This window comes from Leiobunum rupestre, chromosome 4 (assembly GCF_980474605.1).
Source record: "Leiobunum rupestre chromosome 4, qqLeiRupe1.1.hap1, whole genome shotgun sequence".
In the NCBI taxonomy this organism is placed as follows: domain Eukaryota; kingdom Metazoa; phylum Arthropoda; class Arachnida; order Opiliones; family Sclerosomatidae; genus Leiobunum; species Leiobunum rupestre.
The window spans coordinates 65,356,618-65,428,706 of NC_143387.1; the positions used below are offsets into that span (position 1 = coordinate 65,356,618).

Consider the following 72,089-nt stretch of genomic DNA (forward strand, 5'->3'; position numbering starts at 1 on the left):
GCCAGAGGAATTTAGGAGTTAAAATCGCGCGTGTGAAGACTACTAATTGAGCGATTTCAAAAAATTTGCGCGTGACAGTACTTTTACATTTTGAGGTTTAGCAGGCTTATTTACCCGCTTTTATACCCTAACATGGCGGCCTATTTTCATGCGCCAAATTATTTTAAGACCAATTAAAAGCTGTGTCTTGTGACGTACATAATTTTACTTTTTTCGTTGTATTTTGTAGAGGCCTAAACCGAGGAAGCTACGATATCCAGCGTATTCTCAAGCCCCTTATGAACCCTTTTATATTGTTCGAAAAACGTTGTTCAAAGAATTTAATTCAACCAAAATATCTGCGAGCTTGAATGAAAAAGCTACTCCTTCGAATTTTAATGCAGAAAGCGTCTTAAAAGTCGGCCAATAATACAATCTTTAACAAGTCAACCCTTTACGGCGCGATGGTAAATTACAATCCTTTTATCCCTTCGAGCATTCTTTGCAGGAAGGAGGTGTGTATCAACAACACCCCAAATTCGTTGCACGTTCAATAAAATAATAAAAAATGATTGATTTCGGTCCACTTCAAAAGAATTTTTTTAGGAATTTATAAAATAGTACGTAGACGGCTCACGAGTCTTTGTTGAAATAATTTTTAACCAAGAATGTGTATATTTATACCAGGAAACTATACATGTACATGTTATACGTGTACCGTAGGAATATCAAGGATTCCTTTGGCACCGTTCTGCGTTGCTGCTGAAGAAACGGGCGGGGATTAGACTACGTCGTATGTAAGACGCTGCTCGTATTTTGAAAATCATTGGCTAACTGCCGAAGCGAGTGATAGTCTCGGCTGTAAGCCACGCCCAAATTTTGAATAAAAATCATCAGGACCACCGTAGTAGTTGTCTCAACATAGACTAGTGTTGCTTATTATCCGGAAAAATAAAATGCCGAAAAATTTCCAGAACATTTTCCACAAATTGGAAAAATAAAAAATTGAAACAAATTCCTTTTTCAGGGTTTTTATTTTTTTAACTTTTTATCGATATAAAATGTTTAATATCAGTAAACATACTACAAAACATTAATAGTGTTACATTGTTAATCAGTTTAAAGCTAGTCTAGAATTTTAGTTTCACCAGGCACGTGGGAACGTTTTGGATTACGGGGGGCCCAGTTTGTGTGTTTAAATTGACGCCCCCTTTTTTGGCGCCCCTTTTAATACAATTTTGCGCCCTTTTCGAACCAGTTTCAAGGGCGTACATTGTTCCTACGCCACTGAGTTTCACTTTTAGAATCGAAAAAATGAGGCGGAAATGACGCTTTATTTAAATTTGCAAACAATATTAGACTTATAATGGAATGAAAACCTTTTGTTATTTTTTTCGGAAAAATACGGAAAATATTTCGGAAAAATGGCCTTGGTCATTTTCCGGAAAATTTTCCGACTTACATCACTAACATAGACATTTAAATAAATAAATAAATGGTGTAATGGAAAAATGACCCGGAAAACGATAGGTTTTCTTTAAATGGCGAACATAAAAATGAGCCCTCCCTCTTTTCGATGTAATTACTATGCTAATCGTAAATGATGGGACGTGGGAAGCGGAGCTAACAAAATGATGGCCGTTTAAATTTATATTCGTTGAAAGAATATTTATGCGCGATGAATAAGCAACGATGCCTAGTGTGACGTTTCCACCTGCGGGGATGAATTGGCCCCGGTTTGCCGAAAGAGAGCGAGGCAGGTGCGCAGGGGGGGTTAGCCAAATAAAATTTATCTCCGTCTGGATAAGCAAATATTTAAGAGTTATAAGAAAAGCCAGAACGATTTTCAAATTAGCGAATAAATTTAAGGTATCATCGCTATGCTCTTTAATTCGATTATAAGCCGCTGAAACAAGGTGCTCATGCGCAAAATAAATGATGCACTTGGCCCTTAAAGGCAGATAGATACGCCTATCAATACGAAAAAGAAGTTTCACCTGGGAGCAAAACTTAAGCGAGTCAAGATACGTGAGTTTTGATATTAAAAAGAGAATCTTCGACTAGCTCACTCTTTTTTTATCTACTTGTTTCATTTTCTTTAGAGTATTTCTATTATTAAATTCCATTTTTATATTATTATAGATTTTAAATAAAAGAACGTAGTTTTCTCAAAATACGAATATAAAACTTCTTTAAGTTTTGCTTTCAGCTAGCGAATTGAACAACACCACTATGGGTTTAATTATTAAATACTAGATTAAGTCTTACTAGATGGCGGAAGCAGACTAAAACCTACGGTTTTTAATTTATCTCAAAACCTTTATTCATTTTCCCGAACGGAATTTTTATTTGTAGTTTTTACATTTAAGACCATGTTAGAAAGTCTTTTTTTAATAAATGAGAAAGTGGTTATACCCGCAAAAAGTGTTCAATTGTTACCATTTAGTAGAAATAAAAACAATATAATTGAATAGTCGATAAAAATGTAATTTGGGTAATAAATTATTGAAGTAGTAGAATATGTTATTACGCAGTGCATGCCTTTGAAAAATAGAAAAAAAATTATAACTTTGGAAATAAATGGGGGCTATTTTGCATATTTTTTATTACAAATGAAGGTTGAAATTATATTTCGAAAAACACTAAGAAAACTAATTTTTTAAATTGAAACCCTATGACTTTTTAGTAGCTTTTTTAGTTCACCAGCTGGTGTAAGGACTACCTTAGCAAAGCGCTGTATTGACTAGTGAAAGGCTCAAATAAACAGTCACTTATCAGAGGATGATAAAATTAGCGAATAAGTAGATAAGTCCATTAGAAAAGGGATAATAAAGCTAAACCCTAAACAAATTTGAAGAAATTTAAAAAAAATACTGATAGCTCGTACCGATAGGTCTTCGAGCAAACAAAAAGACGCGAAACTCGGACCAAATAGATCTTAGAGTGAAAAACTAAATTAAATTAAATTAAATAAAATAGCCAGAAATTCCAACGGTAGACCGGCTTCGTCCTATTTGGGACTCGTCAGTACCGTGCGGGAAATCTGGCTCGCGACTATAACACCGAATAGAGAAACTAAGCCTAAACATTAAAAATTTAAAAACAAGTTGCATAGCAACGGAAAGCCGAATAGGGGGAAGAGTGGTGGAGATTAGTACATACGCAATGTTTAGTTAAAAGGAACCACCTATGGACTGCATTGCAAAGGATGATAAAATTAGTGAATAGGGTTTAGAAAAGGGATAATAAAGCTAAACCCTAAACAAATTACAATAAATTTAAAAAACTTACTGATAGCTCGTACCGATAGGTCTTCGAGCAAACAAAATGACGCGAAACTCGGACCAAATAGATCTTCGAGTAAAAAACTAAAGAGGCTAGTATAAGACTCCACGTTTCCAAACATTGTCTTTTAGTTAATTAATAAAAGCACATTAATAAGTTAGCAAATTGCACATGTGTAGAAGTGTTGAAACTGTAATACATAATGTAAAAACAGAATTTATTAATCACTATATGGAGAACGATGGCTAAAAGTGTGAATAAAAACTCCATTTTAAATACTTTTTATAAAATAATTAAAGGTCTAAATTGAAACTTATTTTAGGTTATTACTTATTAAACCAAAATAAAATGAACCCCGTCAATCTATCTTACGCCAAACTCATAAACAATTTTTTCAAAATGAACGGTTTTGAGTTTGTTGGTCAAATTGAAGATTTATAAAAACAATAACTAAAGGGTAAATAAATAAATGAATCTAAAGAAATTCGAGAATAATAGATAATAATTAGTTTTATCTGAAAAAAAGAACCATTCTTCCAGAAGAAAATGACAAAAATCATTTAACTCGAGTTAGTTGGTTTTGGAAATATGGAAGTGAAGCGTGTTTGACAGCTTGCGGGTGAGCTCCATTTAACACTCGCTACTTATTGGGATTTGTTTAATATTTCCTCAATCCGCTCAAAGATTTCTTGGTCAATATCGCTTGACCGTAAACGACCCGCGAGAGTTCGTTGGATCTGCCACATTCGCCGCTGACACCAATAGCTGGCCATCAACGAGGGGGAGGGGAATCATTCCACTTATAAACAAGAGAACATAAATAATAGCTCCGATGCCAAAAAAAAAAGTTTATTTTGGTTAGGCCTTAATTCGTCTTTTGGCAAACTTCACCCAAATTCTTCGGCTCCAGAGGCACGAAAAACAAGGGCAGAGTTTTACTTCCGTTGATAAATATTTATAAATAATGTAGGTTTATGACACCAACACGGAGAGTTTGTAAAATTAAAGCTACACGAATCAATTGCTGAAAAAACAATATAGGAAATTTAAAAAAAATTAAAATTCGATAGCCCGAATTTGAAAAACTAAAACATCGATAGACGGAATTTGAAAAGATGAAAATTTTAAAGAAGGTACTTAACGAGCCAAAAAAAACAAATAAAGGGATTTTTCAAAGCAAAAAATTTGATATTGAGAATTTGAAAAGCAGAAAATACTAAATACGAAATTTAAAACTTAATAGAAAATACAAATAACGTAATTTGAAAAGCTGAATTATATAATTTACGTAATCTAAAACTGAAAACTGGGTAGCCGGAATTCGAAAAGGCGAAAATTTTAAAGAAGGTACTTAAAAAGCGGAAAATTGGATAAATGGAATTTGAAAAGTTGAAATATTTAATAAACTGAATTTGAAACTTAGCTGAAAATACCAATAACGGAATTTGAAAAGCTGAAAAGCAATTGACAGAATTTAAATAGCTGAAAATCCAACAGATGAAATTTGGAAAGATGAAAATGCAATAGACGGAATTGCGAAAGCCTAAAGTACAATTGACGGAATATATATAGCTGAAATTCGAAAGACGGAATTTGGAAAGATGAAAGTACAATTGACAGAATTTAAATAGCTGAAAATCCCATAGACGGAATTTGAAAAGATGAAATGCAATAGACGGAATTGCGAAAGCCTAAAGTACAATTGACGGAATTTATATAGTTGAAATTCGAAAGACGGAATTTGGAAAGCTGAAAGTACAATTGACAGAATTTAAATAGCTGAAAATCCCATAGACGGAATTTGAAAAGATGAAATGCAATAGACGGAATTGCGAAAGCCTAAAGTACAATTGACGGAATTTATATAGCTGAAATTCGAAAGACGGAATTTGGAAAGATGAAAGTACAATTGACGAAATTTAAACCGTTGAAAATCTGATAAAGAAAATTTGAAAAAATGGAAATACAATTGACGGAATTATTCAGCGGATTATCTTATAGCCGGTTTAGTCACTAAAGCTTTCAAAACATGATTTTCGTATCTAACATTTTACGTAATATTGGTATATGCTAGGCTTAAGATTCGACTTGAAATTAGCCACTTCTCAGCTAAATAGTCGGGTTTGAAACAATATGTTATTGGTGACTGTAAATCTAACGGAGCATTTCCAGGACGAGTTTCCGAATCAAATTGATGTACCAAAATATATTATATTTGTGTTTATTTTTCCACCAGAAGTTCCGATTTTTCTTACGAAGAAAATGGGGTGTTTATTGAAAAGATTTGAGGAGTGAAAGAGTCCAACAGGGTTCAGTGAACGGGTTCTCCTTAAAGTAAAATGGGTAATTTTAAAACTACAGCCTTTCTAGCATATTTCACCAAGATGCACTCCCTTATACGCGTATAAGCGGCTTATAGCCCCGATATATTTATTGGACCGAAAGTTGAATTTTCAATAAAAACAAAAGCTAAGCCCAACAGTAGAGTCAAAGGCGAGTAAAACATTGCGCGAGTATCCTCAACTCTATATCGTAACACGTGCGCAACGCGAAATAAGCCGTAAAAATGTATAGAAACCAGCTGCTAGAGAGTCATTTGAAAACCCCGATATATATGTATATATATGAGCCCCTTATTTCCAAAATCTCAAATCGAATACCAAGAAATGTGACACATTATTCCTTAAGAAGATTTGTCATAAATTTAAAAAAACATTGTTATCATTTGGCACTGTTGTGTGTTGGAAAATGGGGCAAAGTCCACTAACGAGGAGACTACCCGAGGTGATAATCGCCGATTTTGTTGAAACTAGGTGGGTATGTAGACCTTGTGGTAACATGAAATTTCACCAAGGGAAAAGTTGCAATGGGCATTAGTTTTGCCATGGCAACCGAAAATGTTTTTGACAACACAGTCTGTATATTGTCCCATTGAAAATAACAATTGATCAATTTTTACATATTTTGATCAAATTGACCAAAATTCATCCAAATATCATAAAATTCATTTCATTTGTTAATTTTGATCTATTTTTTTTTGGTTTTGAAATTTTAAATTTTTTTAAAATTTTTCTCGCGTTTCGAGGTGGCCCGGGCCATCCAAACGGACCCTTAGAAGTGCTCAAATTCCCATGTTATTTTCAATGATAAAATATACATACTGTGTTGTCAAAAACATTTTCGGTTGCCATGGCAAAACTAATGCCCATTGCAATTTTTCCCTTGGTGAAATTTCATGTTACGATAAGGTCTACATACCCACCTAGTTTCAACAAAATCGGTGATTATCACCTCGGGTAGTCTCCTCGTAAGTACAAAAAATATTATATTTTCAAAATTGGAACTTCGATTACCAAACAATACGAAACATTCACAAAGAATTGATAATCTCCGTTTAAATTTATTTATCCAACAGTCAACGCGGGTGTGAACATTTCGTAAATCAAATACGTTTGAAATCGCCGCTAAAAAAAAATTCGTAGCCACAAACATTAGTAAATAGAGAAAAACTCGTAAATATATACGAATAAAAGAGGCATAATTTACAGGAGCTGTTTTAATTAAGTTTAGAACAAACTAAACTATGCGAATAAAAAACCGATATTGTCGCTAGATGACTCTCAAAACCTTTCACTCTTACCGGGTAATCAATACAACGCGCGATTTTCAAGCTCTGGGCCTTTTCATTGTGATCTCGAACTAAATTTCACTATCTTGGGATTTGTTTCGGTATTTTGAAGCTTACGAAAGTGAAATGTACGCAAGGTCACATGGACATAGGACACACACACTTTGTAAGAGCTTACGAAAATATTAGGGCCTACAATATTTATTTTTAAAATTTTTATGAAATGTAACTATTTCTGTGATAACTAGCTGTTCCTCCTTGAATATACGTAGTTTTTGATTTAATTGGAAATTAAATATAATATAATAATAATATATTGATTTTAGCTATAGCAGAATCCATGATAACCGAGACTACTAAAGAGGTCGTCATTTATCATTTATAAACATTAACTGATCAATTGTAGATGATTTAGTGATGCAATTGGTTTTAAAAAAAGCATCCAACTTTGAGCTCAAGCTAGCTGGTTTCTTAATAGTTACCGAGTTTCTTGTTGAAGGAGTTCATTTTGCGGCAGCCCGGCGTTACGGTGTGCGGGACCCTAGGCAGCAAGATATGAAATAGGGACCTAAAAGTAGTTTTACACTGAAAGCGGGGCCTCAGAAAGAACTGAATCGTGGGCCCTAGGCAGTCGTCGGCCCTGTTTTGGAACCAAAAACTTGCCTTGCATCGTCATCACTGGAAAACAGGGACTAGAGACCTATATGAAGCCTGGAACTCGTCGGCTTATGTTTAAACCATGTACGAGAGTCAAACAGTAAAATACTCCTTATTTATAATGATATATATATATATTATATTTACTAATTGTTACAAGGCATGGCTACTAAGTAAATTGCTCTAGAAGAGAGAATATAAAAAGATTCGACCCGCTACGTCGCATTCCGGAACCAAAGAGGGTGAGTCCAGTGTCCCGACGTCCCTTGTATAGCGGGCCCCTCGGATGACGCTACCGGTCTCCAACCTAATTGGCTGGAGAAGAAAGCCGCCAAGAAATCTTACGGACTCACTGTGGTGCAATAGTAAGCGTCACCGGTAACTTTACCCCGCTCTTAACCCTTCGGGTCAGAGGTCGCCACTTTCGGAGAATTCCAAAGGTGGACGACGCTAGCGAGGATGAGTCATCCCTACCTTCTCCACCAGCGTTGGCCCAAAACAACGAGATCACTCTCTGAAGTAAAGGTAAGGGGTAAAGCCTACATTTGTGAGTGCACATGTGGACTTTACACCTATTATTAGCCTAAAAATGACCCTAAGCGTAGGAAACGTATAAAAATGGGTCTGACATTTGCTTTAAATTGTAGATGCGGATGATATTATGAATGACAGTTACGTCACTGTGTAGGAGGGTGGTGGCAAGCCCTTCATTCCACGCGAGCCAGCAGCTCCCTACACTAATTCACCTCAACAAGTTTTTACGGGAGGGAAAACCCCTTAACTCGAAGTCCAAATTGTTTAACTCGAAGTCCAAATAGTTTAACTTGAAGTTCAAATTATTTTACTTGAAATGAATAGTTCATCCCGTGAGATATGTATCATATACTTCTGATTTTAACTAAATCAAATCCAATATGACTTCACTTTTGCTAGCGGACTACATTTCCGGTGGAGGGTAGCCTTTGGTTTTCATAGAATACGATTCCCTGAGCAACGAAAATAAGAGTTCTCAGCGAGCGTGTAAATACAATACGAGTACATCGACTGAAGTCTATTGGATTTTGGGGAAAGGGTAAGGACCTCGGGACCAAACTCTCGGCGCGTTTCAAACAAAAGTTCGTCGTGCATCGTCATCAGGCGGCCAAAAACCCCGGACCACTCGGCGGAAAACAGAGGGCAGGGAGCCCTTATTAGCCTAAAAATGAGCCCGAGCGGAGGAAACGGATAAGAGAGTCAGTCCATCCGGACGCTTTCGGGCCCCCTTTCGCGATCAATCGTTTTAGAAAAAGACTCCGGTAATAGCGAAAAAAGTTCTTCAAAACGAAATTACTGTCTAGGACGAGCAGCCATCGGATCCGAAGACCGCGACTTATTGTCTAGCGCCAAACTTTCTCTCTTAAATGCCGTCCCGATTGTTTCTCGGAACCTACTTTTGAATCGCCATTGTTCTTAAGCCCGAAACTGGAAAAGGAAAGCGAATTAATCTCCGCGCGGTGAAAAGAGCCGATACAAACGTCGCCGGGAGCTCCCTCTACAGGGTGTTCCGAGAACAAACTTCGCGAATAGGCTTATACGCTCCCATTACATTTCGGAGTAGTCATTTGCCTTTTATTCGGTGGCTTTATAAAGGCGAGTTAGGGAAACTCGAGATATAAAATTTCCAAAGTATTAGCGTCGATTAGAAGTTTCGTTGTCAATGTGGGCGGAACTTCGATTTTCCAAAGTTGACTCTCCAACTCGTACGGGTTTATTTGAGCAGTAACGCAATCAGGACTGGTGTATTACGGCTAGAACGTGAATAATAGATAGGTTGAGTGGATCCCCCTAGCGGAGAACAAGGGAAACAAGCGTTGACTGCGTAATAATGCTTTTTCTGACGTTGCGTGTTCATTCAAAGGCTCAACGAATGGCAAAGAAAATAACCAGTAATTTAAAAACTATTATTCTACAAAATATGTCCATTTACATTAATAAAGGTATTTATATGAATATTATCAATTAGTTCTTTTCTAATCAATAGGATGCTTACTGAAATGTTTAGGTTTAAAATATTTGGGCGAAGTCTTCGGTCAAAAACCATCGGTCTTTAAAACATGTTCATCAAAAGCGTTTGTGTAACCCAACACGTTTGGCAAAAACGTTGGCCCTTGTGACTAGGATTTAGGTTGAAAGTAAGGATGTGCAAAATATTTCGTTACACCAAAAAATTCGATCGAACACTAAATCGAATATTTGAGAAAATATTCGAAAAAAGCGGTTGAAAATATTTTTTATTCGAATGACAGCGGATGTTTTCTTGATTGCTGAGATTCGAATAAAATAAAATAGAACGCAATGGACGGTGACGCATGATCTATTTGGCTAGTTAATTGATCTAGAAATATCCAAGAACAGCAAATGAATATAAAACTAACATTATATATTTAAAAAACGTTAAAATATTTCGTATTCGAAATAGTTAATAGTATTAAAAATACTTGACCAAACTATTCGAATTTTTTTCATATTCGACTTGGTATTTGACATGGTTATGAAACATAAATTTAATATTCGATTTGCCCCAATAAATGGTATTTGCACACCTCTAGTTAAAATGGAATAAGTTGGTGACGCTCGAGATTTCATAGAGCTTGGTATTAAATTGATCCATTGAATATTCGCTCTTTGGTAAAATGACTTGGGAAAATCTACGTGAAGTCTATTCGCAAATTGAGCACCCTGTACATCTTAAGAAAGACCCAAACAAAGTTTCCTTTCAAAACTTCCCTTTCTCCACATTCGAAGTAACTCGTACCTAAAGCCCGCGCCTTATCTATATAAAAAAAGAGCTAAAAATCTCTTATTGGGAGAAACTCCGGAACTGATCTCGGGAATATCAAATAGAAGAGCGGAAGAGAAGGGGGGCCTTTTGACGTACAACCCTTTCGGCACCTCAAGGTCAAAGTTCGTTGACACTTGGCAAAGAGGCGCGCGAAATAGGCGAAACGTCGCGAGAACTTGGCGAAGAATGAGCGAGATGGGCCAAAATCGGAACTGACTGGCCTGATAGACGACGTATAAACGTTACACCCCGAAATATCGACTATCGGTCCACTCCCCTCATCCGTAGCGAGAGGACCTCCGCGCGGACGATTAGACGCGGTGAACGCCTCACAATGGTGGTCTGGACATTTTTGACGACCAAAAACGGAAATGGGTTGGGTTCCGATGGTCCATCGATGGTTTGCCTATTCCTACCGGAAACCCTACGAAAAAAAACACGGGCTCTTTCATTCAGACAAACTATTATCAGCGTCCGTTCGACGGACGACGACATGTTTTACGGAGTGCGTCGCGGCGACGGTACTACGAGAAGCACGAAATTGGACGTGTACTAGCGTCAATTCGCGAATGGCGCAACCGGTACCTCTTGGCAGGCTAAACGCAGATTTATAGCTTCTACGGGAATCGAAGCGAATCGTATATGTGTCACAACGGGGAATCTCAATGAATGGATTTCCCGCGGTAAGACCGTCTCGGATTGCGTTCTCGGGGCGGGGACCAGAATGCAATCTTCAAACGTAGCCGTCACGTGAATATCAAATCCGTCTTGTCCGGGGGAAAAGCTGACCAGACAAGAACGGTCTCAAACAAAACACCAGACAGGGTTGTCCGCTTACCGAAACTCCGTCACGTATCCAATCCATCCATTCATTAATAATTCTTCCCGTTACGGAACTACAACAAGCCTATTTCTAAAAATGTTTTTTTTATTCCCAGTAGACAATTTTCGCGAATCGACCCCAATGGGTAAAAGATGGCTAGATGATATTTTTTTTCGGTGTAATTTAATCTTTACGTTGGCTTTCTAATTTCGCGGAAAGGATGAAATTGCCAACAGAGAGAAAAACTCCGATTTTGTTTCTAGCCCAAAATTGAAGAAGACAGGATGACGACGGTGCTCTCCGGGGCTGGGCTACTAACGAACGGGTGGAACCACGAACACAAATTTGAATTTCAAATTAGTCCCCGACCGTCACCGGATTTTCCGAAAAACGACGGTTGCGGCGGAGAGAAAAGAGGCTATCCAGACATTTTACCCTCGCCTAAGCCTTCAGAAAAATAGATGAATTTATTAGCAAATCGAATAAATAAAACTGTTTTTTATTGGTCACCTCTGCTTCCTCCCAGATGGCGTGGGCGAATTAGATGGGCTCCTATCGTACCGGGCTCATAAATAGCATACTTCTGGGGATTTTGGCCAGCCACTTTGTGGTAATAGGTTTCAATTTGAGGCTTAAGCACAATTTGGGACACGCTTACTTTATTAAAATCAACCTACAACGTTTTGGCAAAATTTGAATTTTATTGGAAAAATGGTTATAAGAAACCTGCAAAGATTACTGAATTAATTAATTTACTAAGAAAAGTTGAAGTACGAAAAATAGGCATGTACTACAAGTGTCATACTTGTTGTTATTACGCTACTTATAATGCGACGCGATCAACTCTATAGTAGCTAGAAAGCGGTCGTTTAGTTTGGGAAAACACCGCTAGGGGCACCAAACTAACTATTTTAATTTAATAGTGAGTTCAGGAAAACACCATTAGCTGAGTCCTACAGAGGTCCTTCAATCCCCATTCATTTTCTCACCTGTCGTGTACGCGGAAAATCTAAGACGTCAATATTTAAAGTTTATCTCTAAAAATCCCGACAACACAAACAAACTTCAAAACTTTAAACTACCAAATTGACCAATCACGTCCACGGAGATGTCAATGGAAAGTAAAGAAAAAGGCGGAAGGGGGAGGGGGAGCAAGGGGGCGTAGGTTGCCGCTAATTACCTAATGTTGACTCTCTCATATCTTTCGTCGACGTTTTAATAGAAGGAAGTCCGCGAAATAAAGCTGTCGACATATTTCAACGGAACCGTGAGTGGGAGAGAAAGAAAGTCGTACAGCGGCAAACTGCGACGGCTTCCGCTCGACCCGCCCCTCGCGACCGATGAACTAACTAAAGCGGGTGGGGCAAGCGGGGGCAGAAAACAGGGGTTGGAACAATGCAATTAGAATAGCGGAAATTGTCAACTTGTAAAATGAAAGAGTTATATAGTTGCGAGGTACGAAGAAGGGACCTCAAAATTTACAACTAGAGACAGCTATTTTAAGCGCTTCTCCCCTCTCAGCCTTCGCACTTTTAGTTCTCCTATCGTCACCTAGATGGCGGTGCGGAGCTCGCGGATAACGTAAGCGAGGCAGGAATTTCCCATGTATAAGGAGGGGAACTCGGAACAATAGCGAAAGCGATTATATCAATTACGAACCAAAATGAGAAAAGGGTTTGAATTGATGATGGAAATGAGAATGTTTGAATACGCTCACTGAAATTTTAGGCGGCATTTTAAATTCGTACACCACCAAAAAGAAACCTACAAATGAACCATTTCACCTAAAGCTTAAAGATAAACCAACATTTAGAGGGAAGCCCTTGGAGATATAATTTTAATCCTTTTCTTTATACTAGATGGCGCAGATTTAAACTTAAATAAATTCTTACTTATCTATAAAAAAAACTATAAGCAAAAGTTCAACTGCGGAGAGATTCGACATAAAATTGAAAACTCGAAAAATATTATATTTACGGCTGATTTTAAATAAATTAAAATTTAAGCTGGCACCATCTCGTAAGGTTTGGAGTACTTAAAAATAGACCTATAATAGCGTCAACTTTGTGAAAGGATCTTCCCTTTTTGATAATGTTTATTCCCATTACTTTATAATAAAGTATTTTAAAAAGGTGTCTTCGTATGGTTTCTTCAGTACATAGCAGGCCAAAATTCTTTTGTATTAACACTAGTGGTATAGCCAGGGGGGGGGGGAACATGGGGCACATGCCTCCCACCGAAACGTATGGTCGTACGTACAAATATTTTATTTCTTTACTTTTTTTTCAATGGTGTGCCCCCCCCCCCCGAAACAAAATCATGGCTACGCCACTGATTAACGCGCCATCTAACGATCACTAGTGTAATTGAATTTTGATATAATAGATAATTTCTGTATCAGGATATTTTATTAGAAATAATTAAGAAGGAAAAATAAATAAATATCAGGAATGTATTTATTTATAATTAGGGAGAATGACAGTGTGATTAACAATCATGGTCGAGCAGTAAGCTTATTTCCCTTAAGAAATCAAAACAGTCGGGTACCTCAAGGATATTTTATTAGAAATAATTAAGAAGGAAAAAGGAAAAATAAATAAATATCAGGAATGGATTTCTTTATAATTAGGGAGAATGACAGTGTGGTTACCACTCATTTTCGAGCAGTAAGCTCCTTCCCCTTAAGAAGTCAAAACAGTCGGGTACCTCAAGGTTCCCTAAATCTGACGTCTTCCGACGCGATTGATGCGCACCCGTGCCGTGGGAAAACTAGACCATGACGCCCGCGGAGCGTCTGGACATACTGATTGTTCCTGGGTATTACTCATCTTAGTACAAGTCAATACATATTCATTCGTCGATCTTTTGTGTACAACAGTATGGAGTGATTCCACACCATAAAACATTTGACCTATTTTTTGATCTACAAAACGTAGATCTTTTCGAGTAGCGATGTTACCCATTTTAAACATTTCGCGGAGAAGGTCTATATTTATTGCCTTTAAAAATATATCACGCTACAAAGTCGATAAATGGCCTACCATTTTCACACCTCGCGTAGTTTCGACTATAAATAGCGCGGCGTGTATATTTTCAAATACCGTAAGAAGGGAACAAACGTATTGGAATGGACAGCCCATCCACTGTTTAGGTATGGGCGGAAAGCGGCCAGACCCCGAGCTAGCCTATGACTTATGATCTACAGAAATAGGATGCGGAGATATCGTATGGCATAAATACGCCGAATAAGAGAGAAAAAAGGGGGAAAGAGTGAGGGGGAGAAAATCTGGCCGAAATCAGTGATACATTATCACCTATAAAACTATCCCGAGCTGGGGTTATTACCCTCTTTCTATTCGGAACGAAGCGGGAAAAATAAGACAACAGAATGGGCTCTCGCGCCTCCGAAGGAATGCTCGAAACAGATTAAAAGTTGGCCAAAGACGAATCGACAATCGTAAATCTACATAAAACCGAGGCGCTTTTATCAAGCAGAGGGATTGGTTTACCCCATCTCGGAGGGAGTAGCCCCGTCCGACCAATTTACGGCGCGGATTAATACTCGAAAGATTCATTACCTCGAGAGGATACCAACGGAAGAAAATTCGCCGCCTAGACCTATTTATTTCACTCGTTGAAAAAGTCTAAGCCTCGCTCATTTTTATTTTCGCTCTTAATTCCCCAAAAGGTCGGTCGGCCTTCGTCACCAGTCTAACTGCTGATTGTTCTATGTAATTTAAAAGGGCGAGTTCTGTGCACAAGCTTGAGTTTTACCTTAGGCCAATTAACTAATGGACACCAATCATATAAAAAAAAAACCCCCATCGCATCGCCCGCCAGCTCTCCTATTGACATAATCTCGAAATATTACAACCATAACTTTAAAAAACGAGTTCAAGATAATAGACCTAATTAATATTTAATAATTGGGTGGAAATCTTTCCAATATCGGACGCCGTGGCGCTGCAATTGGAGTTTATCTAAAAGAAGCAAGCACGCAATCTAGAGTCGGGTCTATCCAAGGTGATATGTCCGTGAAATGTGAGACCTTAAACAAAAATGTATCTGTGAAATATGCCAAAAAAGCTAGTTTTTCGACTACGGCGGTTCATGTAAATATTTGTTTAATTTCTATAAAAATAATCTTATCCCTCCCAATCTTCATAGCTTAAGGCAAGACGACGAACCAGACGAAGTTATGAGTATACACCAAATAAGGGGAAGGTTATTTTTACCTATTTAACTAATGAAATTGCGCATTATTATATTATGTATTTAAACGATATTAAACTGAAAACCTTTTAAATTATATCATATAAATTAATAAGGTGAGTCATAATTTACGTCTAGGCAAACAAATATAAAGTGCGACGCTCTTAAAGCTTCCTTTTTAATGATTGTATTAATTTAAGATGGCGACAATTTTATTGGGAAGAGAAAACGAGTCCTAATACTGCTTTAGACAATTTATTATGTAAAATCTATAAAAAAAAATCGGGAAAGTTTCTGCATCGAAATTATTAAAATATTTCACGGTTCTCAAATGATGTAAAATATCTACGTTTTAGACTATTGACGTCATGTACTATGGCTTCGGGTATTTAAAAAATGTGCGCTATCCTGTGAATGTATTTTACATTTGGTCAAATGCGTTTTGATGTATTTAAGGTAGTACCGTAGGTGGTAAAATTTGGGACGGGGAGTAAGAGTCTTAAATTTACCAAGTCTATTCTAATTTTTCCGAGTCTCGAAATATTTCTAAAAAAAACCGGTTCCTATAAAATGTTTATCAAAACTGGACCTCATTTTGATAACTGACCAAAATTATTGAGTTGAGCTCCTCCACCCTGTCAAAAAAGGAGGTTTTCAATTGAATTATAACATTAAGCCTAAGTAAATCCATGAAAAAAATTGGTTGTAATACGTCAAAGCTTCGTCATCCAATCGATGATCCAGGGTAAGCTTTTCTTTAATCATATCAAAGGCTAATTTTGGGCGAGTAATTAAAACGCCTTCTGTTTGTTAAATTCAAATAAATGAATAAAAAGGAATCTATTTTTAACACGGGCTGTAAAAGAATAACCGTTATTGTTAGAAAAACATCCACGTTACTCTCGGCACAGCCATCTTTTGTCAGTAGCGCGTGTAAGCATCGAGCATCTTCCAATCCATTAAGCGCACCATCAAAAGGAAAAAATTAGCATAGGCACAATCGGATCGGGAGAGAGGGGCTGAGAAGACATTCTGTTTCGAATAAGCCTTCGCAACTTCACGACACCAAAAAGAAGGCTATCTGAGAACAGAACGACAATGGTTCCCTCAAATGGAAATATCGGCTAACTTAAAAGAGAATATGCAAATTACCGCGAAGAGAGCGAGAAAAGTCATCTAAATAATAATTACGTCCACCCCTTCTTACAAGTCTTCAGTCGCCTTCAAAGACGCTACATCGATTACTAGAAAAGTGCAGTTTAAATAATGCAGTTGACTAAAAATAGACTAGAAGAGTACCAACCACTTTACTAGCGTAGTCGTGGCAGAAAGCCTCGCGACATTAGATAAATAATTCAAGCCAAAAGCGAGCTAAAAGTTTGTACTTTGTTTTACAAAGAGACTTAAATACACTTTAAGATTCTATACTGAGGAAATCTCGCGATATACCTAACAGGAATTAGACGCATTAGCTGTTCCATGTCAAAACCTTAAAAACGCCAAAAATTAAAATTTGAGATGCGCGAGGTTTCGTAATTCATAACTGATCAAAAACAGAGGGCACTAATAAAAACGTTGTTTGTTAATAAAAACACATTTTCCCGGTAAAACCTATTATGAGGAAATTAGATTGATCGACCAATTAATTTAGTTTGGTCATTACAAACGAGGGGCAGGTCACTTAGTTGATTAACGACGCACCCCTCGAAAGATTAAATCAGATTTAATCTTTAATATTTTGATTAAATTCAATTTAATCACGATTATCACGTTTAATCAGTAATTAGAATGTTTAAATCTGATTAAATCTGATTAAAATGATTAAATCCTGATTGAAACAATTAAATCGTGATTATAATTGTGCGTGATTAGAACGAGCTGATTAGAATAGTTTAATATACGATTAGAATTGTTATTTCGTATTTACCGCGCTCGATAAAATCTCGATTGGACCGATTAAATTGATTAAATCGTGATTAAAATTATTAAATATAATTAAAATGATTAAATCTGATTCAAATGATTAAATCTGATTCAAATGATTAAATCTGATTCAAATGATTAAATCTGATTAAAATGATTAAATCTGATTCAAATGATTAAATCTGATTAATTTGATTAAATACTGATTAAAAAGGTTAGATCATAATTAAATATCAATCGTGATTAGATTTTCTAATCTTGATTAGCTTTTCTAATATGGATTAGATTTTTAATCTTGATTAGCTTTTCTAATATGGATTAGATTTTTAATCTTGATTACTCTGATTTCATCATTTTACTATGATTAAGACGCACCAAAAATGGAATATTGAACATTGAATATTTCTATCTTGAAAACAATTAAATTGGATACGCATTGTTTGGCCATATGAAAATATTTAATTCTTCCATGGTGGACTATTCGTGACGATTCTAGTATATTCTAGGGTTGGAATTTAATAACCTCATATATATATTTTGAACATACTGATGATGTGTTAATTCCAGAAATAAGTGAAAATCCCAAATCTTATTAGACTTAAATTTCGATAATATATATATTTTTTTTAAATTGAGAGACTTTCCTAAACCTTACTACATATTTTTCAAAATGTCTTTTAATGGATTTTGGCAGAGGACAGTCTGCGTTTATATCAATTCTTTTGGTTTGCTTCACTACGTTCTTCCAACTAACTCGCTTATTATACTTTCCCGTTATAGAAATAGCGCAATTTAGAAAACAAATTTCTATTGTATATCTTAGAATTTCTAAGATAAACGTGGGAGAATGGAAACAATCGCGGTGGATGTCGAAACGCTGTTCGAGGAAAAATGACGCGAAAGGGAAGTGAGGGTTTTTTCTCCGACTTTTAGCTCCGCCGCGAAGGGGGGATGCGATAGGGGCGCTGCCTCCGCGCGAGTATCTATCAGAGCTCGAGCGAGAGAACTCTGGGAAAACTATTGGGAAAAGCCCTCTTGGCGGGCTGCGAGGCCACGCGAGTCGCCGAGATCCAACAAGCCATCAACCGAGAAGGATACCAAACCTCAGTGTCTTCTCAGAGACAGACACGACCCGAAACAGAACCCCGAAATAGCGACAGCGGACGAAATAACCCCACTCTTTCGTAAGGCGTAATTAAAATCCTACAAAAGATATAAAGATACCGAAAAAGAAGGAAGTTATCCGAAACTTTCTACGCGGGTTGCTACGCTTTAAGAACCTCAGTGGATTAAATAACCGCTAACAATTACGATTTAGATATGTCAGTGTCTACGGATAAGTTTAAAACTTAATAAATCACTAGGTTGCGTATCGTTTCTGACTGCTTTTGTCGAGTTTAACGCTACAATCCACGCTGTTAGCTACGTTTATAACATTAGATAAATTAGCGCGGTACCATGTCATGGAATCTGATTGTAACGAAACATGGTCGCTGAAACTGGTCGACGATTACCGCAATTATTCCTCGAGATCTCTGTGCAAGAGAATTCCGGAAGCGTACGGATACGGGCACCCGTTCGCGCTGGACTACTTGGGACCCGCTCTGAAAGGGGAGTCGCAGCAGGACGACGCGGAGGATTTAGATGACGGTGAACTCAAGTTCCCCACCTACATCCAGGCGACGGCCACCGTGTTTTGCGCGTGCATTTTGGCCTTCGGCTGTCTGGGGAACATCTTGGTGCCCGTGGTCGTGTGCCGGACCAAAGAGTTGAGAAACTCGACTAACTTGTTCCTGATCAACTTGAGCGTGGCCGATCTCCTGGTGCTGGTCGTTTGCATGCCCACCGTCCTCATTGAGTTGCATTCCCGTCCCGAAGTTTGGATACTCGGAGAAGTTATGTGTAAGTAACGTAATTCTATTTTTGTCGAAAAAATCAAAGAATAAATGTTTGGTGTTGTTCAAACTAGGAAACTATGAAACTTATCAAACGGTTTTGTTACGAGTATGAGGTTTTTAATGTGTGTGTAATGTAATGTGTGTTTAGGAAAAATAGATAATTTGAGAAGCTAGTGAAAGTAATTTTGGAAAAATAGATAAAAGCTAGTGAAAGTAATTTAAAAATTGTCAATAAAAACGTTTTACACTCTTTAAAACTTCAATTCTTATTAATATTTGAATCTAAAATATGACAACTAGAGGTTACGTATTCATTTTGTCATATTTTAGTTTAACTAATTCCTAAACGCGTCGAACATTTGGGCGAAAGCCCGTACGTATAGTTTTAAAATTAATTCTTGACGAAAGATTAAAGAGCTGATAAAAATTCAAAGCCGACAAAGTAACGAAAACAGAACTATCTCTGGAATTTATAACTTTCCGGTAGACCGTAAATCTCGAACCATTCGCGATTTTACCAAAGCTGCCGACGACCAATAAATCACAAAACATAAGGCCGTCTAATAGGTCTGGAAAAAAAGAAATTTGAAAATGCCTAAAACGTGGGTCCCTTTAAATTCTAACCGAAGAGATTAGCCTCAATAATGACCGATTTTATAGATACCTAAAATGGATGGTCTTTCCCTCGAAAGCGCAACGACGCGGGATCCCCCTCCGACCCGTTCCACAAATGACCGTAAACAATACCAAAGAGATCATCAAATACAACTTCCCGTTGGACGTTCATAAATTATAAGCCGCGTCACTTCTCAATAAATTCGCATTTGTGGCATGAAGAAGAGTCTATATCTTTCAACTCCTTTCGACTTTATCATTCGCTTCATCACCATCAATCGCGGCCGAAACCTTTCTGAGGAGGAATTCGATTCATTACGAATGCACCAGCCTTAAATCAAAACCTCGCGGAATGCGGGCTCTCGTAGCCACGGCTCGAGGAGAATTATGACTTCAAAACCCGAGCTAGAGAGCTCGTACAATCTTTGTTGCCTCGAGGCCTCAAATGGCTTCTTAAATTATTAGAATAAACCTAAACGGCGGCGCTAAGGTTTCCGTTCATCCGAAACCATTTGGGCCTTAAATACAATTAAGCGTTACGCCTTGGCGATAAACATCGCGTTAAGTATAGGCGACCGCTTAAAGACGCCGGCTAATAAGTAAATGTTCCTGAGATTAAATTGCTTTCGAAAATCCCACTCTATGGAGAACTTGGGTAGATAAAACACCGTTCACCGTGTTTGTATACGGAGTCCCGAGGAAAAGCTAAGGATTATTTGATGACGCGGCTGATTTGGATGCTTGACTAGTGCCTCGTATCACCGGGAAGGCTAACACCCATATCAGTCATATATGCAAAACAAATCCAACTTGATAAGGGCGACCAGATTCCTAGTTTTTTTTGTCAATTAAGCGCTTCCTCCAAACATTTCGACGATAACCTGACAGTACGTTTTAAACTGAGGAGGGACTCAAAATACTATATTCATATATCAGATGATATTTGTCATTGCGTAATACGAACCGTTTTCCAGCGTAAAATTTTATCCCGCTATGGAAGCTGACATCTTGGCTTCAACGATAAAGTCAGAGCTACGCTTTTAAGCAAAATGCCGCTTCCCGGAGAAAAAGGAGATATCCGAACAGATTTTCCTCCTAATTGCCCGCATATTGCGTTACATTTTTCTGTCCCGATCCCTAATATAATAAAAAATCCGTTGAGAGAGAAAGATTGGCCCGTGTGCACTCTAGTCGTCAAATTGATTTGTGGAAGGTGTTCTAATGCCCTTTTTCTAGGTTGCGTTATAATCTGGAGAGCCCTTCTGCAGTTTAATTAAAGGATAATATATGGGTTGAGGCAAAAGAGAATCACTCCCCCCTACAAACCTTCTCCTTTCCCCAATTTTTTCCCGCGGCGTTGGGTGGTGGTACGTCGAAGCTTCGTACGCCAAAAAGCCGGCTTCCGACATAATTAGGGGCAAATTTGAAGAATCCGTTCGCCGGCTTTCCGCGACATACACAAATCGGTCGTGATTAGTTAAAACAAGCTCCCCCTTCCCGGCCCCAAACCCCAGCCGAGAATTCGCGTGGACGCAATGATGATGCTCTTTCCGTGTCCTCGCGACGTCCTTTTCCCCGTGCTCGACCATTATTTTTACCTCGTGACCCCGTAACCTCGGACGGATATCGGCGCCTCTTATCCGGCTTCTATCATTTCAACATCGTGCTGCTAATTTAGGGTCGCTCATTTTATTGAATTAGAAGTGAAAGGGACGGACTTGACAGGGTTCAGCGGAGTCACTCATCTCTGCTAGCTCTCCTCATTAGCAATTATTCACTTTCTAATTATGAAAAATTTGTGATGGACATCAAAATGTCGATAGAAGTGCGTCTGCGAAGTGAAATTCGTATTTCATTCATGTTTTTAAAACACAGCTCGGAAGAACTTGTACCTAATATTAAGATTGTATTGAGATAACATAGGTAGCATTAACATTTGGAACCACGTCCTACTGAAAGTTCATTTGCTTTTTACACATCAAATGTAAACATAGATGGCGATCGTCTCCGTGAAAGAGTGTGCTAAAAGCAGACGAACTTTCGTTACAAAAGGCTATGACTTAAAATCTCTTTAGTCCCATATTCTTAGCTACCTGAATTCATACTTGATCATACAGTGTAGTAGTACAGAAGATAAATATAAGCGGGTGAGGGGGGTGGCATAAACTTAACTCTCCAAGTTCTTGTTTTAAAATACTGAAACGGTATTCTATTGCAGTAATGGGCATTTTTTAATTTTCATTCTCAGCTCACAAGCCGCTCATGCTAGCCTGACATATTGGTATCTTACGCTCTTCTCAAGAGTGGCTTAGATAATCTCTCTCTCTCTCTCTCTCTCTCTCTCTCTCTCTCTCTCTCTCTCTCTCTCTCTCTCTCTCTCTCTCTCTCTCTCTCTCTCTCTCTCTCTCTCTCTCTCTCTCTCTCTCTCTCTCTCTCTCTCTCTCTCTCTCTCTCTCTCTCTCTCTCTCTCTCTCTCTCTCTCTCTCTCTCTCTCTCTCTCTCATAACCGCTCATAACAAACGTGTTTTTAGATAGCTCCTCTCTTTCCTTATTTCGATTTTGTAAGGAAAGCGACTGCTCTCTCATTCGCTAAGTTTGGAATTGAATACACCTGAACCTCTCTCACACTCAGCTCAAAGAAAATATACCAAACAGCCCAACGAAAGTAGAAAACTGAATCAGTTCTTTAAAAACCACTGAAAACCTAAACTAGTTCCATCATATATTACCTATACACTCAAAAAATGTTTTAATAAATTCTACGACTACAAAAATTACATAAAATTCTGAAATTATTAACGGTAATACTAAAGTGAAAATTTATTAGCCCAGAATACATGCTTTTTACTCCAAACCTCTCTAAAATGAGCAGAGCGCGCCCATCACTGTTCGATTGTGGGAATTAGCTGCAAAGCTACTGCGCTGTGGGTATAAAAATCGGTTACTTCAATCGCCGTCACTCGTTAAAAATTCGAAAAGTGCAGATATGGGGGAGTTAAAATTCGACCAAATCGCCACTCCACTCTTGGTTTTTAAGCTGCGGTTACACATTCTTCAGCATCGTACAGCCATAATCTGAACGCTGCGCAGCGCTGCTTAACAAAAAAAGACCTTAGGAGTTTAAAAATTCCACTTGCATATACCGGGGGTAATAACTCAAAGAGTAAAAGTTTCAATAGAAAATTACCGGCGTGTAAGCGATTGAATCAATCGAGCGTCCATTGGAATGAAGCGATGGTCTCCTGAGATCTCCCTTTTTTCCCAACGACTTTTACTTTCTGAATCTCCACCTAAAGGTGAAAGGTTGAAGCAGGGTCTTTTTATGGAGAGGTTGGCACACTGGCCTATCTCTACCGTATAACGAATTGCAGTCCGTTCGTCACAAGCATTGTCTGTTCCTGGTGGGAAGAAAGGAAGTACATAAAAGGGGAAAATACTTCTGTATGGACGCGCCATCTAACTATCGGTAGTGCAACTAAGGATCTTTAGCGTGTAAATTGTAGTAGACTGAATAAAGGCTGTACAGTAGCAAACGATATCGATTCTTTTTTAGGATATTATTAGAAATAATTAAAAATTAAGAATGCATTTATTGATATTTAGGGAGAATAACAATGTTGAAACGATTTTTAGCATTCCTCAAAATCCACCTCACGCTGTAACCGTAAGCCCCTACCCCCTGAAATAATCGAATCAGCTAGGTATCTTCCGACACACACCTGTGACGATTTTACTCCCCCCTCTCGGGCCAGGGGTAAAACTAGTATCCTTGGTACCATACAATAATTTGCTGTACATAAATTGTTATACGTAGTTTCGGGCACCAGTATAGATGGCGCAAAACAGCGCAGTGAGAGTTACCATCCACCTGAAATTGGCGTTGTTAAAAAAACCACGAGTACGTTGACCTCTCCATAAAAGATCTTGGATAGATTTCCTCTTTCTTTAGAGACATTTAAGAAAATATTCTATTAACGGTGGGCGTCGCCATTGTCCATCGGTTGGGGCTCTCCGCGCATTACTAATTCACAATGGCGGCGCCCGTAAGAAAGGGCCAGCTGGTAAATGATCCAAAAGCGCCAGGTATGTATTATATTAACAGGCGCGATATTTTCCGCATGGAGACTCTGGACTTTTTTGTCTCTTTTTCTTTTAGTTCGCGCATCGATCACGGGCTGGCACTGCTATCGAAATTGCGTCCACGCTTCGAAATGAAGTGGAAACAATTTGAACAATGAAAGCTATATAGCATTTTATTGGCTACGGTATATACATTGCTGAGTTATTGAATGGCAATTGCACGTCGCCCGAGACACCGAGGAATTTTAGTTAATAGTGTTTCTCGGAGAGCGCACACGAGTTTATAGAAAACTGCGGGTTCTCGCTATGGCGCGCAACGGATATACAATCTAAAAGTCGAGTATTTCTTCATCCCCCCCTCCAAAATTTTTGTTTCTAGGAAAAAGACACTGCAGCAAACGTGACGTAATTAACAATATTCTGTCCGTTTGAGAACTTTAGAAATGAATGTTACACGCGAAGTCAGAATTGGCATTTAGGGAGATCTTCGGTTTCCCCTTCCATAAAAACTTGCTGAGGTTAACGGTAATAGTTAGTGTAGGGAGCTGTTGGCTCGAACGCGTGGCATGCAGGGCTTGCCACCACCCTCCTACGCATTGTAACCCGGCCACCTGAATTAATGGCTTCAAAAGTCGCATGATGACTTAGGCCTAAGGTGGTGCCTTGGGTATTAGCCTAGCCTAGCTGATTTTTTTTAAGTGCCACCTGGTGCGAATTACAAGAACTTACGAGAATTTTGGAGAAAGTTAAAGAAAACTGTACCTCCATATATTTATATTATGTTAAGTAGGATTGGAAAGTATAGAAACTGACCCTTATGCCACTTTTGACTGCATTTAGAAATCTATTAATTTAAACCGACTGGAAAGTTTAGTTTTTAAAAGGCTTTAATTATCAACGATATAAATCAATTATATAAAACAAATGTTTCAAAATAATGATAAATGGTTAACATACAGTTTAATGATAAAAATTTCTTTGGGTAATTTATTTTTGATGCCAAGGTCTTTTAGACAGGCTTCTTGACTAGGTTCACGTTTACTGACAATTGTGAGTATTAAAACACGGCTTATCACAATGCGCTTAATTTTTATAAAAGTATTTGCAGTTTTGTCGTTAATCGAAAAGTTTTCACAAATAATTATATTTTCTTTGGAAAAGGAGTAGTAGTACTCTAAAAGCACCCGTTTGATGATTATAAAAACGAAATTAAGACACCTGGTGATAAACAAATTAACAAATGGTTACTATCCCCACGTCTTTTCTGATATGGCTCGCAACAACAATTGAACATTCCATGAAAAACATCTCCATAATCCAAGAAAAACCGTTAAATGAAATACTCAAATCACGTAGGAATAACTTTAGTACTTTTATAATCAAGATATTTCGTACTAATAGGTAAAGTTACCATTTTTTTCTTTAAAAATCAGTTTCCAATAATTTCAAACGATAACCAAAATCATGCCATTTGAGAAAGTTCGGAAAATTTAGGCCTACTTTCCCAGTTATGAATTTTAATTAGTAATTGGTGTTTTGAAAACCAATAACAGGGGCATTGAACTTGCTCTTAATTAGTAGATTACTTGCTTAAAAACCAAATAATTCCATCCAAGAAACTTTTCTTTAAAAGGAAATTGAATTTACTTCGACACATATACGATAAATCCAATCTTCTACTCGCCTCTTATCGGAAATACGTCAAAAAATAAGGATTAAAAAACAAATTAGCAAATCTTTGAAATGCGCAAAAGCCAATTTAACAACAAATAAATTCGAAGTATAATCCGATGTAAGCCCTCATTTAAAAAGATATCGGGACCGAAAATTTCGTTAAATTTCTGAAGCCAAATATTTCTACTTCTAGATATTTTAAGATTAAACATTCTTAAGCATAGATAAAAACTAAGAGCTTGTTGATGGGAATTTGGCGGGTAAGGTCAAAAAGTAGACGCTATGGGAGGAGGAGGGGGTCCTTTAGTTGACAGATAGTAGCCGGGATTCGGGCCGGGTGACTATTAATTTGAGCTGGAAGAGATTTTGGAAAAAGTAAGAAAAAAGAAAGTGGGGAGAAAATCTGCCTTATTGATTAAAAGCAGAGCAGCGAAAGAATATTTTTTCCGAGAATAGCGTATCGCTAATTACAAGCTTGGCTGCCGAAGCAGTTTTTTTGGGTACGCATTAGTTATTTCCCCGGTTCCAATTGCTGGCATTTACGGCCACGTTCCGTCAGCTCCCAACCCCCGACTAAAGGCCAAATACTATCATCATCAACGTATGGAAAACACGACAGTTTGCTAGTCCCGAAGTCGAAGCTCTAGGACAGGTCTATACGCGTAACGCGGGAGCACTCGATAGTTAAAATGGGCTTATTTTGGATTAGTCATTAACCCGGACGGGTAAAAGAGGAAAGTTTCACCCATCCACTTCGAGTAATTATCAAAGAATGGTATCTGTCTCGATACGCAATTCCGAATTTGTTCCAAATCAAATTCCATCTCGCATTCTGTACTCGGAAAATTCATAAACCGGAGATTGGGTTTATTTGCTTAATGTTTATACCTTAAAGGGCCACAGAATTGTTGAAATTTCACTATTTTTCCGCTGAAATAAAACCCAATTATTATTGGTTGAATCGGCTATTACTTGGTACGTAAGTGGGAGGAGCTCCTTGAAATTCGGTTAGAATATTTCAATTGATTCGCTGGCCTTTCAAACAGTGTAGTGGGGTGGCGGAGTGGTTAGCACTTTCGCCTCGCAGCAAGAAGGGCCGGGTGAAAACTCTGAACATTTTCCCCCCGAGCTCTTCGGTTTCCCCTTACATAAAAACATATTGAGGTTAACGGTAATAGTTAGTGTAGGGAGCTGATGGCTCGCGTGGAGTGAAGGGCTTGCCACCACCCTCCTACGCATTGTAGCCCGGCCACCTGAATTAATGGCTTTAAAAGACGCTTGATGACTTAGGCCTAGGATGGTGCCTTGGGTATTAGCCTAGCTGATTATTATTCGTTTTTTTTAAATAAAATCCTTAAAGGGCCACCCCAGCGTATGAAATATTTAGGAGAAAAAACCAGTAGCTCCTCCTCTTCTATACCTCGTGATACCAGATCCGGCCAATCATACTGAGGCATTTTTCCTCTTCTTTTTCCGGATGCTAGCCAGAAAACAGGCACAATTCAAACGACAGAGTAGCCCTTTAAGATAATTAAGCCCACAAAAACATAGCTAGCTATTTATATAAAAAAGGACAGGTTAATTTCACTTCTTAATTTTTAATTAAGCTAACGCAGTAAGTAACTAAAGGACTTTGTTGTAAAGAAATAAGGGACTTTTCGATGCATAAAGGAGCCATTGGAGGAACCATATAAGTAGCCCTCCTTTCCTATTAACGCTACGAGAAAGAGAGAAGCGCCCCCTTTCCGAAAGAAAGAGAATTTCTGAATAAGGGGGAAGCCCACGAAGCGAACCATTTTCCCGAGACGAAGAAAACAGTGCGAGAGATCTTCAACGTCCCGAAAGGCCTCTCTCGTTTTAGACTCTTTTTTCCTTCAATTAAAGACTCGTTCGCGTGACTAAACTTAGTTGATTAGCCGGTGCCGTCGGAACGGGCGTCAATTTAATTCTTAGAAAATGGACGGACTAATGCGAACACGCTCTATTTCGCTTTTCTCGACTTTCCTTTTGTTTGGAATTAAATCTTGAACGGCGTCCAAATTACGCTACGAGTTCGGTAATATCACCGGTATTTAGAAACGAAAAGGCCAACGTATTCGTCAAGAGGCTTACGTCACTTCGGGTCTCCATTCGCATCAATTGACCTTGTTTCGTTGTACTTCTCATCCAGTCTCATTAATCACTAAATCTAAAAGCTTACCAAGACCGTCAGTTTGTGTGTTTGTGTTCATACTTTACAATCTAGACGCTGAATTTTGTTCAATCCATACCTGTGTTAGAGCTTTATAGACCAAAGCTCGGTCGATTTGTAGTTCTTGCCAGTTGGACGACTTTCAAGCACCATTGGGCTTATTTTAAAAGAGTACGAGGCGGGTGGCGGTTTTTGGCACAATTTTTCTGATTAATAACCGCACTAATATCGATATCTAATTGTGTTTTTAATAACCACAATAATTTCGTCATCGTATTACGTTTTTGGTTTTTAATAACCACACTACTATCGTCATCTTATTATCTTTTTGGTTTTTAATAACCACACTAATGTCGTCATCTCATTATCTTTTGGCTTTTAATAACCACACTATATCGTCATTTTATAACCTTTTGGCTTTTAATAACCACAATAATATCGCCATTTTGTATTTAATAACCATACTAATATCGTCATATTATCATCTTTTGGTTTTTAATAACCACACTACTATCGTCATCTTATTATCTTTTTGTTTTTTAATAACCACACTAATATCGTCATCTTAATATCTTTGGCTTTTAATAACCACACTACTATCGTCTTCTTATTATCTTTTTGGTTTTTAATAACCACACAAATATCGTTATCTTATTATCTTTTGGCATTTAATAACCACATTAATATCTTTATCTTATTATCTTTTGACTTTTAATAATCACACTAATATCGTCATCTAATTGTATTTAATAACCATACTAATATCGTCATCTTATTATCTTTTGTCTTTTAATATTAATAACCACACTAATATCGTCATCTTATTATCTTTTGTCTTTTAATATTTATAACCACACTAATATCGTCATCTTATTATCTTTTGTCTTTTAATATTAATAACCATACTAATATCGTCATCTTATTATCTTTTGTCTTTTAATATTAATAACCATACTAATATCGTCATCTTATTATCTTTTGTCTTTTAATATTAATAACCACACTAATATCGTCATCTTATTATCTTTTGTCTTTTAATAACCACACTAATATCGTCATCTTATTATCTTTTTGCTTTTAATAACCACACTTATTATCAATTTCTTAATGTTTAAAAATGGCTATTCAACTTAAAAAAATACGTTCTAAAATATTAGTTATTGTTAATAATAACGATAAAATTATTCGTGTTATAATTATCGATTCTTTAAAAGTTTCAACTTCGTATTCTTTAATATTAGGTTGAAATCTGGGTTATTTTCTGTAATGGCCGATAATTAGAGCTAGTTTTAAAAATACAATTCTAAACTGCGGGCTACACGGTTTTGGCTAGTTTCATTTCATTCTGGCTACCGGGGAAAGTCACTTTTACCTGGCAACTGCTAACGAAGTCGGGACTCCTTTATATCGGACGTTTCGGTAGTTGCGGCAAACGTCAACGAGGGTTTCATCCGTTTAATTCCGTCAGGGCCGAGTGGTCGGGCACCGCGGATAAAGCACGCGCTAAGGAACAAGAAGTAAATTTGAAGTCTTGTCTATTAGGCGTTAGTCGGGCTAGAATGCCATCCATCAATTTTGAGCAGACCGAGTTACGGAACGCTTTACCAAGAAGAAGAAGACCAAATTACGCTGCGAAGTCTAATGTTTTACGCTACAACGTTGACCTATAATATATTAGACGGCGTAAAGTGGCGACGTCTGTGGCCGAAGAGATAAAACTAAAGCGCGAGGCTTAGCGAAGTAGAAGCGTTTTAACGCGGACTATTAAATATTCATCGGAAGAGTCTGGAGTATTTTTAACTGAGCTCGAATATTAAATAGAACAAGCCTTGGGAGTTTCCGCTTCCTATCTCGATGTGACCTGCTAAATTTAAAACGGCAAAAGACGTGTTGCGGGTTGTAATTCATTGTCGTTTGCCGTTTCAGTAGATATGTAGATCTATATACCTTTGTATCATTGTTATAGACCTAACTCTTATTTCTCTAATAAATGTAGTACTTCTAACTGACAAGTGTGAGTTAGGTTAATTGTTATTTTCTCTGATATCACCTAGATTTTTCAATTGTATCTAAATCCGATCATCCCAATCTTTTTTTAAATCTGCAAATAATAGTTAATTTTAAGAAAAACATAACAATAAAAATGCATAATTTTTTTACAATTTATAATCTCTTTTTATCCCCGATATCAGATCAGAAAGTTACGTTTACTTTACGTGAGGTAATGCTTTTATAAAAATTCGGTCCAACTTACATAAGTCCAACTTACATAAGTCCAACTTACATAAGTCCAACTTACATAAGTCCAACTTGCGTAAGTCCAACTTACATAAGTCCAACTTACATAAGTCCAACTTACATAAGTCCAACTTACATAAGTCCAACTTACATAAGTCCAACTTACATAAGTCCAACTTACATAAGTCCAACTTACATAAGTCCAACTTACATAAGTCCAACTTACATAAGTCCAACTTACATAAGTCCAACTTACATAAGTCCAACTTACATAAGTCCAACTTACATAAGTCCAACTTACATAAGTCCAACTTACATAAGTCCAACTTACATAAGTCCAACTTACATAAGTCCAACTTACATAAGTCCAACTTACATAAGTCCAACTTACATAAGTCCAACTTACATAAGTCCAACTTACATAAGTCCAACTTACATAAGTCCAACTTACATAAGTCCAACTTACATAAGTCCAACTTACATAAGTCCAACTTACATAAGTCCAACTTACATAAGTCCAACTTACATAAGTCCAACTTACATAAGTCCAACTTACATAAGTCCAACTTACATAAGTCCAACTTACATAAGTCTAATTTACATAAGTCTAATTTACATAAGTCTAATTTACATAAGTCTAATTTACATAAGTCTAATTTACATAAGTCTAATTTACATAAGTCTAATTTACATAAGTCTAATTTACATAAGTCTAATTTACATAAGTCTAATTTACATAAGTCTAATTTACATAAGTCTAATTTACATAAGTCTAATTTACATAAGTCTAATTTACATAAGTCTAATTTACATAAGTCTAATTTACATAAGTCTAACTCATCTGATCAGATACGATTAATTTGGGTGAACGTGTTTTCTCTGTTATGTTATCTGTGTAAAACCAGAGAAACAAATTTACAAATATTTCTTTACAGTTTGAAATTTGAACCACGATCTATAACGTTATCCATTTCTAAAAAAAATCTGTCCTGAAAATCAAATTAAACGTTTTAGCAAATAACCCCGCAATGACAAAACTGGGAATAAAAAAAACACGCGTGGAAAAAATGCAAAAAGGAGGACGACCGAATACAGCCGTTGGAGTCGTTCCAAAAACAGCGAAAAACAAACCATTTAAATTCGAATTTGTCCAAAGAGGAACGGCGGCCTTTATTCATAGGCAGCCCTTAAAAACGCCGAGTCTCGGCGATTCCCGACGCGAAATAAATCCAGCGAAGAGAAACTTATTCATGGAAATACGCGTTCCGTTTACAAAGCGGGTGGAAATCCCATCGACAGAGGTGGATAACGAGCGCACCTCGCTCCCAATTTGAGCCGAAACAACGGACCAAAAAACCCGAAACAGATAGAAACTGTTTCGCGGGAAAGGTTTATCGGAAAGGTGCCGGGATTAAAGGGATATCGGCAGATCGGCCGTGTAAATAAAGTTTACGATTTCACGAGTTGAATCGGAAAGGGAGAGACCTAGTTTAGAACCAAAAAAACAAGCATTTGGCCCGTCCTTAGGGAGAAATTTAGAGGGAATTTAATACCGGCGGAGATTTCAATAGGGCTGGTTGCTAGGAGCTCCGATAACGAATTGGGTTGCCATGACGATTCTTCGGGTGTAAATTGAGATATTTTAAAGCGGCGTTGTTTCTCATTTACAACTTTGTAACGAATGGGCTTTTTCGCTTTACTCGGACGGGGTTGACGTTTTCGTTTGGGATTCGTAATGGGCGTCGAGGCTCTAGAATTTCCTTTCTTTACTCGAGGGGGAGCCCCGACCCATTGGATACACGTATACTCGGATAATGACCGAATAGGATACTGTTCCGGGTCCTTTTCATCGGTTCATCTCCGTCCTACAAAAATCACAAAAGACCAGTTTGCGAGCTGCCAGAGAGAGAGAGCGAGAGAGAGCGCTTTATCTCGGGACCAAAGAGGGCTCTTTTCTTCGGGGTGGTTCCCTCCGTTAATAGGCGCCTAGACGCACAGGGTGATGCTAAATTATCGATAAAAATGGGGTTTCAAAAGAAATTACCAATAGAAATTGTGTCTTCCAAATTCCAATGACAAAGAAGTTCATTGAAGCTGAAACCTTTGTGGGAAAATACGCCATTTTGAAGCGACTAACTACGTAACCTCAGGACCGTTGCCACGATTTTTCAATTGAGGAGGCCCAGCTTATTCCTAAGGGGCAAAGACCTATGAGGCTAAGACTACTTTAAAATGAGCTTAAGGGTCCACACGAGCCACATGGCGTTTAGCATTGGAACACGTGATTTAAATAAATATAAATTACATTTATATAAAACGTAAATCGAAGTTGAATTTCCAATCACCTTAGTTGGTCTTTATTTCTTTGGATGATAAAATTAGCGAATTAGTAGATTAGTACATTATAACAAGAGATAAAAAAAAGCTAAACCCTAAACGAATTTGAAGAAAATTTAAAAACTTACATAGCTCGTACCGATAGGTCTTCGAGCAAACAAAAGACGCGAAACTCGGACCAATAGATATTCGAGTGAAAAACTAAATTAAAAATAAATAAAATAGCCAGAATTTCCAACAGTAGACCGGTTTCGTCTATAGTTGGAACTCATCAGTACCGTGCGGGAAATCTGGCTCGCAACTATTAAACCGAAAAGAGAAACTAAGCCTAAACATTAAAAATTTCAAAACGAGTTGCGTAGCAACGGAAAGCCGAATAAGGGGAGAGTGGTAGAGAATTTATGTGTGTTTTTACCACAAATTTATCCATACCTCGACTTACAAATGACTTGATTAATCTCACGCGAGTCGATAGCGAAACTAAAATGATTTCCCTCTAACGGCGGTTTTCGGAAGCTTTCGTTTGGAACACGATGAAACAGACGCTATTTTAACCGGGTTGCCATGCATTTTTCGTTTTAAATTATTTATTTCGCATCGAAAATCGACATCAATCGTACCATCCCGATATTATCCACCACTTGCTTTAAATTTATTTAATTTATTTATTAACCAACACGAAAAGAAGGGGGTAGAAAATTAATTCCGGTTCGAAAGAAAGAACGAAAATCGTGAAAAAGTAAAACGAAACTTTGGAGAGAGAGATAAATTTGGGCTGATTACGGGCCAAAGTGAAAGTTCTAATGAGTCATTATAACACCCGAGGTTAATACTAGTTTTATTTTTAATAATAATCAGCTAAGCTAATACCTATGGCACCACCATCGGCCCAAGTCAGTTTGCGACTTTTAATGCTTTTAAATCAGGTGGTTACAATGAGGAGAAGACAAGCTCTTCATGTCACGCGAGCCAACAGCTGCCTACACTCACTATTACCGTTAACCTCAACAAGTTTTTATGGAAGGGGAAACCAAAGAGCTCAGGGAAAAACTACTTTAACCAGAGGGGAGAGAACTTGCAAACTCAACGTGGAAGGAGTAGTTTCGAGTTTCCACCCAGTGCCACAAGTTGGGATCGAACCGGGCTCCTCTCGCTGCGAGGCGAAAGAGCTAACCAATCCGCCACCCCCCTTTTTACCAACGGTGGTACTCGTTTTTCTTGCATTTATTTATGTCGTACGTTAATTGAAAATGTTTCCTTCATAAAATTGGACGAGTGTTAAAACTTCCTGCATTTATAGAGACACCCGCTTCACACACGACTTATTTAGCGTATCGAGCTTGTCTTCTGGCAAATGGTTCCAGACCATTTCCTGTTAGTTATCACCCTGTCTAGGCATTGTATTTCTTTCGGTCTCACTCGCATTTAGAGACTGCGAGGGAAAGAGAGAGAGAAAGCAAAAAGTAGCTGATTCTTTCTAAATTGAAACGAATGCTCGGCGATAAGTGCTCGCTATACACGGGATGAGTGGACGAGCGAGGGCCACGTTTCCTAGGCAGGGGACACGATCGTGGTCGGAGCAATCCGATCCAAACTAGGACTCGCCCTACACCGCCTTTCCTTTTTTCCCTCTGTCTCTCTCACGCGCTCTCCATTTTGCTTTTCTTATGGCGGATGTTTCCAATAAAACCCGAGACAATATGCTAACAGCGGAGCTGGACGAGGAACCTATCTTACGGGTCTCTTTCGCGGAGAAATGAAATGAAATACAAATCTCTCAATGGGGTCGTTCCGCTTTTCGTCTTCCTTTTGGGTTGGAGCCCGCGCTGTTTGTTGTTCTTACACGTTTGATTTATAGCCACTCGCTTTATTGGTGATTTAGAGATGTAAGCTATTATTTGCCGGCAATTACACCTCAGAAAACTACGCTGGTATACTGAAGAACTGTCGTGGTTATACCTTCGGTGATTTGTTACAGTTAGGGCATTGCTTATTAAAAAACGATTTTCCGGTTGAGTTGAATATACCAGAAAAGTCTGTAAAAACTCGACCATTTGTCTATATCCTCCAGAACTAGCAATGTACGTTATATTGCCGTTTGGAATATGTTCATGTTTTCAGTTTCAAATAAACATAAAAATGTTTTCCTTTTCGAAGCTATATGACCATGTTTTCATTTTAGAATATATATGATCATGTGTTCCGTTTTAAATATATATGATCATATTTTCCGCTTATAATATACGTGATCCTGTTTTCCGTTTAGAGTATATATGATCAGGTTTCTTCTTTTTAATATATATGACCATGTTTTTCCGTTTCAAATATAGGACCACGTTTTTCCGTTTCAAATATATATGATCAGTTTTTTCCATTCGAATATAGATGACCATGTTTTTCCAATTCAAATATATGACTATGTTTTTCCGTTTCCAATACATATGATTAGTTTTTCCCTTCGAATATATATGACCATGTTTTTCCGTTTCAAATATATGACCATGTTTTCCGTTTCAAATATAGGACCACGTTTTTCCGTTTCAAATATATATGATCAGTTATTTCCATTCGAATATATATGACCATATTTTTCCGATTAAAATATATTTGACCATGTTTTTCCGTTTCAAATATATTTGACCATGTTTTTCCGTTTCAATTATGTGACCATGTTTTTCCGTTTCAAATATATTTGACCATGTTTTTCCGTTTCAATTATGTGACCATGTTTTTCCGTTTCAAATATATTTGACCATGTTTTTCCGTTTCAATTATGTGACCATGTTTTTCCGTTTCAAAGATATATGATTAGGTTCTTCGTTTAAAATACGGGAAAACCAAAAATTTCCTGAATGTATTTTATAGTAATTTCGGGAACAGTTGAGCAGTTCTAATACAGTTCCAAAATTAAATCTCATTTAGTGTAAAAAGAAAAGATTTAGATACATAAGATAATGGATTCATTGCTTTGAAAAATAAATAAACCCTTTCGCCGTGCGTTACAAATTGATTTGGAAGAAAAACGGCATATTTTCTTGACGACTTTAATCTTATTTGTGTTGAAGGAAAGCGAGTCTTTTTCTTAAGAGGTTTCCTCCGCCGGAAAAGAGAAAGCAAATGAAGCTTTTGCTGTGTATACACTATAAAGCGGAAGGAGAGAATCTATTTAAAGTTTATCGCGGCTATCTCTTTACATCGTGGCGAAGTCTGGGATATTTCAACGGCTTCTTTTGTTTATCACTTTCGCCGTCTCTTTATTTTAAGGTATTTCAGGAGAAAGTCGACGGAAAACAGCAAAACACATTAAACTATCGTCTTCCTTTTTTCTAGGAGCTCTCTCACTCTCTTTACCCCATTTACTGTACTTTAAGACGCGGCTTTCATTTACCCCGAAACAAGTTAGCCACGTATCAAATGGCTTTCACTGGGAAATTATATACGTCTACACTCGGAATGTTTTAGAGAGAACAGTGTGGCCCTGATGAATCTCATAGAAACGAGCGGGGTTTCTTTATTCAATTCAGTGCCCAAATATGCCTATACAAAGTGCCCGCCTTCTACGACGTAAAATACGTCACATATGACTTACGTCTTATATTCTAAGACTCACCCGTTTTTTTCCAGCCGCAATAGAAGCGCGGTAGCAATGGCTGCATTCCAAGTTTATGCGTACGTAACTTCCTGTGTTCACCAATTACTATACTTAAGAAGGCAAAATATCTAGTACATTGTTGGAAAGATACTAGCACGAATTTCCGGCAATTTAGAATTTCGTCTATTTTCCTGCGCTTGTTATATTAATCCATGCTAGAAATGTCTATTGCGTAAATTTCAAAGTTATCAATAAATATTTAAAGTAGATTTTATTTTTAAGCTTCATTATAGCGTATTTTTAGTACTATGCTCCTAAATAATCATCATATCGCGTGTTTATGTACGTCAATGTGGTAATCTCGGCATTACTCGTTCTATACTTACCCTGGACTCGGCAGTCAGAATTTTTTAAGGTATAACTCACTTGTATTACTAAAAATAAATTATTACAACGGATATAAAATCAAATTTATGTTAATTAATTATTTAATTAATTATAACTTTGAAATATAACGCTAAATGCTTTATTTTCCCAACTTTTTATAACGCGCGCAGGTATACTTAGAAATGCAAACAGGCCAAATTCGAGATTCCTGCCGACGATTTACCGGAAATTCCTGCTAGTATTTTTCTGCCAAATGTACTAGATATTTTGCTTTTCTTAACCTGTAAAGGATTAAATTCAAACTAAGACACAGCTATTGGGTGGAACAGGCATGTTGAGGTTAACGGTAATAGTTATTGTAGGGAGCTGTTGGCTCGCGTGGCATGAAGGGCTTGCCACCACCCTCCTACGCATTGTAACCCGGCCACCTGAATTAATGGCTTCAAAAGCCGCTTGATTACTTAGGCCTAAGGGTGTGCCTTGGGTATTAGTCTAGATTATTATTATTATTATTATTAAATTTTAACTGTGCACGTGCCTACTGCCTAGGTATGTTTCACTACTAATGATTAAATAAACTACACTTTAGCCAAACAACGAACTAATTAATGGCTTTAAACGCGATCACTCGATGACTTATTAGCCTATCTATCTGATCATTTAAGGAAATTTCTAAATATTTTTTAACAAGTCTTCTATTTTGTTGATGCGAAAAGATACTACAATTTGATCCAAGCCAATCGACGAAGAAGGTTAGTAATATTTTAGAGATACCAATCTAGAGATATTTTTTTATAAAAGTGTTTCAAAATTACGTTATGGAATTACATCAAAACCTATACAATAAAGAAAGGTGTATATGCTACTAAATTATAATTGATTTAAAACTATAATAGATTAAATTAAAACTAACTATGTTAAATTGAAAATCAATATTTTTCATCTATATTCGCCGAAATTTGATTAAGAATAAACTCAAATTTCATTAATTTTGAAACTGCCACGACATCAGCTGGGTGTAACTGAAACCCCCTTAAAGATTAAACTAAAAATACCAAAAAGGAAGACATTCCAGCACTTAATGAAATTATTATCCCTTACAAGAAAGAGGTCCTATACCGTCGACCTATTTCATTTTTAAAGTCTAAAATTTAAAGAAATTAGTCATCTAGAATTTTGTTTAAGCTCCTTAAGTTTTTATTAATGTATATTGCTCTTAAAAGGAATAAAAAATTCAGTCCGAGCGAAAGATAAAAAATCTAAATCATCCAAGTTTTTACATCTTAAAGAACTAAAGCCGTAATGAGCGAAATTTTACCGAGAAAAAGAGCAATTTAAATGAGATTAACATCCGACGCGATATTATATTTTTCTAGGTTAGAACCATTTTCCTTAAAAACTCCATTGGAAAAAAAAAATCCCTCAGAGTGGACCAATATGTAACGTTAATGAAGGAAAACTCACGCTCTTAGTAAGTGTCTATAAAAAAACCCGCTATTTTTATATTATTATCGATAAAAAATGGGAAAAACGTACTATAAAAAAACTATCACGACCATATGGCAGCTGGGTCAAAGTGTCCATTTTCTGGACGCGGAAGCGCGAGGGTCAGAGAGCTAAATCCGTTCTTAATCACCTAATGGTCAACTCTAGAATCTAATCCGAAACACGCGAAAATCAATAGATCACTAATAAAGAGGTTTTTCTGGATTCCCGAGGCCCCTCTGGAGACGTGGTCAGCTTCTTCTTAAGGGTCAAGAGGGCGGAAACACCCCTCAACTGCCCGTTTCTGTTTGGCCCCACACGCCGTCGCGACCCCTTCCTCCTCTGGGGTTATCGAGCAAAAGCGAACAACCCCAAAAGTAAACGTGCCGTATCACGCGCAATCTTGACCCTTAAGACTTAGAAGCGCCGAGAGACTCCGGAACTCGTACTGGCGGCCCTGTATGATTCGATTATACCGAGTTAGGGAATCGCTATAAGCGTAAGGCTTTATACATAGTTTCCGCTCGGTTTCCCGTAGCTCATCAGGGTCGCGATGCGAAAGCGGGCTTGAAAAAATCTTCGTCGATGACCCGATTGATGGCCCTCGGGTCAAACATAAAATAACCATTTATTTGTTTAATTTTGACGAGAGATCGTGCCTCGCCGCGAAGCCGATCATACGCCTCCGAGATCACCTTGATCCTACATATATATTCTCCAATCGTAAATCTTACCAGCGCGTGTACTTAGTGTGACCCAATGCGAAGAGTTGTTTACGTTAAGCTATACAGCGGTCGCTATGACAACCCCGGGAGTTTCGTCCTCGAGTGTACCGCACCTTGAAACAAAGTTTACTTTTCTCCATATATGAGATAATAGAGGGCGCTTGCCTGAGAGAGAGATGGTTGGAGGACATCTGTCACAGTTAGAGAAAGTATGGTTGGAGTAAGCCACTTATACAAAGGAAGGTCTCCCTGTAAGCGATGATACCCTTATATATACGGAGACCTTTAAGGATCGTTCTCGGGTACTCCTGGACAAGGACAAAATACGGTGATGGGTTCGCAGTGACGTTAGTAAAGTCGCCAAGTTACAAAGTTGCCTCGGATGGGGCAGAAGGGATTCTTAAAGTGTGACCGATGCGATATTTCTGGGAAGAGAAAGATGGTTATTTATCTCCACACGCGGGGGGGGGGGGCTGATCTTGACGTCATAGAGACTATCTATCATCTGGCGAGCACGCGGAGCTTGGAATCGCTTCCTTAAAACTGTCAACGGCGAAGACTTCCCGAGTGCCATCGTAGCGCAGTTTCCCTCTCTTGGAATATCGGTCCACTTTCGCCTCTTCATTTTCGGAAGAATAGCGCCGGACTCAATTATTCAAAAATTGAAAGAGTAGATCCCTTCCTGATATTATAGACTAAAAAAATGATTTATAACGTGGCGCGGCCATCACTGTATGAAAAGCTTGAAAGGAAAAAATTAATTTCCTTATCATTCCCCCACTAGCCTTTCATCCGCCTGTACGGGAACATTGCGCGAAAGGGCTAAGTACAGGCGATCAAATTTCCCTTACGGCCGCGAAATTCGGGGCTATTTTCGAGCGGTAGAGAAAAATAGAATTGACTTTGATTTTTATTGTACGCTATATGCCCGCAGACCAATGTCGCCAAAAAAGAAAAAAGAAATAGTGTCGTCGGAATCAGGCGATGATAGAATGTAGTGTCCCTCCGGGAGCGGAACCATTAAATAGATGAAAGAGAGGAGATCAGACGAAGGGGATGGTCTTTAGCTATGCCCTAGAGTGGTCCTTATGCGTATACCTTGTTTTTGAGTAAGAATTCGTCGGCTCTAGTTTGAAAACTCAAAATGGCGGTAAAAATTTCTCGAGGTCTAAACGTACGGAGAAAGCATAATAAGAAAACCACATAATGTAAAATAAACTACAAATTTATATTATTTATTTTTTAATTTATTTTTTAATATATTTATTATTATTTATTTATTATACATTATGTGGTTTTTTTATTATGCTTTCTCCGTGTTTTTATGTATAAGTGCCGCCGCTATTTCTAATATTAGGTCTAAGCATATATTTACTCGATAAATATACCAAATTATGGGGGCAAACTTGAGATTTAACATTCTGAAGAGAGCAGCATGGCTACTGTACTGAATTTTTAGTATTCGACTTAGATTAGGCCTAACTGAGTTGCAATGGTAAAGTTTGAAAAGCTTCAAAATCTAACTAGAAAATCCTGAAGGAGATCCATACGTTAATTTTGATGATTATTCGATATACTTATGGGCGTTTGATCGAAGAACGGTAGTTTCAAACCTTGCCACAAGAGAAAAAATCATATACCTCTGTCGCTCGTGTACTGCTATACAAATACTGAAAGCGCATTTTGTGTAGGCCATTTCTATTTCTTCAACAAATTCAGTAAGAAAACGAATCGGATTTTGGTTTCATTATATCCTACGCCGTTCATTTTTCTTCGGCGGCGCTAGTGGCTGGAAAATTCCGTGTCTAAGCACAGAGCTTAACGTAAAGTTCCGTCGCAAGATACTGTGGTGGATAGCACTCAAATAAATAATTTTTTTTCAAGATAATTTTGCGATAATTTGAACTTAAAACAAATTAATTCCGTGGACAGTATCGGTATTAGAAGGTCCATTACGCTTCGTCTGTTCAGAATATAGCCGATTTCATTAGCAGAACGTCAACCTTATCTTGCGGTTAATGGAAGCATAGGGTAATGACATTATATTCTATATTCGGTTAATGACATCACAGGCGTACTCAACGTAATCAAATAATACAGTAATAAATCCTATAATACACTTGGCAGATATTGCAGTTATAAATTATTTTACGATATTTAACTTCCAGTTATAACTTGTAGCCTTATCTACCTAACCATGATTATTATCCAACCTAGGGCTTACCTAGTTTTTCCCAACTAAACTTAAAATAACTTAATCTCACACAACCGAAACCAACCAACCCTATCCAACGCAACCCCACCTAACCCAACCCGATCTTAACAAACTTAATATAATCTAACCTCATCCTAACCCAAATTAGCCTTAACTTAACCTAAATGAATACAAACCAACCAAACTTAACAAAGCCTTACTTAAAATAAATTAACCTAACCCAACCCAAACTAAATTAACCTAACTCAAACTAAATTAACCTAACCCAAACTAAATTAACGAACCCAAACTAAATTAACCTAACCCCAACTAAATTAATCTAACCCAAACTAAATTAACCTAACCCAAACTAAATTAACCAACCCAATAACTAGATAAAAACCAAAAACTAATAGCCATATTTTTAGACCTTGCTAAGGCGTTTGACACGATTAGTCATGAAATCTTATTAAAAAAACTTAACCATATTGGAATTAGAGGACTGCCATTAAACTGGTTTATGAGTTACTTAGAAGGCCGAATATCGCGTGTTAAAATAAACAATAGCTTAAGTAAACCATTAACTATTACTTGTGGAGTTCCCCAGGGAACAGTATTCGGCCCAATCTTATTCTTAATTTATATTAATGCTGTAGAACTACATCTGACTCTTTAAATTCGTTTGCTGACGATACCGTCCTGATCTACGCTGGCCCGACATGGGAAGAAGTCTTTACTAAGGCTACAGCTGGACTAGCCCAAACATATTTTTGGTTAAATGAGAATTTACTTAGCCTAAACAGTCAAAAAACCAAATATATGACTTTTGGTCATTGGAAAAAAGACGAGTTGTCTGAAAATTTAATTTTGCATTCCAAAGAGCATTGTATAAAAAATAATACCTTATGTAATCATTGTCAAAAAATAGAAAATGTATCAAGTATAAAATATCTTGGAGTATATATCGATAAAAACTTAAAATGGGACATCTACATAAATGTTTTAGTCTAAAATATTCGACACTTGTATAAATTTTGAATTCTACGGGATATACTTACCTTGAAATTATTACGAACTGTTTATCTAGCCTTGGTGCAATCCTTGTTTAGCTACGGTATAATAACATGGGGATATGCAACTAAAAACGTACTAGACCCATTAATAAAGTTACAAAATAGACTGATTAAAACATGTATTAAAAAGACATATAGATTTCCCAATAAAATAGCATATTCAATTTTTAAAGTTATGACGCTTAAACAGTTATTTGTAAAAAAATTAATTATAAACATTTCAAAATATAAAGAAAGGGATAACATTTTACTAGAGAGTTGTAAAAATACAAGATTACCATATACAATGAACTTTAAACTCCCAAAAATGAATAAAACTAAAACACAAAATCAAGCTATGTACTTGGGCTATAAATTGTTTAATATACTACCGTTAAATTTAAAACAAGAGTTAAACCGTGATCTCTTCAAGATAAATGTAAGTAAATGGACTTTAGAAAATGATGACTTAACAAGTAATTATGTCGGTTATTAAAATTGCAATAATATTTAACTGTAAATTGTCTATTATAAGAATGAATATTGTTAGCTATGATTATGTAAAATTAACAGTTTTTTTATTTTATTTTTATTTATATTTTGTTTAAAGAAAGGAAATGAAAGAAAAAAAGTGTGTATATATATATCTATCGATGTAATCCTCAATACTAATGTATTAAATGCATTAAATTTGTAACACTCCACCACGCACACGCGAAACGCCTATGCGGTGGGGATAACCAATGCATTTAAAGAAAAAAAAATACTTATAGGAAAAAACTGTATAAATTTATGCATTGAATAAACCATAATAATAATAATAATAATAATAATAATAATAATAATAATAATAAAACTAAATTAACCTAACCCCAACTAAATTAACCTAACCCAAACTAAATTAACCTAACCCAAACTAAATTAACCTAACCCAAACTAAATTAACCTAACCCAAACTAAATCAACATAACTTAAATCAACATAACTAAACTTAACCCAACCTAATTCTACTCAATCACAACCCAACATAAACTAACCAAACCCAATTCAACCTAATATTTTCTAACCTTAACCAAGCCCAACATAATCTAACCAAACCCAATTCAACCTAATTTTTTCTAACCTTAACCAAGCCCAACCTAACCTGATCTTAATATAATCTAACCGTATCCCAATCTAACCAAACCTACCTAACCTCAACCTAACCTTAGCTAACCTTTCCTAGCCTAGTCTAACATTAACCCGGTCTAAAATGATAAAAACTGCTTCGATAAACTAAGCTAAGCCATAGTCATCGATTCGCGAACAGAAACAAGATTATATAATCCGCAGGTAAGGAAATTGCGAACAAATACGTTTACTCGTTTCTGATCCAACTACGCCGAAATTGAAAGAGTGTCTCATTCTTGACCCTAAACTACGCATCTATTTTTGTGGGGCCATTTTATCCTAGTCGGTGCATAGAGTGACGTGAGTCCATAAAACACGAGAGCCAGAAGAGGGCCGACGATTTGCAAGTCCGCGTCTCTTTTTACTCCGGCGCAACATATATGGCGCGGAAGCTATACTCTATTAAAGAGACAAATTTAAAAAGTTGCGTTTGGGCTGACATCTTGGTTAAAGGTAGAACGACCCTTGCATATCTGTAAACTGGCTCCCAGGGTATAGAAGGAGCGCTGTCTGTTCCAGTGCTGGACTGTGTCTAATATTATTGGTTGCCAGGAGACAACTGTAACGCTATCATGTTTAAGGGGGCCCACTTGTCATCGGGCAGGTAATAATAATCAGCTAGGCTAATACCCAAGGAACCACCTTAGTCCTAAGTCACCAAGCGGCTTTTAAAGCCATTAATTCAGGTGGCCGGGTTACAATGCGTAAGAGGGTGGTGGCAAGCCCTTCCGGCCACGCGAGCCAACAGCCCCTTACACTCACTATTACCAGAAGAAAATAGGGGGAAGTACGTTACGAAATTTCACTTTCTCGATTTTTTCACGCCATATTTTAGAGAGCGGTTTTGGCGGGAAACTGCGGATGGTTACACCAACTGCTTAATGACGTTAGTAAAATGGCAAAACTATATTGTGGGCTAGAGTTCGTGTCGACTGTTTCTCATCTGCCTCTCTAACACTTACGGATTTGTTTAATTGCGAGTATTGTTAACAATGTTTTTGAAAAATTTAATTTATCTGTAGAAATTTAATTATATGTATTCTAGGTTTAAAGTTTTTGAAGATACATCTGGCTGCGCAAATCTTTCGTTATTATTATTTGATTTTGGTAATGCCCCAATTATGAATCCGATAGTTTGCATAGTTGAATGTTCAAATACACATTTTTATCACCAGTCTTGTTAGCTGTTTGAGTTTTGTCATCACTACGTGTACTGGCGGCCGGGCTAGCAACGCCAAGGCTTAATTGTTCGCTAGTGTTTGTCAAAATTTCAACCTGACACCCTTTATTTCTACCTTTAAAATTGCTGTGGCAAATCTGGTCTCTTTTTACATGACCAAAAATAGTTAACCCTCTTATTCATCCTTAATTAACTAAATGAAGTACGATAGCAGTACAAGAAACTGTAAACTCGATCAGATGATCTGTCTCGACGATTTTCGCCAAGTAAATAGTCACTAGTTCGTTTTATGACCATTGGGTGGCGCCACTATGGAAATTTCGAACGATCCTTTTCTTCTCTTTTATTGGCTAAATTTGAATTTCTTTATCGCGAGTCTGGGTTTTAGGGACAAGGGTCGCCTTGCACGGCCCAAAGCTACAGAAACATACTCCCCCCTATTTTCTTCTGTTATTACCGTTAACCTCAACAAGTTTTTGTGGCAGGGGAAACCAAAGAGCTCGAGGAAAAACCCCTTAAGTCAGTGGGAAGACAACTTGGAAACTCTACGCGGAAGGAGTGGTTCCAAGTTTTCACCCAGTGCCACAAGCTGGGATCGAACGCGGCTCCTCTTGCTGCGAGGCGAAAGTGCCACTGGTTTGTTCTACGAATATGAAACCTTCTCTCTGATGGAGTTGTTACTCTTAAAAGTGTAATTTTATAATTAAATTAATATAAAATTAAAAATTAATAATTATTTAAAATATGACTGTGGTTTTCTCGCCCATGTTCGGTTTCACGAATGTAGATGGTCACTTAAGCGCCAGACTATAAATCGATTTGGTTTTCGAGGGCTCTTGATTCTTTACAGTGTACGGATGGAGATGAGAAAAGGCAGAATAAGGTTTTTTTATTTCCGCATTCACGTTCGATCATAGAACCAAAGAGCTCAACAGTGAAGCTGCCCCTTCGAGAGATTCGAAGGAGATAAAAACTGGGGGTTCCAACCAAAAGAGCGAGCTCAGAAAAGGGGAAAGGTTGAAGCGTAGAGGGTGACAACGGACAGTGTGAGATGAACAAAAAATCGAATGCGATTCAACAAGGCCAAAAAATTTATATTCGGTTGCCAATAAAGGGGTGGGGGTCTCTTTCAGCATCCCTTCAAACGCCCCTCCACTCATAACGCTCTCTTCATTTATGATTTGATCGGCTTACGAGACCGATAACGAGCGAAGAGAAGTGCTCTCGAGAGTGATAATGCGTCGCCTTTTATTTCAAACTCTTTCTCATCTCCAATATTTTTTAAATGAAGCCATAAACCTTTTCGCACCACCTAAGTACGTTTAATCAAATTTGTTTATGTAACAAATACTTGAACCAAAAGTAAACATAATATCCCTTAGAGAAAAGTATTAATTTTACTTTACTGCCCGCACTCGTTGATTTTTCAAAAGAGGTATCTGAAGAAAAAATAATGGTAACTTCTGCGAAGTATAATATATAACTATTTCAAAGGAGAAATATATCTATATAAGTAAATATCTGTGCATTTCTAATTTTAAATCGTCGGGTGGGAAATTTCGAACCGCGGGGAAATCGCTCCCTTAACATCCTAAATGGGTAATTATCTCATTAAAGATATAATACAAATTACTACCGAAACACCAACGAATTTCACTTCCGTCGAAAGCATTAAGAGAGGAAAGCTAGGCAGTTCGGGCTTAATAAGACGCTACGTAAGTAGGGGCACCTAGCGGAATATATATATATATATATATATATATATATATATATATATATATATATATATATATATATATATTAACGCCGCAGCGTCACCTAGACTCGTTTCGGTTCGCGAATAGAAACCGCGAACAAAATTCTTCCCTGAAACCCCCCTACAACCCTTCGAAATCCAAATTAAAATATTTTCTCAGACAAGAAAAAAACTTTCGACGCGTCAGTGAAAAAAAAACTAACGTCAGTAAAAAAACCACCAAAATGTATTTCATTATACGGTCCATTAAAGGTCAGCCAACTTTATAATAGCCCTGGGTTCCCCCTAATTCGGTAAAATACAAAACACCAACCAGCCATCCAGCCAACCAGCCAAAGAAGAGAAGGCGAGCATTTTCTTACAAAAAGAAGCGTATTTCGCCGGAATAATAAAAATAAACGTCAAAACCTCTCCTCGCGGTCGTATAACCCGCTTCTAAATTCCCATCAAACTTTCGTGGTACATTGGCCCACGTAACCGTCACCACCCATCGGGGGTCGCGTAACCTTTCCGGGGAATCGCGACGTAATAAGAGGCTGAAAATGCTTGAAATATGAATAAAAAGTTCCGCTGGGACAACGTTAATGGACGGTGGAGAACGAGGAGAGTTCAGAGGGAAATGTTTCCTTCGCCCATCCACGGTGTCCCCATCTCGCGTGTATCATACGCGTTAAAAAAGAAAATCTTGCCTTAGAAAGAGTTGAAAAAAGTCAGTGGAAAAAACGCGTATTAAAAGATAGGGGGCGGTTGAAATGGTACCCTAGGGTCGTAGACCAAAATGCCACAAAACGTGATAGTATCTCTAAAACGGCAACAAGTTGTAGATCGCGTGTTCGGCGTCCATTTAACAGTCTGGTTCTGGCTCGTGGAAGACACGTTGGTTGCGGCAAAAAGAAAACGTTCTCGGCGTAGGCGCGTACCCAATGGGATGCTCTTCTATTGTTCTTCTTCAATGGAGGAATACCGCGATCCGTTAAAGGCTAAAAAGACTTTCAAAGAACCGCGTTCGGGTGGATATTTTGGCGGACGGGATCGTGGTGAGTTAAGGAGTTGCGCTGGAAGGATAAGTCTCTCGGAGGCCAATTCTTCGCACGTAGTCGAAAGAGTGGGTTATAAAAGGAGGAAATGTTCGGAGTACAACGAAGGATTAATTTTCTTTACGTGCCGGCGGTCACACCCCGCCAATCAATTAGTGGCTTCCGTATCTTCATTTGGAGGACATTATTAATCAACGCTAATTGCGGGGTAATTCTATAGTGCGGTGTCAAGATTTTACTATGAAAATATATTACCGAATTGTACAAACCTTTAGAGACTTTTAATATTATATAAAACGGTCGTTTAAAAGACATTAAGCCACAACTAGAAAACGACTATGAAGAAAAAGTACTACGGTAAGTCTGTACGCAATAACGCTACCTCTGCATTCCTAAGAGTTCTCCCTACTCGTTTTCAAGTTTTAAAATAACTATTTCTTACAAAAATCTTGTAAATTAACTTCAACCCGCACAGCGCTGTGCTGAGTGCGGCGGGACACTTTTACAGGGGTCTTGCCATCTTATATTTTTTTTAAAGCCAAAATATACCTCTTCTCGGAAGAGTTTCTAATTTTCGGCTAAGATGTATCCGTGGTTCTGTGGTTGAACGCTCACCTGTCGTGCAGGAGGGCTCAGGTTCAAATCCCGCCCGGTACTAACGCAAATTGAAAAATATTTATGCTACACCTGTAAAGCCCGCATTTGAATCCGCAAATGTAGGCTTCGTCCCTAACAGCCTTTCCCTTTACTTCAGAGAGTTATCTCGTTGTTTTGGGCCATCGCTGCTGGGGAAGGTAGGGATGACTCATCCTCACTCGCGTCGTCCACTTTCGGAATTCTCCGAAAGTGGCGACCTCTGACCCGAAGGGTTAAGAGCGGGGTAGAGTTAAAGGTGACGCTTACTATTGCACCACAGTGAGTCCGCTAAGATTTCTTGGTGGGCTTTCTTCTCTAGCCAATTAGGTTGGAGACCGGTAGCGTCATCCGAGGGGCCCGCTATACAAGGGACGTCGGGACAATGGGTTAACTCACTCGGTTACGGACTCCGACCTAACCAGTCACATCTTTTATATTCTCTCTTCTAGAGAAAGGTTTTAGTTGCCATGATTTGTTATCGTTGGTAAATATAAATATATTATTAATAAAGAGTATTTTATAGTGTAACTCTCGTACATGGTTTAGATATAAGCCGACAATTTCCAGGCTTCACACAGCCAATGACAAAAAGAGGGTTCTTTTGGAAAAACCTTTTCCCTAATTCTAAGAAACTGCGTACACAGTGACTACACTATGCCCCGAAAATACGTACGCGTTCGCAGCCCGGACAGACAGACCCACAGACACCCCCCCCCCCCACCCACCGACAGACACGGTGATTGTAAAACCCCTCCTAAGGGACATAGTTCCCTCGGAGTGGTAAAAATGAAGATTTATATTCTACTCAAATGACAAAATGTTATAGTGGTAAAAGTGAACCGATTCGAATGCCATTTTTAACTACTTTTACCGTGGTACTGTGACGTAACGGGGACCAAATTTAAAATAATATTCAAAGCAGGCGCGTCGGAAAGTTTTGGATTAAGAGGAGTACAGAATGAATATTAAAGGAAAAGTCCAGGTTGGGTAAAACTTGGGTCTATTTGAAAGATCATGTTTAAATAAACTCAAAAATATCAGTCGTAAAATTGTATCTTTTTTTATGACGAGAGATGCCTGAAAGAAACACTGGCTCTGTTCCCTGCGCGCGCTTGCTCCGCGTGCGGTCTCCGGAGGGAAGGCGAAAGAAAATGGCAGCTCGCTTGGCGGGTAGATTTCGCTTGTTAAAAGTTAATTTCTCGTCATTAAAAAAAGGTACAATTTTACGACTGATATTTTTGAGTATATTTAAACATGATCTTTAAATAGACCCAAGTTTTACCCAACGTGGACTTTTCCTTTAAGTATGGTGCTCCTCTTTAAACCTAATTAAAAATAAGCTTTTGGTGCTCCTTTCCAATTTGAAGAGGGGTACGTTGTACCCCCTAAGCCCCCAACCGTTCCTACAATATCGGTTGAAACAAAGATAAAATAAACTTCGTACCCTAGATTCGAAATAACTGCCTCGCGAATAGTCAAGAGCGTTTAACCACTTCCTGCCGGAACTCCGAAAAAATTAGCTCCATAGTTACCATGGTTACCAACTATAGATAAAACCACGGCCAACTTTGATGACCCGCTGTTGCGTGAATAGCGGGTCATCAACTCTGGGCGTGATAAAACAATACAGCGACCAATGAAGGTCGATTTTTCGGAGGTCACGTGCCAGAAGCATTTTTGACAAAACCGGCAATCAGAAAGCTCTCAGAATTCGTATCTAGGGTACGGAGTTCAATATCTGGCCAAAAACCTTAAGGTTAAAATTCGCAAGGTCCTCTGCCCAACACTACATCCTAATGTCTCAGCCCATGAACGTACTGAAATCAAACCATGGGCAAGGTCTTAAATTAGAAATATAGACTAGTTCTATATGGGCTTGTTCAAAACTCTTGATAAAGAAAGGCCCGCATATCACGCTACTTGACATCAAATACGCTAGACCTTGCGCGGCCTTTTTTTCATGATTAAAATAGATCTTGCAAATCAATCATCCCGACACTTTGGGAAATTGGGACCTAGACCTCTGTAATACTTAATTGGCAATTTGGCACCTCTAGAAAAGAATTAGACAACGCGATAGAATTTTCTTTGTGGTTTGGGAATCTGATCTTAAGACATCCCAAATTAAATAATTTTGAGACAATAGAGAGTTTAAGTTAACCCCCCCCCTAAACAAACGTGTAGGGGAAAATTGTTTGATTTTAGATTCTAAAAGTACGCTAATTATTTTACCATTTCTTACCTGGCACGTCTTGTAGTATTTCAATAATAATATTGAATATTCAAATTATTCAGCTAAATAAAAATAATATTGAATATGTATTCAAATTATTCAGTTAAATAAATATAGTGGGAGTTATGACAAGCTTTTCTTATTATATGAGAATGTATATTAAATAAAAATCGTAAATACTATTTTAAATTGAAACGTGACGAAGCGTTCTATAGTTTAGGTCTAAGTCGTTATGATAATACATTTGTAGATATAGCGGAGACACGAAACCACGAAAACAAAGAGATTCTGTTTGGACGCAATTCAAAAATTTTATAAAATATTGTGGTGGGGCTAAAGTGTTTCCTCATCAACTCGACGACGGTTAGGCACTGAGACTTATCCTTTGGAACGCCACAATGGGAAAACAAGTGGAAGGTGGTCACCAATTTTTATACAAATCGGATAAGTAGTTTTTGCTCTAGAGCCGTCGGCAAGAACAAGAAAGAAGAAGAAGAAAAAGATGAAAGTGTTTTTTTTTTGACATTATGGCTATCTTTGAACTACGTCGCATTATTAGCATAACAGCCCTATATTTACAGTTTTATTGTATGTTTGTCATATGCGCCTGGTCTTTCCAATAGTATATTGCTTGTCTCACTAGTCTGAGTGGTTGAGGATATACAAGGGGCTGAAATCGGCCCTTAGTTGCTTCGGGATAATACTAGCTCGGTCTCGAAAAGTCACTTTCCCGGACCTTGCTGTGGGGACTACCATCCCCTCTGATTATCTTTGGTTTAAATTAGGATTCATGGCGAGATTCTCTCAGTTTTATTTGCCCAAACCTGGCAATCAAACCGACTAAAATGGTGAAAAAGAGGCGTGAAAAATAGGTATAAGTTTCAGTGACGGGTTGCTAAAATAATTCAAAGATTATGTTACGTTATTTGGTATTAAAACAAATTCGCATTTTCTCTTTGATATGTCCGCAGGTAAAGTGGTGCCGTTCGTGGAGATGATGGTGGCTCACGCTTCGGTGCTGACGATACTGGCGATAACGATGGAGTAAAATTTAATTCTCACATCAAAATACTCGTATTTCTATTCGTAGCTTGCTCGTGGGTGTGGCCTACTTTCGTCGTCATGGTAACGAGTTAAAGGTCCAAAGAGTCGTTTGAAATATTTGCGCCGCATTTCAGGAAGCTCCTACCCTTCCGTTTCGTAACAAGGTATATCCGCTCCCCAAAAACACGTCTCTAGCTCCACCCTCGTAATTCGAACGATTTTGTGGTCCTTTAAGAACCCGCGAGCCATGACGCGAAATATGGTCATGGTGGCTACGAGAAAGTGCCGAATATTGGTTGATTTTTTTGGGCTATTTTCTCCGTAGGAGATACTACGCCATCTGTGAACCACTGAAAGCGGGTTACATCTGCACCAAGATGAGGGCGTTGCTCCTGATAGTGGCCATTTGGGTAGTGGCCATCCTGGTAACGGGACCGGTCATCGCCATCGCCGAGTACAACGAGTCCGTGGAATATTACGACGGCAGCGTCGTGCCCGTCTGTCAAACGGCGGCCCAAACCACCTGGCAACGGGTCTACTTCTACCTGGTCACCGTCTTTCTCTTCATCCTGCCTCTCTTAATCCTGGCTGTCCTCTACGGCGTCATCACCCGACACTTGATGCTCGATCGGTGCATGCTCAAAAGCAGCACCGAGAAAAACCAGCTCAAAACCAGACGACAGGTGGGTTAGACATTTACCTTTCATCCGATAGATGGGGTGGAGGAGTGGTTAGCACTTTCACCTCGCAGCAAGAAGAGCCGGGTTCAATCCTAGCTTGTGGCACTGGGTGAAAACTCGGTACAACTCCTTCCGCGTTGAGTTGGCAAGTTCTCTCCTCACTAGTTTAAGTGGTTTTCCAACGAACACTTCGGTTTCCCCTTTCATAAAATCTTGTTGAGTTTAACGGTAATAGTGAGTGTAGGGAGCTGTTGGCTCTCGTGACATGAAGGGCTTGCCACTACCCTCCTACGCATTGTAACCAGGCCACCTGAATTAATGGCTTTAAAAATCGCTTAATGACTTAGGCCTAGCGGATTATTATTATAATTATTTGACGGTTTTGTAACGAAGCAATTACCCACTTCAGTTCATGTAACCTTCTAGAAATCAGGCTCCATCGGTGGTTGTAGGCCTATATTTATAGTGGGTTACCATGGTAACTACGGATGTTACAACGGGAAGTGGGTAAACGCTATCAACTAGGCGTATAGGGTACTGGGCCTAAATTATCTTTGATCCAAGTCGTAATTGTCATCTTTGGTAATTTAACAGGTGGTGCTAATGTTGGCGGCGGTCGTCGTCTGCTTTTTCGTCTGTTTGATGCCGTTCAAAATCTTCGTCATTTGGATCATAGTGGTGCCGGATAAAACGCTGCAATCGTTGGGACTGGAAGCCTACTACAACCTCCTGTACTTTTGCCGGGTCATGCTGTACATCAACTCGGCGAGTAACCCCATACTCTACAATTTGATCTCGTCCAAATTCAGATCAGCTTTCGCGCGCCTCCTGTGCTGCAATTCGAGACTAAAACGAAAATCGACGCTGAGGAACACCCAAACCTCCATCAGCTACACGGGCGCCGGAAACGGCAACGCCGGAGACGGTAGCTTCAAATACGTTTCGCCGCTACGCCGAAAAAAACTGATCTACCATTTCGTACGAGATCGTCGAAGCGGAACTACCGAAAGTTACGTATAACGTTCGCTAATAAACTGTCCATCTAGTGGCGATACTTTGAACTATCCGCGTACGTGTCGCGATTAAGTAGAGACGGAGCGCGCCAAGGTTATATTACGAATATTAAACGACCGATAGCGCCATCTACCGTTCCGAGATAAAACCGTGACTTTAATGGATATTACTTATTGTATCTTTTGTTCCTCTGGCGTCAACCGCGAGCGCCATTAGCCGCGCGATGGAATGGAGAAATCAACAGACATTTACCGCTTCGCGTCTCCGCCACCAGGGCCATCTCGTTAAAATTTACGTAATCGCGTCCATATATACAGGGTACATATATAAACTAATTACATAAATAAAGTAGCTGTTATTTAATTAAATAATTAACCCTTTAAATGTTATATCCATAAGTATTAAGTAAATAAAGGCCGCACCTAAACAAAGCCTTCCGTTTTAGTCCATTATCGTTCGTGTATTATCTAAACACAGACCACCGAATGAGGTTACCGATACTAAACGTACAAAGCTTTCTAAATTATGAAACTTTTTCGAACGGTGCGTATTTTTCGTAAAGTATTCAGCGGGAGTTACACCACGAAGGTCCTCGGGGTCTTATCGCGAACACGAAGCGCCCCTACAGTAGAGGTTGAAGGTCATTTATGAAACATACGGCTGTCACCGGATATCTTGATAGCCTAGGTAACGGATACTTCCCGAGCCTACAAGATGATTTTACACAATCGTAGCTCCTATATGAGTTGAAGCTAAATGGTTAACTGACAGATTCATTTAAAGTCCGAAACGGAGGTAAAGTTTAGGTAATAAACGCTTAGGGTGTACTTCCGGTTATAATCGATTAAGATTGGCTATGGTTGTCGTCTCGATTTCGCGATGTCCGGTGGAGCTAATGCCGTTGAGGACTGACATTCATTCGCTTAAAAGCGAGTAATTGGAACGGACGTTTAACTTTGGCATGTATCATAATTATATATGATCTAAGGTCAAATTTATAGTTAGAGAATAAAATTAAATATATTAATACTAGTAATAAAAAAATTGCCATCTGGAAATATTTCAATAATTATATATTTTTGTAAACTGTGATATTTCCATGTATAAAATATCCGGAAACTGTGGACGTATGTTATCGTTAAGTGAATATAATTTTAAGTTGCGGAGAAGTGCGTAAAATAGGCGTCATTTAGTTAAAATAAAGCCGCGACTAAAAAATTTCATAAACACTCAAAAAATGTTTTCGCGCCATGTACTTTTTATATTTTTTCATTATTTATTTTTATTATCGTATAAAATGTACATATTGTTCATGTTAATAATAAAAATGGCACTTTTAAAGTACAAACTATATTAAGCTTCCTGATTTCTAATAATAAGTGTAGGAATTAATAGAGAAATGACCTAATTTTTAACGAATATTATTGCGTTTACCCAGTTTTCGTCCAACTTTATAAGGCTTACACAATTTTCTGCGGTTTATCCAATTTCATCGAAATTTAATCATATTTACCTAATTTTTACCAAATTTTATTAGTTACCCAATTTTGATTTTTACCAAATTTTACTCGATTTCGAACAGTTTTATTTGACTTTAGCCAATTTAACTGAAAATTATCTCAATGTTACTTTATTAATGTAATTTATTAAAAATTTTCCAAAATTTAACCAAATTTGATAAAAATCTACCCAAAATTGATAAATTTTACCTAAAATAGATCAAACTTATCATTTTTGGGTAAGTTTTGAAGAAATTTCACATGCTTTTTTAAATCTAGATTTTTTTGTTTTTAGTTGCCATGGGAAAACTAAAGCCCATTGCAACTTTTCCCTTTGGGAATTTTCATTCTACCATAAGGTCTACCTAACCCCCGAGATTCAACAAAAGCGGTGACAAAAACTTGCAACGCGGTAGGAAATGGTCATTAAACATTCCAAGTGTATAAAATTATAATTTCCTTCTTATATTTGCCAGTAAATTTAATAGTAAATTATTTTCTATACCAACCAACTAAAGAATATTTAAAATTGCATTATCCTAAAAACTATTTAAAAATGTATGAATTTTCTTACAAAACCAAAATCGGATTTTACTGAAATATATTTAAAAGTGTACGAATTTTCTTACAAAACCAAAATCGGATTTTACTAAAAAAATATTTAAAAGTGTACTAATTTTCTTACAAAGACAAAATCGAATTTTACTAAAAAAATATTTAAAAGTGTACGAATTTTCTTACAAAACCAAAATCGGATTTTACTAAAATAATATTTAAAAGTGTACTAATTTTCTTACAAAACCAAAATCGGATTTTACTAAAAAAATATTTAAAAGTGTACGAATTTTCTTACAAAACCAAAATCGGTTTTTACTAAAAAAATATTTAAAAGTGTACGAATTTTCTTACAAAACCAAAATCGGATTTTACTAAAAAAATATTTAAAAGTGTACGAATTTTCTTACAAAGCCAAAATCGGATTTTACTAAAAAAATATTTAAAAGTGTACGAATTTTCTTACAAAACCAAAATCGGATTTTACTAAAAAAATATTTAAAAGTGTACGAATTTTCTTACAAAACCAAAATCGGATTTTACTAAAAAAATATTTAAAAGTGTACGAATTTTCTTACAAAACCAAAATCGGATTTTACTGAAAAATATTTAAAAGTGTACGAATTTTCTTACAAAACCAAAATCGGATTTTACTGAAAAATATTTAAAAGTGTACGAATTTTCTTACAAAACCAAAATCGGATTTTACTGAAATATATTTAAAAGTGTACGAATTTTCTTACAAAACCAAAATCGGATTTTACTAAAAAAATATTTAAAAGTGTATGAATTTTCTTACAAAACCAAAATCGGATTTTACTGAAAAATATTTAAAAGTGTACGAATTTTCTTACAAAACCAAAATCGAATTTTACTAAAAAAATATTTAAAAGTCTACGAATTTTCTTACAAAACCAAAATCGGATTTTACTAAAAAAATATTTAAAAGTGTACGAATTTTCTTACAAAACCAAAATCGGATTTTACTGAAAAATATTTAAAAGTGTACGAATTTTCTTACAAAACCAAAATCGGATTTTACTGAAAAATATTTAAAAGTGTACGAATTTTCTTACAAAACCAAAATCGGATTTTACTAAAAAAATATTTAAAAGTGTACGAATTTTCTTACAAAACCAAAATCGGATTTTACTAAAAAAATATTTAAAAGTGTACGAATTTTCTTACAAAACCAAAATCGGATTTTACTGAAAAATATTTAAAAGTGTACGAATTTTCTTACAAAACCAAAATCGGATTTTACTGAAAAATATTTAAAAGTGTACGAATTTTCTTACAAAACCAAAATCGGATTTTACTTAAAAAATATTTAAAAGTGTACGAATTTTCTTACAAAACCAAAATCGGATTTTACTGAAAAATATTTAAAAGTGTACGAATTTTCTTACAAAACCAAAATCGGATTTTACTGAAAAATATTTAAAAGTGTACGAATTTTCTTACAAAACCAAAATCGGATTTTACTGAAATATATTTAAAAGTGTACGAATTTTCTTACAAAACCAAAATCGGATTTTACTAAAAAAATATTTAAAAGTGTATGAATTTTCTTACAAAACCAAAATCGGATTTTACTGAAAAATATTTAAAAGTGTACGAATTTTCTTACAAAACCAAAATCGAATTTTACTAAAAAAATATTTAAAAGTCTACGAATTTTCTTACAAAACCAAAATCGGATTTTACTAAAAAAATATTTAAAAGTGTACGAATTTTCTTACAAAACCAAAATCGGATTTTACTGAAAAATATTTAAAAGTGTACGAATTTTCTTACAAAACCAAAATCGGATTTTACTGAAAAATATTTAAAAGTGTACGAATTTTCTTACAAAACCAAAATCGAATTTTACTAAAAAAATATTTAAAAGTACGAATTTTCTTACAAAACCAAAATCGGATTTTACTAAAAAAATATTTAAAAGTGTACGAATTTTCTTTCCAAACCAAAATCGGATTTTACTTAAAAATATTTAAAAGTGTACGAATTTTCTTACAAAACCAAAATCGAATTTTACTAAAAAAATATTTAAAAGTACGAATTTTCTTACAAAACCAAAATCGGATTTTACTAAAAAAATATTTAAAAGTGTACGAATTTTCTTTCCAAACCAAAATCGGATTTTACTTAAAAATATTTAAAAGTGTACGAATTTTCTTACAAAACCAAAATCGGATTATCCTATAGAGTATTTAAAAGTATCCAAACTTTCTTACAAAAGTAAATTTGGGTGAACTTATAGAAAATGTAAAAGTACGCGACTTAGACAAAGAGCATTTATCCACGACACCGAAAGAAAGAAGAAAGTCCAGAGTTCCCCCTTTGGAAACTTTTCCAGCGATTACGGTGACGTTAATTTGCGATTAATTAAAAAATTAACGAGCGTACCTTAATGACTTTTAAGACCTAAATATTGAAGAGGCGAGAAGGTGGGCTTTAGCCGTATGTGTTCATGTCCTTAAAATTCACTGCGGAGAGATTCAAACTTAATCAAGACGGAAAACTACACTTTTACTCGATTTTAGAAATTTATGAGTAATCGTATTTCAAGATAACAGTCCTAGGATCGAAGTGAGTGCGCGGCGCCGTCAGACACCAATGTATAATCTTTGGATAATTTTTAATTAACTATATCTCCTTAAGTATTCATTTCCCAAAAATAATTTTAACGGAAATAGATTCCTTGCGAAAATACTATATTATACCAAAATCAAAACAAATATATAGGAGGGGGCGCTATTCTTGAAAATTGCCAGTTCGCACTAGTTTTGCAAAAGTATGCAAAATATTTTTTCCGCAAAATAGGTCTTGAAAATGGCCAGTTCGCACTAGTTTTGCAAAAGTATGCAAAATGTTCTTTCCACAAAAAAAAAATAACCCGTCAGGACGGTGTTTTGTCGATCGATTTTTTTTTAATATTATTAGATTTTGGGTTGTAAAAAAAAACTCGGTAATTGGGAAATTTTAGGGATATTTATTTACCGTATCGAATCTCAGACGAAGTTAATTTCGGGTATATTTACCTTTAGAGCACAGCACCCATTAAATTTAAACCACCAGAAAAATACATACTGGTATAATAGTTCTCAAAGTTCGACGAACCTTCGAACGTCCATCACGAGCTAAAAATATAAATTGAGAGGAAAAAATATTACATTTCTTCAATCATATATATATATATATATATATATATATATATATATATATATATATATATATTTATCAGAATATCGCCATCGGCTATGCGTGGATAGAAGACTAGCCAATTTTGGCCTACTTAAACTTGTCAGCTCTGCCTTAAGATGGCACCGTTTACGCAACGTCGGTAAAGATTACGAAATGAGAGCGTCCCTTCCACAATTTGAAAGATAGGGTAAACGAGAAAGGCGTATTTTTCTATAAACGGTATAAGCGAAACGTATTAGGAGCGAATACTTTTTGTTCAATCTTCGCGGATTTCGCGTGATAGTTTTCCTCCAACGCCAACGCTAAAAAATATCCCCGAATACCGAAACCTAATAAATCAAATTGCTCGTGACGGTTGATGGGGGACGAGCGAAGAAGCTCAAGAAGCAAAGACTTCTTAGAAATAGAAATCTAAAAAGATCTCGACAAAGAAGCCGGGACGTGGCGAGTTCGCGGATTTTCGCAGCTTTTTAGAGATTTTAGGTCTAACCAAAATTCCGGTACAATTTTTTTCTGAGGTTGTTGGGTATGGATCAGAGCGACGAAAAGTTTTCTCGGGATAAGTTTACGGTTTGAAAATAAAAAAAGTGGTGCTTTGGGAGGCCGATACTCGTATAGGCGACTATTCGTCACGGGATTGAGTCGACCAAGCTACGCGAATAATAAAACTAGACGGTTTTTCCCATCATTTTCACCGCGAAGAGATATGGTCGATAGAAGGAAAGTTTTATCCGCGAGGGTTGAGAGAGCTAAGATGTATGGTCGGGTCCGCTGGGATGGGGACAGTTTACTATCTAGTCTTATTACCTGGAAATGTTCTAAAGGAAACGCGGCACGTTCCGCCTTTGCGCAGGGAAGCGAAGAAACACGTACGCGGTTCCGCATTTAACAAATGTGACTTTCATGAATTCGCGAATACCTAACACTCGCGAAAATGATTTGATTCAATGTCCAAATTTGAACCCAACCGGAATCTAGACACATCCAGTTTGAATACAATTGTTTTATATTTGATAAGTTTGATGGCAGGGTGGTAATGTTGTTAGCACTTTCGCCTCGTAGTAAGAGGAGCCTTGCACGGGGTGAAAACTTGGAATAACTCCTTCCGCATTGAGTTTGCTAGTTATCTCCTTGTCTGTTAAAGGGGTTTTCGCGGAGTTCTTTGTTTTCCCCTTTCCGTGGTTTTAAAGAGATATTTAGTGTAGGAATGCTATTGGTTATCTGAGGCCGGGGCTAGCAACAACCCTCCCACGTGGTTTAAATCAACCTTTATCGCTGTTAGAAAGACCTCAGGCCTGTGCCAATGCTGGTTATAAACTTAGCTTATTATTATTGTGATTATGGCGGGATAAACTGTAATTTCATAAATTGTAATTGGATCAAAAATACAACATTTTGGAGTTGAATTTTCGATCTGGCCAATTTTGAATATAATTTTCGCGAGGGTATACTACATTGCGCATTGATCAAGGTCTAATTTTAGAGGGAGGTATAGTCACAGTCGGTCTCACACCGGACAACCGTATTAACTCGCAAAATTCCCCAATGGACTAATTTAAGAGACGGGATGGCTGCTATAAATTAGGCGGGCGTCCAATTAGTCCAAGAATGTTATCAAGCAATTGGTAATGGTACTATGAGAAATAATGGCGGCTGAAGGTGAGTTTTACAAAAGGAAAAATCTAAAAAATAACTAAAATCCATTTGTTAATATTGCTCAAAACGTTACTCCGTGACTGTACCTTACTACACAACGCAATAATTAAAATAGATTTAATTATTGTTTTCAAACCTTTCTTCTTACCCAAAGTTTCTATAATTCCAAAGTATTTGGAAAATTATATACTGAAATGTAATTTATTAAAAATTTGGGGATGCAATTGTACGGGTAAAAATACACGCATTCAAATCTGGGAGGGAAGCTATAATGTACCCCTCAAAGCCACTGATTACAATTCAAAATATGCCTATGATTTAGACTATTAGACTTCTTGAACCCTACAAAATTATATCGTTTTCTAAATCCTTTACCAACAAGTTCTTTTAAAAAAATTGTTAGTTCAGTGAAAACTATATCCACTTGGCGGAAAATACGTCTATAAGTTTCACGTTTTGATAGAGTTTGGTGGCGACCAGCCAAAAGCCGGCGACCGCGTGTCGTTAGCGCGAACCGAGTTATTTATTTCCCCCGGAAGATCAATACACGCCGCGAGTGACCTCTTAGTTAGTGGCCGCGCGCTGCCCCTACACTAAGAACACGGACGAATCATACGAAAACAGTTGACCGAAACACCCCGACATCAAACCAAAACTAAAAAACCACACTTTTTCCCGTTCCTAGCAAATATATCTACGTTACTTCGAAACAATGGCAAAATGACCCTCCTTCAAAACATTACACGAGCTCGTAACGACCGCATTTAGAGAACAAATTCCGGAGTATATAGAGAACTGCGAGTTCTGACCCAGAAAATTCCCCGAGGAGAAAGGAAAAACCCAATATAGACTGATCAGCGGTTACGAGCCCAAAATAATGGAATAGGAAAATCACATTTCGCTCGGAAAGTAATCGAGACTTTTGCGGAGAAGCCGGAAGAAAAGATACTTTCGAAGATTCCACTATTTTCATTTTAATGAATTTTAAATCTGCTTTTCGTCGGAGGGTCACATAAACGTATCTGATTTCCATACGAAAGCCGCGTCGTTCACTCGCGCGTTCCGATTGAGAAGAATACAGAACGAACGCCAAGCGGGTCAAACAAAATACAAATTTAGAAATCAAATTTTAATCCCAAACGCGCATTGCGTATCTTTATATTGCATTAGCGTAATAATTTTTCTTAATAAATAAGGGTACCTTGAAGTGAATATTTTATAAATATATTTATAAAGTTCATATTTCAGTACCTACCTTATTGAATTAAATTTAATATGGGTAAAAAACATGGCGAAAAATTTACATAAAATTTTAAAACGTATTCAATTTCCTTGTTGGTTTTTGAAATTTAATATTTATGAAAAAAATATTGGTTTTGAAAATTTGGCCTAGGGTGCCTGTAAAAGTGTTCCACCCGCAGAGCGCCGGAGTGAAGGGTGAAGTTAAATTACTCAATTTGGTCTACTAGCGCCATCTACGCGCGGAGGACGGCGTCCGTTGAAGTGTTTCGCACGGAATAAGGCCGTTCGAGGGAGGATAATTAATTAACGGTGAAAATAAATGGTTACACGTAGATTACACGGTAAATAGAAACGTTTTTATGGCGTGAAAAATAAGACAAAAGATAAGGTTTTTAGATAAAATTAACTTAATAAATTTGCCGTTGGTGGGCCATTCAATTGGCGCTCCGCGAGCCGAAACGAATTGGAATTCTCCCAAAGCACGCTCCCCCAAAGGCCGCCATCATAAGAAGGGGACATCCGCCCACGGAAAAAGTACAGAATTTATCGTCTATATTTGCTCTACCGCGTGCATATCAAACGTCGGCGAAGTCAAAGTCAGTTTGCAGCGTCCCCGAAGCGCAAATCCCATCCTAAGGTAATGCTACGGCAATCGCAAACTGATAATGGTTGTAAGAATAAGGAAAGGCGCGTTATATGATTATTTAATCCCCCACTCCCCCCCCTTCCCCATTCCCAATAATGCCAGCGACACGCCGAGATTCCATAACGTCTACGTTAAGAGTAAACGCTGGCTAATTTGTACAGAAAGACGACGGTTTGTAGTTGCGTAGTACTTAAACGAAGTAAGGTGGAAGGCGGATGACAGACGTCCACCGCGAGATCGCGACATAGAGTTCGTCGTTAATATTTTATTAGCTCGCGCCAGATAGAAACGGATATAAGTTACTAAGTTGCAACGCGCATTTATTGCTAGGCCTAATAAAACACAACGGACGTAAGCAAAAAGACACGCTATTTTATTGGCCATTCCGGTTCGAAAGCTCGCACCGAGTCTAATCTCATATATTAAATGTAATGCTTACTGTGGCTATAGTGAGCCTTCTTATTCGGTATTTTATTGAACGAATGCCTAAGGTTGGAAATGTTTCACGGGCAATATTATACGACTAAATCTTAATCTTAATACCGAAGCGACGGCGCTTTCTTTTATAAATTACTACTTAAATGAAATATAGATTTATAGGCAAAGTAATGATTAAAAACTCGGTTTGAAATATGGACGTTTTACGGAGAAAATTTGGTATGCTCGTCTTATGACGTTTTAAGGTTATAAATCTATAATGAAGAATTAAAGGGGAACGGCAAAGCTTTTCCAAATATGGCCTTATTTCCGTATCCAAAGATAAACAAGACGTTCAATATACTAACACGTAAAAATAGCTTTTGGCCCAAAAAGTTGAAACGAAAAATAACGCCAGGTGTTTGGGTTTGAATTTTCGCCGCCATCTTAGGCGCTGCCGCCAGCACTCCTAACCCCGTATGAGCGATTTGCGAACTATCCTAATTTTTAAAATCGCGCAATTTAGGCTTAAGTCTCTTAGATCTTTAACGCGCCGCGCGTGCAAAACCAATTTTTTGCGTCTTTTACGTTGTTTTTCTGTCTAACCGACCTCTCACCAGGTGTCGCGGCGGACGCGCGCTTTTCGATTTCCCGAAATTTCTTTATTTTATTAAAAATTAAACACTCAATATTTTTTGAAGCGGTATTCCCCATAAATTTTAGTTTTTAATGGGCTATAGGGCTATCGAACTGGTTAAGAATTTTTAGGAAGGTGTGGTTAAAATACAGTACACCGCTTTCAGATTTCAAATCGGCCTCAGACTTTCAGTTACGTATACAATGATTGTTTTAAATTCATTATTTGCCTTATAATTATAAAATATAATTACCAGTTCCTAGTGATAACTAATTTTACCGTTAAATCCGTATATACCTAAGCCTTTATACACTAAAGAAATCCATTTTCATAAAGGTCAGGATGGCGTCAGGTGCATGTATAATTATTATTTTTTGAACGGCCGAAAATTATAAACGAGAGGATGTAAAATCAACCTCCTTTTTCTACAACATATAAAAAGCTGGAACTTTAAAAACAAAACAAAAAATGTTTATAACTTTGTGCCAAAAACCTTTACTACTGTTTTTAGAAACGAGTAAATTTTTATAACAAAAATTTGGAAAATACGCAAAACTTAAAAAAGAGAAATGTGTCGTCTGCCGAGAACGATTATACTGTCAAGAATAACGAATGGGAAATACTTCGAAGCAATCTTAAAACCATTAAAAACGTCTCCTTTTCGTTTAGACGTATTTATAGCAACTCCGATGACCGCAGAGACGAAAGGGTTAAAGGTCGAGGGAAAAGCATTTTGTAAAACTGACCATACCAGAAAGGGTACGCAATTTTATGGCATCTTACATGTATCTATTTTTCATTCTTTCGAGACTGTAAAATCAATTGTTTTATGGCCTTCAGTGGAAAAATACCCTTATCCCCTAAAAAAGGCCAAGAATTTTATAAAAAAAGCGAGAGGCGATATTGGCAATTGAGAAGGGGGGGGGGGCAATCTGCCCTCCCTTCCGAGTCAATTGCAAATGATAAATGGGTGGACTCTTTCCTCTATCGCAAATCACCGAATCTCGCGCCCAAAAATCAACGTGCCTCTGATGCTTACGAAACTTCGACACATACACACGTATCTTCGGTAAACAAGACGTTACGTGCAGAGCCGTTAGGACGTTGGAGACGTTGGTCACTCAAACCCTAGGGAGGCAGAGCTCTGAAAACATTTTATAGAAGCAGGTGTAGATTTAATAATTTTGCCTTTGTAAATTATCATTGGGAGCTATGGGCAATAAAATTAAGTTTGGTAAATTTTAAGGATAATTTATTAAACACTAATATTTATTCATATTCTTTAGTTTCATCAAGTATTCCTGAACTAAAAGTCGCTAGATGACTTGTGCCTTGGGCGGTGCCTCCAGTATTAGCTTAGCCTAGCTGTTTTAAATCTTGAAATCGTCTCCTAACACGTTCGATAAAGGTTTAATTCGGAATCGATCAAAACGTTAAAGAGGGTAATTAGCAGTAAAATATTTGCGAGGGACTCTTCCACCCTGGATTTGTAGCTGCTATCTTGGTCCGGGCGAGTTCACTGTCTCTGTTGTTAGGGAAGTAAGATTGGACGATTTCAGACGGACATGCACTCGGGTAAATATAAGATCGGTAGGTGGCGGCTTAGGCGACATAAAAAGGTACACTTTTCAATAAACTACACACCAGGAAATAGGCTATTGTCCATTATACGTTTTATTGAATGCGTAAATCACGTGACTTCTAAAATGGAACCAGCATGCATAGCGTACTAGGAAAGTGACACGAGTGGGAAATATTCACTTAGTCTGATTATGGACGGATATTTCAAAATGGTCGTTATGGTAGTAATGATTCTTAAGTTTTTTTTAGTGAGTCGTAACGATTCGTAAATTACTTTAGTGAGTCGTAACGATTCGGAAATTACTTTAGTGAGTCGTAACGATTCGGAAATTACTTTAGTGAGTCGTAACGATTCGGAAATTACTTTAGTGAGTCGTAACAATTCGGAAATTACTTTAGTGAGTCGTAACAATTCGGAAATTACTTTAGTGAGTCGTAACGATTCGGAAATTACTTTAGTAAGTCGTAACAATTCGGAAATTACTTTAGTGAGTCGTAACAATTCGGAAATTACTTTAGAGAGTCGTAACGATTCGGAAGTTACTTTAGTGAGTCGTAACAATTCGGAAATTACTTTAGTGAGTCGTAACAATTCGGAAATTACTTTAGTGAGTCGTAACAATACTGAAATTACTTTAGTGAGTCGTAACAATTCGGAAATTACTTTAGTGAGTCGTAACGATTCGGAAATTACTTTAGTGAGTCGTAACGATTCGGAAATTACTTTAGTGAGTCGTAACGATTCGGAAATTACTTTAGTGATTCGTAACGATTCGGAAATTACTTTAGTGAGTCGTAACGATTCGGAAATTACTTTAGTGAGTCGTAACAATTCGGAAATTACTTTAGTGAGTCGTAACGATTCGGAAATTACTTTAGTGAGTCGTAACGATTCGGAAATTACTTTAGTGAGTCGTAACAATTCGGAAATTACTTTAGTGAGTCGTAACAATTCGGAAATTACTTTAGAGAGTCGTAACTATTCGGAAGTTACTTTAGTGAGTCGTAACAATTCGGAAATTACTTTAGTGAGTCGTAACGATTCGGAAATGACTTTAGTGAGTCGTAACGATTCGGAAATGACTTTAGTGAGTCGTAACGATTCGGAAATGACTTTAGTGAGTCGTAACGATTCGGAAATTACTTAAGTGAGTCGTAACAATTCGGAAATTACTTTAGTGAGTCGTAACAATTCGGAAATTACTTTAGTGAGTCGTAACGATTCGGAAGTTACTTTAGTGAGTCGTAACGATTCGGAAATTACTTTAGTGAGTCGTAACAATTCGGAAATTACTTTAGTGAGTCGTAACAATTCGGAAATTACTTTAGTGAGTCGTAACAATACTGAAATTACTTTAGTGAGTCGTAACAATTCGGAAATTACTTTAGTGAGTCGTAACGTTTCGGAAATTACTTTAGTGAGTCGTAACGATTCGGAAATTACTTTAGTGAGTCGTAACGATTCGGAAATTACTTTAGTGAGTCGTAACGATTCGGAAATTACTTTAGTGAGTCGTAACGATTCGGAAATTACTTTAGTGAGTCGTAACGATTCGGAAATTACTTTAGTGAGTCGTAACGATTCGAAAGTTACTTTAGTGAGTCGTAACGATTCGGAAATTACTTTAGTGAGTCGTAACAATTCGGAAATTACTTTAGTGAGTCGTAACGATTCGGAAATTACTTTAGTGAGTCGTAACGATTCGGAAGTTACTTTAGTGAGTCGTAACGATTTGGAAATTACTTTAGTGAGTCGTAACAATTCGGAAGATACTTTAGTGAGTCGTAACGATTCGGAAATTACTTTAGTGAGTCGTAACAATTCCGAAATTACTTTAGTGAATCGTAACGATTCGGAAGTTACTTTAGTGAGTCGTAACGATTCGGAAGTTACTTTAGTGAGTCGTAACGATTCGGAAATTACTTTAGTGAGTCGTAACAATTCGGAAATTACTTTAGTGAGTCGTAACGATTCGGAAGTTACTTTAGTGAGTCGTAACGATTCGGAAATTACTTTAGTGAGTCGTAACAATTCGGAAATTACTTTAGTGAGTCGTAACAATACTGAAATTACTTTAGTGAGTCGTAACAATTCGGTAATTACTTTAGTGAGTCGTAACGATTCGGAAATTACTTTAGTGAGTCGTAACGATTCGGAAATTACTTTAGTGAGTCGTAACGATTCGGAAATTACTTTAGTGATTCGTAACGATTCGGAAATTACTTTAGTGAGTCGTAACGATTCGGAAATTACTTTAGTGAGTCGTAACAATTCGGAAATTACTTTAGTGAGTCGTAACAATTCGGAAATTACTTTAGTGAGTCGTAACGATTCGGAAATTACTTTAGTGAGTCGTAACAATTCGGAAATTACTTTAGTGAGTCGTAACAATTCGGAAATAACTTTAGTGAGTCGTAACGATTCGGAAGTTACTTAAGTGAGTCGTAACAATTCGGAAATTACTTAAGTGAGTCGTAACAATTAGGAAATTACTTTAGTGAGTCGTAACAATACTGAAATTACTTTAGTGAGTCGTAAAAATTCGGAAATTACTTTAGTGAGTCGTAACGATTCGGAAATGACTTTAGTGAGTCGTAACGATTCGGAAATTACTTTAGTGAGTCGTAACAATTAGGAAATTACTTTAGTGAGTCGTAACAATACTGAAATTACTTTAGTGAGTCGTAAAAATTCGGAAATTACTTTAGTGAGTCGTAACGATTCGGAAATGACTTTAGTGAGTCGTAACGATTCGGAAATTACTTTAGTGAGTCGTAACGATACGGAAATTACTTAAGTGAGTCGTAACAATTCGGAAATTACTTTAGTGAGTCGTAACAATTCGGAAATTACTTTAGTGTGTCGTAACGATTCGGAAGTTACTTTAGTGAGTCGTAACGATTCGGAAATTACTTTAGTGAGTCGTAACGATTCGGAAATTACTTTAGTGAGTCGTAACGATTCGGAAATTACTTTAGTGAGTCGTAACGATTCGGAAATTACTTTAGTGAGTCGTAACGATTCGAAAGTTACTTTAGTGAGTCGTAACGATTCGGAAATTACTTTAGTGAGTCGTAACAATTCGGAAATTACTTTAGTGAGTCGTAACAATTCGGAAATTACTTTAGTGAGTCGTAACGATTCGGAAGTTACTTTAGTGAGTCGTAACAATTCGGAAATTACTTTAGTGAGTCGTAACGATTCGGAAGTTACTTTAGTGAGTCGTAACGATTCGAAAATTACTTTAGTGAGTCGTAACGATTCGGAAATTACTTTAGTGAGTCGTAACGATTCGAAAATTACTTTAGTGAGTCGTAACGATTCGGAAGTTACTTTAGTGAGTCGTAACGATTCGGAAATTACTTTAGTGAGTCGTAACAATTCGGAAATTACTTTAGTGAGTCGTAACGATTCGGAAGTTACTTTAGTGAGTCGTAACGATTCGGAAATTACTTTAACGAGTCGTAACAATTCGGAAATTACTTTAGTGAATCGTACCGATTCGGAAGTTACTTTAGTGAGTCGTAACGATTCGGAAATTACTTTAGTGAGTCGTAACGATTCGGAAGTTACTTTAGTGAGTCGTAACGATTCGGAAGTTACTTTAGTGAGTCGTAACGATTCGGAAATTACTTTAGTGAGTCGTAACAATTCGGAAATTACTTTAGTGAGTCGTAACGATTCGGAAGTTACTTTAGTGAGTCGTAACGATTCGGAAATTACTTTAGTGAGTCGTAACAATTCGGAAATTACTTTAGTGAATCGTACCGATTCGGAAGTTACTTTAGTGAGTCGTAACAATTCGGAAATTACTTTAGTGAGTCGTAACAATTCGGAAATTACTTTAGTGAGTCGTAACGATTCGGAAATTACTTTAGTGAGTCGTAACGATTCGGAAAATACTTTAGTGAGTCGTAACGATTCGGAAATTACTTTAGTGAGTCGTAACGATTCGGAAATTACTTTAGTGAGTCGTAACGATTCGGAAATTACTTTAGTGAGTCGTAACAATTCGGAAAGTACTTAAGTGAGTCGTAACGATTCGGAAATTACTTTAGTGAGTCGTAACGATTCGGAAGTTACTTTAGTGAGTCGTAACGATTCGGAAGTTACTTTAGTGAGTCGTAACGATTCGAAAATTACTTTAGTGAGTCGTAACGATTCGGAAATTACTTTAGTGAGTCGTAACGATTCGAAAATTACTTTAGTGAGTCGTAACGATTCGGAAGTTACTTTAGTGAGTCGTAACGATTCGGAAATTACTTTAGTGAGTCGTAACAATTCGGAAATTACTTTAGTGAGTCGTAACAATTCGGAAATTACTTTAGTGAGTCGTAACGATTCGGAAATTACTTTAGTGAGTCGTAACGATTCGGAAGTTACTTTAGTGAGTCGTAACGATTCGGAAATTACTTTAGTGAGTCGTAACGATTCGGAAATTACTTTAGTGAGTCGTAACGATTCGGAAATTACTTTAGTGAGTCGTAACAATTCGGAAATTACTTAAGTGAGTCGTAACGATTCGGAAATTACTTTAGTGAGTCGTAACGATTCGGAAGTTACTTTAGTGAGTCGTAACGATTCGGAAATTACTTTAGTGAGTCGTAACAATTCGGAAATTACTTTAGTGAGTCGTAACGATTCGGAAGTTACTTTAGTGAGTCGTAACGATTCGGAAATTACTTTAGTGAGTCGTAACGATTCGGAAATTACTTTAGTGAGTCGTAACGATTCGGAAATTACTTTAGTGAGTCGTAACGATTCGGAAATTACTTTAGTGAGTCGTAACGATTCGAAAGTTACTATAGTGAGTCGTAACGATTCGGAAATTACTTTAGTGAGTCGTAACAATTCGGAAATTACTTTAGTGAGTCGTAACAATTCGGAAATTACTTTAGTGAGTCGTAACGATTCGGAAATTACTTTAGTGAGTCGTAACAATTCGGAAATTACTTTAGTGAATCGTACCGATTCGGAAGTTACTTTAGTGAGTCGTAACGATTCGGAAATTACTTTAGTGAGTCGTAACGATTCGGAAGTTACTTTAGTGAGTCGTAACAATTCGGAAATTACTTTAGTGAGTCGTAACGATTCGGAAGTTACTTTAGTGAGTCGTAACGATTCGAAAATTACTTTAGTGAGTCGTAACGATTCGGAAATTACTTTAGTGAGTCGTAACGATTCGGAAATTACTTTAGTGAGTCGTAACGATTCGAAAGTTACTTTAGTGAGTCGTAACGATTCGGAAATTACTTTAGTGAGTCGTAACAATTCGGAAATTACTTTAGTGAGTCGTAACAATTCGGAAATTACTTTAGTGAGTCGTAACGATTCGGAAGTTACTTTAGTGAGTCGTAACGATTTGGGAATTACTTAAGTGAGTCGTAACAATTCGGAAGATACTTTAGTGAGTCGTAACGATTCGGAAATTACTTTAGTGAGTCGTAACAATTCGGAAATTACTTTAGTGAATCGTAACGATTCGGAAGTTACTTTAGTGAGTCGTAACGATTCGGAAGTTACCTTAGTGAGTCGTAACGATTCGGAAATTACTTTAGTGAGTCGTAACAATTCGGAAATTACTTTAGTGAGTCGTAACGATTCGGAAGTTACTTTAGTGAGTCGTAACGATTCGGAAATTACTTTAACGAGTCGTAACAATTCGGAAATTACTTTAGTGAATCGTACCGATTCGGAAGTTACTTTAGTGAGTCGTAACGATTCGGAAATTACTTTAGTGAGTCGTAACGATTCGGAAGTTACTTTAGTGAGTCGTAACGATTCGGAAGTTACTTTAGTGAGTCGTAACGATTCGGAAATTACTTTAGTGAGTCGTAACGATTCGGAAATTACTTTAGTGAGTCGTAACGATTCGGAAGTTACTTTAGTGAGTCGTAACGATTCGGAAATTACTTTAGTGAGTCGTAACGATTCGGAAGTTACTTTAGTGAGTCGTAACGATTCGGAAATTACTTTAGTGAGTCGTAACAATTCGGAAATTACTTTAGTGAGTCGTAACGATTCGGAAATTACTTTAGTGAGTCGTAACGATTCGGAAATTACTTTAGTGAGTCGTAACGATTCGGAAGTTACTTTAGTGAGTCGTAACGATTCGGAAATTACTTTAGTGAGTCGTAACGATTCGGAAAGTACTTAAGTGAGTCGTAACGATTCGGAAATTACTTTAGTGAGTCGTAACGATTCGGAAGTTACTTTAGTGAGTCGTAACGATTCGGAAATTACTTTAGTGAGTCGTAACAATTCGGAAATTACTTTAGTGAGTCGTAACGATTCGGAAGTTACTTTAGTGAGTCGTAACGATTCGGAAATTACTTTAGTGAGTCGTAACGATTCGGAAATTACTTTAGTGAGTCGTAACGATTCGGAAATTACTTTAGTGAGTCGTAACGATTCGGAAATTACTTTAGTGGGTCGTAACGATTCGAAAGTTACTATAGTGAGTCGTAACGATTCGGAAATTACTTTAGTGAGTCGTAACAATTCGGAAATTACTTTAGTGAGTCGTAACGATTCGGAAATTACTTTAGTGAGTCGTAACGATTCGGAAATTACTTTAGTGAGTCGTAACAATTCGTAAATTACTTTAGTGAATCGTACCGATTCGGAAGTTACTTTAGTGAGTCGTAACGATTCGGAAATTACTTTAGTGAGTCGTAACGATTCGGAAATTACTTTAGTGAGTCGTAACGATTCGGAAGTTACTTTAGTGAGTCGTAACAATTCGGAAATTACTTTAGTGAGTCGTAACGATTCGGAAGTTACTTTAGTGAGTCGTAACGATTCGAAAATTACTTTAGTGAGTCGTAACGATTCGGAAATTACTTTAGTGAGTCGTAACGATTCGGAAATTACTTTAGTGAGTCGTAACGATTCGGAAATTACTTTAGTGAGTCGTAACGATTCGGAAATTACTTTAGTGAGTCGTAACGATTCGGAAATTACTTTAGTGAGTCGTAACGATTCGAAAGTTACTTTAGTGAGTCGTAACGATTCGGATATTACTTTAGTGAGTCGTAACAATTCGGAAATTACTTTAGTGAGTCGTAACAATTCGGAAATTACTTTAGTGAGTCGTAACGATTCGGAAGTTACTTTAGTGAGTCGTAACGATTTGGAAATTACTTTAGTGAGTCGTAACAATTCGGAAGATACTTTAGTGAGTCGTAACGATTCGGAAATTACTTTAGTGAGTCGTAACAATTCGGAAATTACTTTAGTGAATCGTAACGATTCGGAAGTTACTTTAGTGAGTCGTAACGATTCGGAAGTTACTTTAGTGAGTCGTAACGATTCGGAAATTACTTTAGTGAGTCGTAACAATTCGGAAATTACTTTAGTGAGTCGTAACGATTCGGAAGTTACTTTAGTGAGTCGTAACGATTCGGAAATTACTTTAGTGAGTCGTAACAATTCGGAAATTACTTTAGTGAATCGTACCGATTCGGAAGTTACTTTAGTGAGTCGTAACGATTCGGAAATTACTTTAGTGAGTCGTAACGATTCGGAAGTTACTTTAGTGAGTCGTAACGATTCGGAAATTACTTTAGTGAGTAGTAACGATTCGGAAGTTACTTTAGTGAGTCGTAACGATTCGGAAATTACTTTAGTGAGTCGTAACAATTCGGAAATTACTTTAGTGAGTCGTAACGATTCGGAAGTTACTTTAGTGAGTCGTAACAATTCGGAAATTACTTTAGTGAGTCGTAACGATTCGGAAGTTACTTTAGTGAGTCGTAACGATTCGGAAATTACTTTAGTGAGTCGTAACGATTCGGAAGTTACTTTAGTGAGTCGTAACGATTCGGAAATTACTTTAGTGAGTCGTAACAATTCGGAAATTACTTTAGTGAGTCGTAACGATTCGGAAATTACTTTAGTGAGTCGTAACGATTCGGAAATTACTTTAGTGAGTCGTAACGATTCGGAAGTTACTTTAGTGAGTCGTAACGATTCGGAAATTACTTTAGTGAGTCGTAACGATTCGGAAATTACTTTAGTGAGTCGTAACGATTCGGAAATTACTTTAGTGAGTCGTAACGATTCGGAAAGTACTTAAGTGAGTCGTAACGATTCGGAAATTA

At 37.2% G+C, this 72,089-nt stretch overlaps 1 protein-coding gene across 1 annotated transcript; it reads left to right on the top strand.

Moving 5' to 3' along the window:
• The first annotated feature begins 18,791 nt into the window (after window positions 1-18,791).
• LOC149948785 (growth hormone secretagogue receptor type 1-like) lies at window positions 18,792-53,885 on the top strand. The gene is made up of 4 exons (XM_090171151.1): window positions 18,792-19,230; window positions 50,780-50,852; window positions 51,178-51,535; window positions 52,127-53,885. The coding sequence occupies exons 1-4, from the start codon at window positions 18,792-18,794 to the stop codon at window positions 52,550-52,552; spliced, it is 1,296 nt and encodes a 431-aa protein (XP_090027277.1). The 3' UTR covers window positions 52,553-53,885.
• Window positions 53,886-72,089: the final 18,204 nt, after the last annotated feature.

Bases quoted from the DNA above. Each gene is read 5' to 3' on its own strand.
- LOC149948785 (XM_090171151.1), top strand. From the start codon at position 18,792: ATGGAATCTGATTGTAACGAAACATGGTCGCTGAAACTGGTCGACGAT. The intron at 50,853-51,177 runs GTAAAATTTAAT...TTTTCTCCGTAG, and splicing joins ATACTGGCGATAACGATGGA to GAGATACTACGCCATCTGTG. The intron at 51,536-52,126 runs GTGGGTTAGACA...GTAATTTAACAG, and splicing joins AGCTCAAAACCAGACGACAG to GTGGTGCTAATGTTGGCGGC.